The following is a 72,089-nucleotide window of genomic DNA, read 5'->3' as shown; positions in this document are numbered from 1 at the left end:
AAGCATCTGTCTTAGATTGCAGGACAAACAGGACATTTCCTGTAGGTGTATCAGTGAACTCACCACACACTAGAACAGTTGACTGTGAGCAAACATTACGCTACAATTTTGTCGGGGCCAACAAATTAGGGGCTTAACTGTGTGTGTTTTTCCTTTAGTTTGATCACACACGGTGCTAACATGTGTGAACATGCAACTTTACCTTCTGCTAGTATAGGCAGGCACAGCAGTTCCATACACATTAATACAATTATACATGACCACAATCTCTTCCAAGTTGGCCCAGTTAAGGCACTTATTCTCCACGCTGCACTCTGACAGTTACCGCACTACCTGCTACTTGCAGTTTAATTTCCTTCACCCACACAACCTTTTGCATAATTTACTTTCAGGTGTGGTTTTAAGAGCCATTCGTGTTCATTCAGTGTTGTGTTTCGAAGGTTTGGAGTGGCAGGTGGTTAACTCAAGGACAGTCTGTAGCAAGCTGCAGAGATTTGTTCCAGCCTGTCACCTAACACCGTTTTGACTGAAATGAAATAATATCCACCATTATATGCGATTAACTGTTACATAATAAAGTTCGGGTAGTCATTTGTTATATAACATATTTTGTATATAGTAAAGCAAAATTTGTATTTCTCAGACAGAGAAAAATTGTAGTTAAGGTTCATTTTGGGGGCAAAGTCATTCAGAGATAAATTCTGCAATCCTTGAAGAAAAACATATTTTTTTCACCTCGTGCAATTCAGTTATTTTGAAAAGATGGTTTGAGATTGCAGAGTTAGAAAATTCATCCAGTCGATGTATGAAGAACCGATTTTATTATGTGAATACAGAGTGCAGAGTTGATTCAGAGGCTTTGACCTCTTCTCACACAGCAGAGAAACATTTCTAAAGCCAATACACAATATATCACTTGTGTTGTCATTATTATTTGATAATGTCTATTTTGTGCAGTCATTCAACTGGAGAGTCTCCAAAACAATGACTACAACCTTGAGAGAAGTGTTGCAAAATTTATTATAATCCAAAACAGTCACAATACTCCGGCAAGGGTGTTAAATTGGTCGGCTACGGTGTGTGTGAATCGGATTGACAATGCATTGCTAATCAAAGAGAGAAAAATAGATTGAGCCACTGTAACTAATTCATAGCAACAATGCAAAGACCATCAATGTGGGCGGCAGCAACACAATGCAGAAAGTAGCAGCAGAATGCAAAACATCGTTCAAAAGCAGACACAATAAAACAGCCAGCTAAACTGACAGGATTAAATCTTAAAGATCTCTGCGTTTGTGCTGATAGCACATGCAGAGCCCAGATAACACTTTACATAATTAGCATCACCTAAGCTTCAGCTTTGTGCTCACTGGTTGTGGGTAAGAAACATCTCTTACTTTAGGACTGAAGTGCACCTGACATGATACAAGTTCTTGGGTCACAAGTATCAAAAAATGTTTTTGATTAACATATTTTTAACAAGTTTAAGAACAATTGAAATAGAGGGGGAAAAGTATCTATCATGTGCTGACCTACATTGAAACAGTGGCAGTAAAACTCAGCAGCCAACTTTGAGTCCCACCTTTGTTTGTGCAAATGAATCAAACTAAAAGCCAACTGTGTTCATAAGGAAAACGTATGGCAGCCTAAAGGCTTTAATAATAGTAAACATGGAATAATTTTGAACAGCTAATCTGCCCGTGCGCTGCATTTTATTTTAATTATTTATTTTTTTTAAATGGATTGGATTCCATAGCTAGGAAGACTAAAGAGCAGCCTTTAATATGTACACACCAATGCTAGCTCAGTTCAAGAAAATTAAGAGGATAAAGCTCCAGGTAATACATGCCGGCAATGACGCACATATTAATACTTGTGAAATAAAACCTGCACAGCGAGGGATTGTCTCTGGGTAAATCTATCTCAGATGTCCTTGTTCATTCAGACTGATGGGGGAAAAAAAACATACAAAGTTATATAACGAGTTATCGCATGCACTTGGCAGGGATGGCAAGGCACCTGTGCAGTCTGCCCAACTAAAGTCTATGTGTGGGAAACACAACCTTTAGTTCTCATCAGAGCTAAAATTCACCCCACTCACTTTTTATACTGAACTATGTGCTTTGCAGTCAAGCCCCCGTTTCAGGCAGCGCAGAAAATTGCTTGTGAATTTGTTAACACCGATAATAAACATTAACCTCCTAGGATTTGGCGTCCACATATGTGGACATCACATTTTGGGTTATTTAGACCAAAATACTCAATTTTGCTCTACAAGGGCCTGATATCCACTTACAAGGACATTATACTGCTACTGTTCTATCGAAATTTTAAATGAATATCCTCATATGTGGCTCTCATTTTTCTTAGAAACAGAAATCAGGTAAAAAAAAAAAAAATCTGGTAATTCTTTATTTTTACGTTTAACGGTTCCCATTATGCTTAAATATCAAAGAGAAATTAAAAATGCATGCCGTGGAAGAGTTTGGGTCTGATGGTAGAACTTTGCCTAAAAAATGATGAAAATCGAAGATATTTTCACAAATTTTACAAAATGTCATATATATCTGGAGAACACCTTTGACAGTATTCAAAATGAATAATAATTTCAAAAAAAGGATTTCTCCTGTGATTTTCTAACAGACATTGAAAATGATACTGTATGCTTTTACAGTTTTTTTCAATCGCTAACAAGCGCCTACCCATACTTCAGATACTTTTTCTAAACTCTTAACACAGACTCACACCTACAAAACACAATTGGCCAAATGGATAATTTTCTTCTCAAAAATACATTTTGTTAAATATATACTAACTCTTCATTTCAAAATAGAACACATCTTTCTCTGCACACACTAACTGTACAAAAACACTATAAATCTGACTCAAAATGAAATTAGTCTGTCAAAGAATAACACTTGTTTTCACCTCACAAGGTACATGCAGTCAATCAAAGTACACCAGGTTTCAAAATACTGGCTATTATTGACATTACAAAAACTGCATAGACTTTTATGTTTCAGTTTTACAGGTATTTGCATGCGAAACATGCAATCCACCATTTTGACACCAGAAATGTCTTGGTTGGTAACTGTATGTCCACATGTACAGTAATGTTCACATTCAAAAGCATTCCAGTAAAAAGCAAACAAGTTTTTGTTTCTCCACTGTTTACTACAGGAGGTACAGTAGAAACACGGTATGATAGGACAGAGAAAGTTTTACAGTATTGCTTACAGTGAACAAAATATCCATGAAACACACAAGAGCATTCTGAACAAAAAAACAACAGCAAAAAGCCAAGATAAAAAGGGGGGAGGGGGAGGGGGGCTAAAAAAAGACAAAAAATTTGCATCTAATCTCTGCGATCTTCAGGGTTAGGCCACATGTTTTCATCAACATCACATCTGATGTTACCCAAGTCGATGCACCTGGGATAAAACCGCCCGGTATGTCGGATCCACCCTTGGCAATCGTCAACTGTGATGTCCCTGGAGCCAGCATCCATGGCTTCAAGGAGGGACATCTGGTCATGTGGCTGATGGTCATAAACCTTCCACCTCCATGCAGAAAAAAACTCCTCTATGGGGTTGAGGAAAGGTGAATAGGGTGGAAGGAAGAGACTTACCAGTCTTGGGTGGACTTCAAACCATGTTGTTATTGCTTGCGAGTGATGGAAAGCCACATTGTCCCAGGTAATTACAAAGGTCCTCATGTTTTCACCCTCCTGACCCTGCTCTGGAACCAGGCGCTGGTGGAGATCATTGAGAAAGGCAAGCAAGCGCTCTGTATTATAGGGTTCAACCTGACATCTGTGAAGGAGTAATCCTGCATTTGCAATTGCTGCACACATGGTAATGTTTGCCCCTCTCTGTCCTGGCACATCAACTGTGGCCCTTTTTCCAATTACATTTCGTCCACGTCGACGCCTTTTGGCCAGATTGAATCCTGCCTCATCGATGTATATGAATTCATGAGGGGCTTGGTTGGCCTCCAATTCCATAACTCTCTGAAACAAAGTTTATGTAAGTCATGTTATTACTGTATACCATACTGTACTGTAACCTAGTATTGTGTAGGTTACCTACTTGCAAAGTGCAAAGCTTATAGAATTGGACATTGGATTGAATATACACTATACCTGGACATATTGTCGTCGTAGCTCCTTGACCCTCTCACTGTTCCTCTCAAAGGGAACAGTGTAGAGCTGCTTCATCCGCACTCTGTGTTTGGACAATGTCCGCGTAATGGTTGTGAGGCTGATTCTATCGATATTGTCAAATATCTCATGGTCCGCCACAATTCTAGTTTGAATTTCACGCAGTTTTATTGAATTATTTGCAGTAACCATTTCTACAATGGCAAGCTCCTGATCATTACTGAGGAGCTTTCCTCTTCCCCCAGAGGGTGGAAGACGTTGCATTCTTTAGAAAGACAAAAAATTCAACATATGCATTACTGTATGACCATATTGACATGTCAAGTGAGAATAGAAACAATCCATGTAAAATGCAATACTTACCTGTTGGTTTGTTGAAAGATGCGTATAATGGAGGCAACCGTTGACCGCCTCAAATTGGGCTGCACTCTTTCACCAGCCTCTCTTAGTGAAAGACCATGGTTGATTACATGGTCAATGATAGTGGCACGGATTTCATCACTGACTACTGTTCTTGCAGCCCTTGGAATGCCACCACCACGCATTCTTACACCTCTACCTTGCCCTCTCCTTGGGCCTGCTCTTCTCCCTGGGCCCCTTGCTCTTACTCTTCCTCGACCAGACATTACAGTGTTTGTCTTTTTCTTGTTTCCAAAAACATCACTCCTCAAGGTCTTGCCTTATAAACCCCACTGAGTCTAAGCCAGAATGGAAGAAGCTGTGGTTGGCCCAATTTACCCAACATAAATCAGCTGTGTGTCAATTATTCAATTGTTTGTTTATTATCAGCTGAGATATATTTTTGATATTGATATTGTTTTTGTACTGATATCATTGCAGAAGCAGAGGTTTTTATACTGTATCTAAGGTTTGGAATATTGTTTTTGCTATTGTGGGATGCTGTGTGTTAACATTCGTAGATACTACAAAAACAGTCCATAATTTTGTTGGGAGGTATAGCTTGTCTGTTAAGAAAATGTAAGCATTGTGGAAATGTGTTCACTGACTGCATATTGGGTGAACACGACATGAAATGTGTGAATGGTATGGCCACAACAGACCGATGCTGTGCTAATTGTGTTTAGAGTTTTGCAAATGTGACAACTGTTTGGACAAACGCTTGTTAGCGACTGCAAAAAACTGTATTTGGTTTATTCACCCTGTGGGAAGATTGTGGCTTTGAAATGAAGAGAATCTCAGCACCCTTTGCTCTGTCCTTTTGATGCTAAACATGCAGTGACAGCCACTATAGAAGTGACCCACCGTTCTTCCATCTAGCCCTCATTATTCGCGCCATGGCTGCTGCGCCTGCATCCTGTTTCATCTCATTCTGTCTTAAACTTAGGTCTACAGCATGAAACCAGCACCTTGTGTTATGTGTAGCGCGCATAAAAATGTATGGGCTCACGTGTAGTTTCAGGACATCAGAGGTGTCATCAAAAGAGATTACAGGCAGACTTTTTTAAATTTATTTTTTATTTTTGGATATTTGCTCTTCATGTTAAAATCAGGTTGTTAAAAAGTTTACAGGGATCTCAGCATCTTACCAGGGACTGGCTGCTTAGAAAGTGAAGCTGTTCTCTGAATTTGATATTCCATTCATCCCATAAACTAAGCATCATCTTTACTTTTTCATGCAGTTCAGCTTTGACATTTTCATTTTGCAAGTAATCCATCTCAAGTCTCAGTTGGCAAAAGATTTTGTCCAACGAGAACGTTTGAAGAAGGCGAAATGACAGTCGGTTATGTGGCTTCATGTAATAAGACGACATGTTTTGCACTTTTAGTCATGACTAATTCACAGGCTCAATGAGCCCCTCAGAGTTTCCCACACATCAAAGTAGAAACAGGCCTAAGAGTGCTTTGCATGTCTTTATTTATTTTATAATTTTCTCATTTGAGTCTCACGCTGTCCTCACTATTTCCTGCACTGCCCGCGATGCGGACGGGCATGATGAGGTAAAATACCTTCAAATGGGTCAGCAGAGAGACCAATCAGCCGCAGCACCATCTGTTCCTCTAATGACTACCTGGCTGCTCTGTGATGTGACACGGTTGGCTGGAGAGGCTCCATAGAAAACGTTCTGTCATTAAGCCTCTGCATTTCCACCAACACCAACAACTGATGACACCTGATCAGGCCTGTCTCACTTTTTAACATACAAAATTACAGCCTCAGTTCCTACTGCTGCCGTGCCCCTTCATCACTGGGGACAAAAGGAGTCAGTGATTATTCCAGCGTGTATACAGTGAAACACAATGAACAGTATCTCCCTTTGTTCTCACTTTGTTAAAACTGGAATAGATCCCAGAAAGACGCTGTCGTTTCTTACGCTCTGTCTGAAAATATTTTCAGTAACAACTAATGATCTGCTTCAGGATTTTGGTAATGCTGTTCTTTGACTGAGTAACACAATGTTCTTATTGTTTAAACTAGGATAAAATGAAACAACCTCCAACTATCTTAAAAGGTTTAGATAAATTAAAACATACTTGTCAAAGCTGAAAGACTACGCAAACTATTTAATTATTAACAGATACTTTAAAGGTAAATATTCTAAAAGATTTAGGACTCCTGTTTTTCGATTTATTGTCGATAAAGAACGAAATGTTAAATTGTCCATATACATACATGCTTTCAAGAAATCTACCACTTTGGTATCAAGTTTGTCTCATCTTGTGCTTTAGTTTTACAACCTGGCAGCATTTTATATTGCGACTATAGTGGTACAGTTACTATATTAAGGTGTAGATAGGCAGCTGCAGTAGCTTTAGCAGTAAAATATCATCTCTACAGAGTTTTAGTATTTACAAAAGTTTCAACTGAAGGTTTTTAAAAACAAACTGATTAATGGGATTAAAAAATAATGAATTAATCAAATAGTTTGTGGCCTTTTAAACGACAATAAGCAAAGATGAGATCATGAATGAGATCCTCTTTCCTTTCTTTACTATATAAATTAAAAATTTCAGATTAATTAAGATTTTGTTCAGAGACACAAACCTAACTTTTGTGGTCTCAGCACCCAGTACACAAGTTGAGACCAAGATTGGACAAATGTCAGCGCTATATCAGAAAGAGCATCTGGTGCATCTGAGCCAAACCAAGCTCTGGAAACAAGGCAGAATACTGGTCTTAGTGTTACCCTTAGCTAATGTGTTTTTGTCTTCCCAGCAAGAAGTCAGATTCCAGTTAAGTTGATCTGCACTGACATTATGCCTCGTAATCAAGGAGAAACAAACCCCAGGACTGCCTGCAGCCTTTAGCTTTATATGGATATGCACAAGGTGTGCAATACTCAGAGACATGGCCAAGGTAAGAAAGGCTGAAAGACGACCACCACTGAACAAGACACACAAGCTGAAACGTCAAGACTGGGCCAAGAAACATCTCAAGACTGGTTTTTCTAAGGTTTTATGGACTGATGAAATGAGAGTGAGTCTTGATGGGCCAGATGGATGGGCTCGTGGCTGGATTGGTAAAGGGCAGAGAGCTCCAGTCCGACTCAGACGCCAGCAAGGTGGAGGTGGAGTACTGGTTTGGGCTGGTATCATCAAAGATGAGCTTGTGGGGCCTTTTCGGGTTGAGGATGGAGTCAAGCTCAACTCCCAGTCCTACTGCCAGTTTCTGGAAGACACCTTCTTCAAGTAGTGGTACAGGAAGAAGTCTGCATCCTTCAAGAAAAACATGATTTTCATGCAGGACAATGCTCCATCACACGCGTCCAAGTACTCCACAGCGTCGCTGGCAAGAAAGGGTATAAAAGAAGAAAAACTAATGACATGGCCTCCTTGTTCACCTGATCTGAACCCCATTGAGAACCTGTGGTCCATCATCAAATGTGAGATTTACAAGGAGGGAAAACAGTACACCTCTCTGAACAGTGTCTGGGAGGCTGTGGTTGCTGCTGCACGCAATGTTGATGGTGAACAGATCAAAACACTGACAGAATCCATGGATGGCAGGCTTTTGAGTGTCCTTGCAAAGAAAGGTGGCTATATTGGTCGCTGATTTGTTTTTGTTTTGTTTTTGAATGTCAGAAATGTATATTTGTGAATGTGGAGATGTTATATTGGTTTCACTGGTAAAAATAAATAATTGAAATGGGTATATATTTGTTTTTTGTTGAGTTGTCTAATAATTATGCACAGTAATAGTCACCTGCACACACAGATATCCCCCTAAAATAGCTAAAACTAAAAACAAACTAAAAACTACTTCCAAAAACATTCAGCTTTGATATTAATGAGTTTTTTGGGTTCATTGAGAACATGGTTGTTGTTCAATAATAAAATTATTCCTCAAAAATACAACTTGCCTAATAATTCTGCACTCCCTTTATATTTGGGGCATTATATTTCTAGTTCATGATCTTTTAGAGCCAGTCAGTCATGTTTGGGATAAATTACAACGCTTAAAAAATATCAGCTCTGCTTTAATCTCATGTTTAAGAAACAAAGTGTTTGTATTTTGTTTTGCATAAAAGAATGAAAGTAACTTACAGTAAAATGTCTTAAATAAGTTGAAAGTCTTTTCTATTTCCCTGAAACATCACAATTATTATACTAAAGTATGAACCACATAAAAATGTTGATATATGTGAAAATGTGAAAGAGTCACTGTCATGAATAAATTATATTATGAAATGTTTAGGTCTTATAAGACTGTAGACATGGAAATGTTTTGTACCTTCCTTTTTATATATTGGACCAGATTTTATTATAATTTGGTAAAAGACATGTAATAGATATAGTTCATGTAGTTCCAAGTATTCATGTGATAACTGACTGAAATTAAAGCTGTCACTGGATACTGAGGCTCACCGAGGTTAAGTATCTCATTCAGTACACTTGTATTTGGAATAGATGGAGACATTTGTCACATTCAGAATTTAAACTAAATAGATATTTATAGGAAATTACAAGATGGGTAAATTCTTCAAATGAGGGAAAATCGCAAGTCTGTTGCCGATATGTTGCTGTCTATATGCACTGAAATTTGCATTAAACAGAAGTTCACATTGACTACTTACATTTAGAAACTAATTAGAGGAGAAACTTGAAACATAAATTAAAAAAATTAGCCCCACAAATAGTGATTCAGTTACTGCATGATGGCAGTTTAACCAGAAAATGACATAGGCACTCAGCAAGCTTGCTTTTATAGGAATATAACCAGAATGCAGCCAGAGGGCAACCAGCTGAGTCAACTTCCATATTGTAATAAGATGTATCACAGATGAGTTAAGCTCAATGTGCAGACTGACCCAGATTGATTGCAACGTGTCTGTCTGTGTTTATATATTAGATGGCAATTACTTGTAACCCTTCATCAGTCTGCCTCAGAGTAATTGATTGCAGTCCATGTGAGTCAGAATCCATTTGTTGAGTGATAGGCTGTTGCATCTTTAACCTCTGGGTGACCAGTTGGTCACCATATCTACTTACAGTCAGTCGTTGAATGTAAAAAAAAAAAAAAAATGTAAATGCAGTCACTGGACAGGAAGATATTTTTCCCAGTTGCAGGGAAGTTGCCATCCTGTTTTTACTGTAATATGACTAAGCCTTAAAAAAAAAAAATACTGAGGTGGTTTTGTACTGTCACATGTCAGATGTAGGAGTTTGAAATCCATAAACCTACTTTTTTCCTTGGTGTCTGTTTAACATAGCATTCCCTTTAGCACAACTAACATTCATCGGTCACTCGATTGAAGTGATATTAGATGTGAATATCAAATATTTAAACATTCAAAAGTGTCATCCCACCTAGTGACTTCATAGTGTACTGGTTTACCTGTTCACCGAACAAGCAAAAGGTCCCTGGTGTGCTTTTGGGAGGAGGCACAAATTCCTTGGGGATTGTGTCAGGAAGGGCAAATCTGCTGAATCGAACATGTGGCTCTATGTGCTACAGTGACCAGGTATGAATACGGGAGCAGCTGAAAGTAGCTGTGAGCAAAATGGTCACACCTGCACGTTTTGTATAAAATTTGAGGAATCCATCCGTTTTTCATTTTTAAGAAAAAAAGACTTGAGCGGCAGATCTGGATTTGGGTTGAATAAGTAAAAGACATCACTGTGTAATTAGGAGTAAGTCAGTAATTAATACTTTCTATTTGGGATAGAAATGCATAACTCAATCCACATGATATCTGAGGAATCAAGCTACCAGTCCAGCAACAGTTTGGAGAAAACAGCTTCCCGTTTTCACAGAGCGTCCTAAAGGTCATTTATACACATACAACAAAGAAAGTGCTTCCTGGACTTGCTGAAATACATATTTAATAAAAGCTCCGTAAGATAAAAACTGAACCAGCAGCCCTTTATACTAATAAAAGTACTATTCAGCATTTATAATCACACATAGTCACACATAAGTTGCTCATAGCACAGCTTCAGTAGTGAAGGTGATATACAGTAGGTATGGCATTTTTCAAGAAAAGGAATGCCTCTTCCCTTTTCTACTAAACATGTAGAAAAGTGTGGAGTGAGTTCAGTGTGGAGTGTCTCCACGCCCTATAGACCAGTTTACTTTTAGAGCTGTCTGTTGCACAGCACACAAAAACAGCTTGTCCAAACACAAAATGGCCACCACAGGAGGGCCCCTCACTCATTTCAGTTTATTGAAAATTGCAAGAGCCTTAGGCAGTAAGAGGGAAGTATAAAGGGAAGACTCAAAGGAAAGCAAATGCATGCAAATTTTGGTTGTGTAAAGATGCTAACATACTAAAGTGTAGAGCCATTGTACTGTATGAGTAATTTAATATAAATTAATTCTTTTTTTTTAGCACTGAGCGGTCTCAGTAATCAGGGTTTTATTTATCTCTGCTGCTGAGATTAAAGAACTTCCAAGGAGCTTATAAATTATTGAATTACTCGGGTCCTAAACAGCAGTGGTGCACGCTATGCCCTTATCTAATCTAATCATTTTTCACCCGTAAACAAATCTGTAGATATTAGTACAATCAGATCAGCAATCTCATGTATACGCTACAATTATTTATTGCATATTGTACCTTCACTACACCACGTCAGAATAATTAAGTTGCTGGCTATCACAACATTAAATCAGCAGCTCTTGAGCATATGTTTGCAGGATGAGCAGATACAGACACATTATCCAGTTCTATAGAAACAGTAGTTCACAAAGTGGCTGATCTGATTGATGCAGAGCAGCCGACCCCATTGATGTACCATTTCACAACGACAGTCTAATGGGATCATGTTAATTAACAATATCATTATTCTATATTGCATTTCCCTCAGATCAGTAAAGTGCAATAAACTGTTTTATCTATTTTCATAGTCTTCCAGCCGCCTGTGATAAATTGAGAAATTAGTGCGGGTTATTCATTTTATTTAGTTTCTTGACAGTTTCCATGGAATCCAGAGAAACGCTGCATGCTATTTCTTACAAATCTTGACATTTCCACGGCACCACTTTCCTGTGCTGCGGCATTAAATGCCCATCAAACTAACAGCCTGTAAAAACATTTCTGGGATGAATTACAGGTGTAAAAGTGAGCTGTGAATTTAGAAAGCTTTCTGCAAGTCATTGTTTGCTCTAAGTTTTGAAAGTTGTTTCAAATATTGATGAGGTGGTTGACAGATTAAAACTGGCAAGGAGCTGCACCACGACAGCATGTCCTTTCCAAGCTGTAAAGCAGACCATTTTATATTCTGTGTGTTGCATGCTGCACTGGGTGCCTTTTGTTGAAGGGAACCAACAAAGATGGGCAGTGGCCAGCATTTGTTTTGAGAGAAAACAGAAGCCCCCAGTTGATTTTTTGTGTTTGCTCTGCCTTTAAAATATTCAACTCAACCTCATTGCTAACACCCGATAGCAGAGAAGAGTCCCAGAAGTACCCACTGAGTCGGAAACTTTAAATCTTCATCCCACCTGTCGTTCCTGTGTCAGCGCTATTACGCTTCTTGCACTGAGTACATGCCTGCCTGTCAAGTCAGGGTGAAACTTGGAAATGAATCTTATTGTTTCCGACACCGCTAATGGTTTATTTACAGCCCCAGCAATAGTTTCTGTGTCTGAAGGTGGATCCCTTGGAAAGCTTCATGTTCCGGCTTGTTAATAGGTACATTTGTGTCCCAGAGGAGTGGAGATGCTCGAGGACAACCTCATGCAAGCAAACAATTAGTTGCACTGGAATTAACTGTTATGCAAAATATAACAAAAACAAAAGCGCAGCACAAGACAGAAAAAAAAAAACATGGTTATGTTTCCTGGAAACTGTATTTATATATTTCTACTTAGCTCGGGTTTTTTAAGGCAAGGCAAGGCAAGTTTATTTGTATAGCACAATTCAACAACAAGGTGATTCAAAGTGCTTTACAGAGACATTAGAAACAAGAACAAATAAAAAGCATGATTTAAAATTAAGTATGTTTTGAGGCAGTATAATTGCTGCTTGGATAATATTCAGTGGAGCCTTTTTTTCCAATGCTTGTCGTTTTTCTCATGAAATTCACTTGAACAGTATCCACTTCATATACCTAATGTTGTACACATAATGTCTTATGGTGTACTAAAAGTGTTCAGTGTTCAGGGCCAACTCTGAACACTATATGATTTGGCAAGTATAAAAAAGAAATATCGATTTCCTCGTCTTCAATTCAGGGTCACGGAGGGGGCTAGAGGCTAACCTAGCAGTCACAGGGTCAGAGACAGGGTACACCATGGCAGTTCATCAGACTATTGCAGAGCTAACACAGAGACAGAACCATTCCCAGTCATATCCACACCTATGGCCGATTTAGAAACATCAGTTAGCTTAACCCCATGCACCCATGCATGTTTTGGGGCTATGGGAGGAAGCCAAAGTAGCAACAGACACAAGGAGACCATGCAAACGTCAGCCATGGATTTGAACCCAAGATCTTCTTGCTGTAAAGTAATGATGCTAACAGCTGCACCACAATGCCACCCCATCATGCAATAATGGCAAACAATACGGGAATATAATTAAGGGCACAGGGTTACTTGCAGTTACTATGATTGCTCTGTTTGTCTCGCAGCACATAGTCGTGTGAAAAAGAAAGTTTTCAAGGTGCCAGGGTCCTGTGGCTCCTCTACCACCAGGGTTGAAAGTTGATATTTAGAGTTTGTCAAATGTGGTGCTGTATTATGGCCAGACGTCTCCACTTTGGTATCGTGTGTCCAAACGACATTGTTGCAGAAGTCATTTGGTTTGTTCAGATGCAGCTTTGTAAACTTAAGCCACGCTTCTGTGTTCTTTATGGAGAAAAGAGGCATTGTTCTCACAACCCTTGCAAACATAGAATACTTGTTCAGTATCTTTTCAGATTTTATTGTCCTGAATTTTAACATTTACTATGTAACTCTTGAGCTTTTTTGCAGACTGAGCATTGCATGTTCTGACCTTGGGGTGAATTTGCTGAGACGTCCACTGCTGGGAAGATTGGCTGCAGTTTTCAATGGCTTCCACTTGTGAATCTTGCTCACTGTGAAACGATGGACTTTAAATTGTTTGGAAATGACCTTATAACCCTTCCCAGATTGATAGGCAGCCACAGTTGTTTCACGAACATCTTTGTTGATGTCTTTTGTCCTTGGCATTGCGTTAGTACACACGTAAATGCTCCAAACCAGCACAGACAACTGACAAAACATCTGCTTTTGTAAAGATGATCACACGTGCTGATGGCCAATTAATTTTGAGTAGTTTTAATTCTCAAGATTGGACAGACGTAGACAAAATAAGGTATCTGGTTAAGTCAGCCACCGTGAATGTTGCCGGCTTAAACAGGCTGGTAATTTCACCTGGAGCAAGCCAGTGGAATGGTAGCTTAATAACGCAGATGGGGAAAAACACATATCCGCCTGTCTGTTTTGTGTCTTCTGCCTCTCAAATTTTAAAACAAGCTCTCATTTACATTGTATATTTAATCATCATCAGTTAGTCTTATTAGTATTTGTTAATATAAGATAAGATAAGATAAGATAACCTTTATTAGTCCCACACGTGGGAAATTTGTTTTGTCACAGCAGGAAGTGGACAGTGCAAAAGTTATGACGCAAAAATTAGAATACAATAAGAATAAATACAGTACACAACAATATATTCATTTACTTCAAGTTAAGAATATACCCATACGATATCATCTCTCCTCTTCTGAATAAAGTAACAGTGAATCCTGTTTATGTTTTGAATTTATCAAAAGTTTTCATTCAGCTTAATGTTGCATCACTTATTTGATTGCCTGTATAGATTTCCCCCCAGTGTTTGGCTTGCTATAATAGCAGAACACAATTTAGATGAAGCCCTAAGCATAAAATATGCAAATGACAGCATCCCACTAATATTTCAGTCAGGAAGCAATAAAGGCGAGAGTCTGTGGGAAATAGAGAATCTGATTGTTGTGTTCATCTGATTTTAAATCCTCTCCCTCTATGTATTATTTGCTATATGCATGTATATACTTTATTTGACCAAAAAAAAAGTTTTTTTTAGGTTAAAAATCAGTTCCTGACACCTCATTTAGCAGTTATTGCACTGAGGTTGACCCGCAGGAGCTCATCAGCTTGCTTAGCCTCAGGTGAAACTGATTTTTTGGCTTTCACACTATAGATTTATTTAACAGATAAGGGACACAGAGACCAGGTCAGTTCAGTGACTGAGTCTTGGTTGCTGCTCTCTAATCTCAATTTGAAATGATTTGAGCTCTGTGACATGGCGTATTATCCTGCTGATAGTAGCCATCATAAAATGGGTACACTGTGTGCACAGGACAGGGCCGGCAACAATACTCACGTAAGTTGTAGTAAGAGGCCCAGAGTGTGCCAGGAAAATATCCCCCACACCATTAAAAGTCTGAACCCCTGACCAATGCCAAGTTCTGCTCCACCATCGGAATGTTAGAGCAGAAATCATAGCTCATCAGACCAGGCAACATTCTTCTAACTCTTTAAAACCAAGTGATATTTGATACATGAGTTTTTGTGAGTTTTTTAAGACTTCTACATGATCACCGATTTTTTTTTTGCCCCAAAAAAGTAACAAATACTATAAAAATGTAAACTCACATATTCAAATTAATATTTATTTATTTGTTTCATTTAATCAGAAGGTTGAATAAATACACACTTTTTTCAAAAGAAAATAAATATTGAAATCTCTGGCAATTATTTCATGGTTCAGGCTTTAAAGGGCTCATCTTCTGTTGTCCATTTTTGTAGAGCCTGTTTAAACTGTTTCCTTTCTCAGCTGACAGGAGAGGCACTCGGTGTGGTCTTCTGTGGTCAGAGTAGTCCTTCCTATCAGAACAAAGCAGCCTGGCCATTCTCCTCTGCCATTAACAGGGAGAGCACTTTCATCTACAGAACTGCTGCGTACTGGATATTTTTTTAAGGCTATTCTCTGTGAACCCCAGAGGTGGTTGTGTGGGGAAATCCCAGATCTGCGGTTTCTGAAATTGGATATTTGCATTAACTCACATATGAATAATTGTACACAGCAAATTCAAAAGTGTTAAATTTTTTGGTGCTAATAGTCTCCTTGCAAAAGTAGAGTTAATTTTACTCTAAGTAGAGTGTGATATTCTGGATTAGGCTCTTAAAAGGATCAGGACAGAAGGACGTGGATAGGTGCCTTTATTGAACAGCAGGACATCACACACTAACTTGTTGTTTCTTAGCGGTGCAGAAAACTACCCTTTTTTGTTGTTATATATTGGTCAACCAAGAACTAGCCCTGTAACAGGCACTTCTGTATTTTACCACTGGGGGGCAACAATTCACTCTATTACATTCCTCCCCTTTTAGATTTGTAATTGAAGTAAGCAACCCTTTAAAGAATGTATTTCACTGCCCCCACCAAAAAGAAATATTCTGTGGCCCTTACGAACAATGAACAAATGTAGCCATTACTTCCATTATTAACTCTTCACTTCTAAAATAACTGGCAGTAAATAACTAAAACATAACTCTACATTTTCAAAGATTCAGTCTCTTTGGGGGAACTCTGCGTCTCTCTGGGTATCTGCGTTCCACAGATGGGCTTTGGGTGGTTTCTGGGTTGGATACTGGTGGTTCATCGGTTGTCTGTTTAGGTGGTTCAGGAGGTAAGGAGTGTGATGTTAAAATCCCAGGTGGACTTGGTGGTATCTCTGGAACAACACTGTCCATAATCACTTCTGGCCGTCCCTCTGAAACCGGTGAAAATATAACTGGGGGTTTCTCCACAGTCTGTCTCCATGGTAACAGGTGATCCACATGTATTGTGCGTGTTCTCTGTCCCTCTTGTATCAGGTAAGTAACACTTCCCATTTTCTTCCGAACTGTTCCCTGAGTCCATTTTGTTTCCCCCCCCCCTGAAGTTTCGGATACGCACAGCGTCTCCCTCCGAAAAAACACGAACAGGTTGGGTTTTGTAATCATGGTGTCGCTTCTGCTCAGACTGTTTCTGTTCAATGTGTCTGCTTAGTTCAGGTTTCAGCAGGCTGAAGCGAGTCCGGATCTGACGTTTCAGGAACAACTCTGCTGGTGTACGACCCGTTACAGTGTGCGGTGTACTGCGATACATGATAAGGAAGTTTGCCAAACGATGACTGAGTGGCAATGTGGCCTTACCATCTGCTTCCAGCACATTTTTCATCAGGGATCGTTTCAGGATTTGTACTGACCTCTCTGCTGCCCCGTTTGATGCAGGATGATAGGCAGGAACAGCTGTGTGTCTGATCCCATTTAACTCCAGAAACTGATTGAATTCCTTTGACACAAGTTGAGGTCCATTGTCTGAAACAAGCTCTTCTGGAAGTCCATATGAAGCAAATAACCCTCTCAAAACCTCAATGGTGTTGTGTGAGGTAATGGATGGCATAGGGAACACTTCCAACCATTTTGAATGACTGTCAATGACAACTAAAAAGTACTGCTTGCCTTTTTCAGCGAAATCAATGTGAATCCGTTGCCAAACTCTCTCAGGCCACTTCCACGGATGGAGTGGTGCAACGGGTGGTGACTTCTGTACAGCCTGACAGACTGAGCAGCTTTGAACCAGTTCTTGTATATCACCATCACAGCCTGGCCACCACAGGTAACTGCGAGCGAGTGCTTTCATACGACAGATACCTGGATGTTCATGATGCAGGTCTTCCAGCACTTTCTGTTGGTAAACCGGTGGAATGATGACCCGTTGTCCCCAAAGAACACATCCTTGTTCTGCTGACAGCTCGTGTCTGCGTGTAAAGTAAGGCTTAAGTGATTCGTCTTGCATATAACTTGGCCACCCATTCATGGTGTAGCTCCAGACCTTGCTGAGGATTGGATCCTTCATGGTTGCTCTCTCAATGTCTTTAGCTACTATTGGTAGCTCTTCCACATGTGAGAAATAGAAGATACTTCCCTCAGCGGCAATGTTGTCTGGCGTATTCCGAGGTAGACGTGACAATGCATCTGCATTAGCATGTTCAGCTGATCTTCTATATTCAATGTCATAATTGTATGCCATTAGAATAAGAGCCCAGCGTTGCATTCTTAGTGCAGCGAGTGTTGGGACAGCTGACTTTGGCCCTAGTATAGCCAGCAGTGGCTTATGATCTGTTATGAGGGTGAATTTCCTTCCATACAGATATTTATGGAATTTCTTTACTCCAAAAATTATGGCAAGGGCCTCTTTTTCTATCTGGGCATACTTTCGCTCAGCTTCAGTTAATGTTCTTGATGCGAAAGCCACAGGCCTTTCCTCTCCATTTTCCATGACATGAGAGATGACTGCGCCCAATCCATAAGGTGATGCATCGCAGGCTAACTTCAATGGCAGATTTGTGCTGTAGTGCACCAACACTTTGTTCTGCAGCAGTAGACTTTTTGCATCCCTGAATGCTTTTGCACATTCCATGGTCCAAATCCATTTAGCATCTTTTCTCAACAGGTTATGCAAAGGCTGAAGAATGGTGGATGGATTTTCCAAAAATCGACTGTAGTAATTTAGAAGACCAAGAAAGGACTTCAGTTCAGTGACGTTTGTTGGTTCTGGTGCATTTGCTATGGCTGCTACCTTTTCCTCTAAAGGATGCAGACCATCCCTGTCAATACGATGTCCCAGGTACTCCACACTGCTCTGAAGAAAGTGGCACTTGGAAAGCTTCACTCTGACACCATGCTTCTCCAGACGTGTGAGTACTTCCTCCAACCTCTTCAAATGATCCCTTTCAGATGAAGCAGTGATGAGGATGTCATCCAAAAAGCAGGTGACATGCTCCATCCCCTGAAGGATTTGATCCATCACAGACTGGAAAAGAGCCGGAGCACTGGAAACACCATAGCTGAGGCGATTGTACTTATAGAGACCTTTGTGTGTGTTGATGACCAGATACTTCTCTGATTCTTCATCTAACTGTAGCTGCTGATAGGCATGAGAAAGGTCAAGTTTACTGAAGGATGTTCCTCCAGCTAAAGTGGCAAACAAATCTTCAGTATTTGGAAGTGGATATCTTTCCTCTTCAACACACTGGTTGACACTGACTTTGTAGTCACCACATATCCTAATTGTTTTGTCTGCCTTTGGCACAGTAACAATAGGGGATGCCCACTCACTTTTCTCAACCTTTGAAATAACCTTCACCTTTTCCAATCTGTCCAGCTCCTTTTCCACAGCTTCTTTTAGTGCATAAGGAACTGGGCGAGCTTTACAGAAAATTGGTGTGGTGTTTGGTTTAGTGTGGATTCTAGCTTTAAATCCCTTTATGCAGCCTTGGTCATCCGAAAACACTGCCTGATGGCGCTGAATCACTTCTAGTACTCCTGGCTTTGCTTCTTTCTGCACCAGTACCTTGTGTACTGTGAAAATCTGTTTCCAGTTCAGCTGTAGTTTCTTTAACCAGTTTCGTCCAATCAGAGCTGGTCTGTCTCCCTGAACAACGATCAGTGGTAGGGTGATGTTTTGAGTCCCATACTGTACTGGTAACATAATATATCCACGCACAGCAATGTGTTGGCCTGAGTAGGACTTGAGCTTTAGCCCACTGGCTGGTTTTATAGGGAAATGAGTGAGATGCATCTGATAATACTTGTCTGATACTACCGACACTGCTGATCCTGTATCCAGCAGCATGGTGGTGTTCTTGCTCCCAAGCGCAACATCCACTGTGTATCCCTTCTCACTGGAGGTGATGGAGTACATTGAATAAACTCCAAAAAGTTCAGCTTCATCATTCCTACTTGAGCATTCATCCTCAGTTTCCAAATACTGAGTTTGCTGACTGAATTTTTTATTCCTGCAAGCACGTGCAATGTGTCCTATTTTTGCACAAACATGACACTTTTCGCTCCTAAATTTGCACTCACGTGCTGAATGCTTTCCACCACAACGATAACATGGTTGCTTCATTCCTGTGTCTTTTTTAGGTCCCTTCCAGTTCTTTGGCTTGTTATTGCCCTCTTGCCTGTTCTGTCCTTTCCATCCTTTGTTGAAAAAATTTGGAGCATTTGTCAAGGCATTTACGTGGTGAGGGTCCTGGCGTCCTGAGAACCCCATCGTATTTTTCGAAGCGAGTTCCATGGATACGGCAATCTCACATGCACGTGGAAATGTAAGATCCTTTTCCGATAGTAGCTTGCGCTGCACAGCATCAGAACGCAGCCCACTAACAAAACGATCCCTCAGGGCCTCATCCAAATATTGTCCAAAATCACATGTGGCTGACAACTGCCTCAGGGCGACAACATAGTCAGAAACTGCCTCCCCTTCTTTCTGGTTACGTTTCTGAAAACGAAAACGCTCAGCTATCACCACTGGAGTCGGCTTATAATGCGCACTTAACGCCCCAGTCAGCGCTGCATATCCCATGGTACTCGGTACCCTCGGAGACACAAGATTCTTTAGCAGCCTGTATGTATCTGCTCCGATCACAGAGAGAAACGTGCACACTTTCTTCTCATCGGAAACATCATTTGCCAACATCCATTGCTCCAACCGCTCCAAATATGACTCAAAATCTTCCTTCGATTCATTATACTCTTCAACACGACCCACATGCATCGCCATGTTAGCTCACCAAAAGCTGTTCCGCTGCAGCCGTGAAGAAAAACGTCTTGATTTGTCTTTTTCTTTACATGTGAACACAACCCTCCTACAGCCTCTGTCACGCTGTGGAAATCTTTAGAATCCTCGTCGCCAGTTGTGATATTCTGGATTAGGCTCTTAAAAGGATCAGGACAGAAGGACGTGGATAGGTGCCTTTATTGAACAGCAGAATATCACATAGAGTCACATTCTTTTAATGTAACTCTGAGGTGTAAAATGATAGTAGTTAAAATCGAGTGTTAAAAATGAGTGTTTCTATGTCAAATCTGGAGGTGTTACAATGGAAACATTAACTCTTGACCTCTTAACTCTGAACTCCTACAGGGGCTATGACACCAATAGAGTAAATTCACAGACTCCGCCCCCAGCACCTCCAATCGAAGCTGAAGTGAAGCCGTTTCAGAACATTTTGCTCTACATATTTGAGTTGTTTGCCATGCTTGGTAAGTCATTTTTTCAAAGATTGTTTCAATTATTATGAGCTTTTACTTCTGTGGCTCTTTGGAGTTGAGACAAAGCTGTGTGAAAGGCATTAGCCATGTTGCTCGCTGATAGCATAATATTCTGTTTTAGCTAGCTGAAAGGTATTGTTTGCGGGCAAATACCACAGCCTTGAAAAAAAGCTTGCATGTGAATTTTCAGTCAAACTTTTGGTCAAATACACCTAAAACAATGTCTAGAATGTGAAATGTTGGTATAATGGTGCTGCTTGAAGCCTGAAAACGATCGCCCATAAAAACGAGCAAACAGCAGTAGCAGACGTCCTGACTGGGTTCTACGTTAGCATAGATCCCTCCAGAGTTTTGTGCACACGGTTTAGGTAAAAATGAAAAAGGTTGAGGTTTTACATTTAGTTCAGTATTACCTGTTGCCTGTGTTAACGTACCAACTCTCCAAAAAGAGTTAAATTAACACTCTCTGGTGTGGACCCATATAGACACTTTAATAGTGTTGAAATCAAATCCGACAGTGTTAATTTGGACATGCTGGATTTGCTGTGTACCTGATAAACAAACAGATTAGTGCAAATTAGAGCATGCAACTTTCCCAATGTATTTCTTCTGTTATCTTATCTTATATTAAGAGAAGGTGAACCCAAAGTGACATTTTATTTTTAAAGAAAAGTTTTTCTGTGCCACTGTTGCAGCACGTTTTTAATTACAAAGTTTAATTTTCAAAGCTTTTTAATTTCAAAATCATATTTTATAACTCTTTTATTTCATAGTAGAAGATCAATTCTAGTTATGTGATTTCATTTCGTATCAAACTTGCTGTTCAGAATGATCCGTGATGAGTGATTACAACTTCATAATGTACGCACTTTATCTGTTAGCATCAAAACAGGAAAGCTAGCTTAGCAAAGCAAAAAGAACTGGCTCTACATATTCAGTGGTTTTATTTAAAGCCTGTTGTCATCGCTGTTGCCACATTATTCAGTAGAGGTCTGTGTTTTCTCCCTTGATATACTAAAGCCATCTGTGTTTCCAGAAGAGCAGCTCTTACAGTACACAACAGTTTTCTGCAATGTAACATTTATAGAGACGGAGTGATGAAAAAGCTTTATAGGCTCATTCATGTTTAAGGGTTCCAGTGTTATAGCTGACAAAAAGTCTTTTCAGCGGAGCTTTTTGCTTGATTTATGTTTAATAAAACCAGAAAAAAGGCTCATAAAATGTGGAGGTTCAATTGGGGAAAACATAAATAGTCCTGAAACGAGTGCATGGTCACTCTTCCATTTTTTCCAAGGATGATGAAGTCTCAGTTACAAGCAAGCAAATGTGGCTTTTGCCAATAAACTGCTGGGCGGGAAGATTTAAGGTTTTACCACTTGCTGTGCTACAATAGTCGTATTATTTTTTTCTCACATCTCCGCTTCATCAGGCGGTCCTGTCACCAGAATTTCATTAGCTGTATCATTTAATTTGTTACTAGCCAGGTCAGGACAAGGAGAGTCCAACCTTCATAAAACCAACAATAAATAAGAAGCAGGAGCATGTTCTTATTAAAATGTAAAGCATGTATTATAATATTATTATGTCCAAAGTCCTGCCATTAGAATGACATATCATTAAAAGTATAACTAGCAATTTTCGAAAGTGTCAAGTCAAATGAAACCCAAAGTAATCAATTTAAATTTTTGGCACAGGCCCTCCTTAATACTCCAGCTTTGTACGAACCAGTTAATTCAATCTGGCAATCTATTAGCTCTGAGACGTCGGTATTGGAAAAACACTTTAGAGACCTGTCTACAGATGGTCACGGGGCCATGAATCAAAACATTTTTGTTGTGTGCAGAGGAGTGCGTAATAGCCCTTTTTAGAAACTAGTCCACCAAACAGTCAACCTAGACGCTCGCAGAAAGAAATGTCGTGTTGATGAATGAATGTCTTTGTGCCCTGCTCCTCATACAATTTTACTGGTTGCGATATAATAAATCACGATAAATTGAATCTCTTCTGGTAGTATAGGCTAATTATGCCCCCCGCCACCCTCTCCGTTCCCCTCCCTGTTGTGTTTCTGTCGTGCTTCGTGTCCTAAAGGTTCAGTGCCTAAACACGAAGCTGTGTGCACCTGTTCCTTCCTTATAGACCATTTTATTTTACCATCTTGCTGCCAACTGGGCCAATCTGTTCACACAGAATGGGAAATTTCATTTGTGACAGTGTGACATCCTATGCTATGGAGAATGCTTGAAATAATAGCGCTGCAAAGGTCTGGGAACGCACTTGGAGGCTCTGCTCTGTGCTATAGCAAGAGAAACAAAAGCAGAGACACCCACATATGGCTTCACTCATATGGATAAACTGTATCAATCTAAAAGATGGTGCTCATCATCTTCAATATTACTTTTCTTCATATTGTTGGTACAGTGATTGGATCCTGATCTCACCCATGATTAAAATCCATTTTTCATTATCTTTAGACCTGATACCTTGTCGGACACCTTGTCTCAAACTTGGCAGGTGCTTTTAGGCCTAAAATGCTGCTTTAGACTAGTCCAATTTTAGTCAGATCAGTTGATTATACACTATACTGTATCATACCTGCAGGAGATGCTCATATATGGAAACCAATGCCATGAAACTCCCAGCACAGGTTTTTCTGTGCTGATGTTAACATCAGAGGAGATTTGAATCAGCCTTACTAGGCAAATGAGTATTTTGTCCACATCATCCTCTTCATGCATGTTGTCTTACTCCAAGCTGTATAGGCTCGAAAGCCTACTACCAACTAAGCATATTAGGTGATGTGCATCTCTGTAATGAGAAGGGGTGTGGTCTAATGACATCAACACCCTATATCAGGTGTGCATAATTATTAGGCAACGTCCTTTCCTTTGGCAAAATGGGTCAAAAGAAGGACTTGACAGGCACAGAAAAGTCATAAATAGTGAGATATCTTGCAGAGGGATGCAGCAGTCTCAAAATTGCAAAGCTTCTGAAGCGTGATCTTCGAACAATCAAGCGTTTCATTCAAAATAGTCAACAGGGTCGCAAGAAGCGTGTGGAAAAACCAAGGCACAAAATAACTGCCCATGAACTGAGAAAAGTCAAGCGTGCAGCTGCCAAGATGCCACTTGCCACCAGTTTGGCCATATTTCAGAGCTGCAACATCACTGGAGTGCCCAAAAGCACAAGGTGTGCAATACTCAGACACATGGCCAAGGTAAGAAAGGCTGAAAGACGACCACCACTGAACAAGACACACAAGCTGAAACGTCAAGACTGGGCCAAGAAATATCTCAAGACTGGTTTTTCTAAGGTTTTATGGACTGATGAAATGAGAGTGAGTCTTGATGGGCCAGATGGATGGGCCCGTGGCTGGATTGGTAAAGGGCAGAGAGCTCCAGTCCGACTCAGACGCCAGCAAGGTGGAGGTGGAGTACTGGTTTGGGCTGGTATCATCAAAGATGAGCTTGTGGGGCCTTTTCGGGTTGAGGATGGAGTCAAGCTCAACTCCCAGTCCTACTGCCAGTTTCTGGAAGACACCTTCTTCAAGCAGTGGTACAGGAAGAAGTCTGCATCCTTCAAGAAAAACATGATTTTCATGCAGGACAATGCTCCATCACACGCGTCCAAGTACTCCACAGCGTGGCTGGCAAGAAAGGGTATAAAAGAAGAAAAGCTAATGACATGGCCACCTTGTTCACCTGATCTGAACCCCATTGAGAACCTGTGGTCCATCATCAAATGTGAGATTTACAAGGAGGGAAAACAGTACACCTCTCTGAACAGTGTCTGGGAGGCTGTGGTTGCTGCTGCACGCAATGTTGACGGTGAACAGATCAAAAAAATCGATTGTGCATGTTCCCCCACCTAAAATGATGACAGAGGTCAGTAATTTGCACCAGAGGTACACTTCAACTGTGAGAGACAGAATGTGAAAAAAAAATCCATGAATCCACATGGTAGGATTTGTAAAGAATTTATTCGTAAATCAGGGTGGAAAATAAGTATTTGGTCAATAACAAAAATACAACTCAATACTTTGTAACATAACCTTTGTTGGCAATAACAGAGGTCAAACGTTTACTATAGGTCTTTACCAGGTTTGCACACACAGTAGCTGGTATTTTGGCCCATTCCTCCATGCAGATCTTCTCGAGAGCAGTGATGTTTTGGGGCTGTCGCCGAGCAACACGGACTTTCAACTCCCGCCACAGATTTTCTATGGGGTTGAGGTCTGGAGACTGGCTAGGCCACTCCAGGACTTCTTACGGAGCCACTCCCTTGTTGCCCGGGCGGTGTGTTTTGGATCATTGTCATGTTGGAAGACCCAGCCTCGTTTCATCTTCAAAGTTCTCACTGATGGAAGGAGGTTTTGGCTCAAAATCTCACGATACATGGCCCCATTCATTCTGTCCTTAACATGGATCAGTCGTCCTGTCCCCTTGGCAGAAAAACAGCCCCATAGCATGATGTTTCCACCCCCATGCTTCACAGTAGGTATGGTGTTCTTGGGATGCAACTCAGTATTCTTCGTCCTCCAAACACGACGAGTTGGGTTTATACCAAAAAGTTCTACTTTGGTTCCATCTGACCACATGACATTCTCCCAATCCTCTGCTGTATCATCCATGTGCTCTCTGGCAAACTTCAGACGGGCTTGGACATGCACTGGCTTCAGCAGCGGAACACGTCTGGCACTGGGGGATTTGATTCCCTGCCGTTGTAGTGTGTTACTGATGGTGACCTTTGTTACTTTGGTCCCAGCTCTCTGCAGGTCATTCACCAGGTCCCCCCGTGTGGTTCTGGGATCTTTGCTCACCGGTCTCATGATCATTTTGACCCCACGGGATGAGATCTTGCGTGGAGCCCCAGATTGAGGAAGATTATCAGTGGTCTTGTATGTCTTTCATTTTCTGATGATTGCTCCCACAGTTGATTTTTTCACACCAAGCTGCTTGCCTATTGTAGATTCACTCTTCCCAGTCTGGTGCAGGTCTACAATACTTTTCCTGGTGTCCTTCGAAAGCTCTTTGGTCTTGGCCATGGCGGAGTTTGGAGTCTGACTGTTTGAGGCTGTGGACAGGTGTCTTTTATACAGATGATGAGTTCAAACAGGTGCCATTCATACAGGTAACGAGTGGGGGACAGAAAAGCTTCTTACAGAAGACGTTACAGGTCTGTGAGAGCCAGAGATTTTCCTTGTTTGAGGTGACCAAATACTTATTCTCCACCCTGATTTACGAATAAATTCTTTACAAATCCTACCATGTGAATTCATGGATTTTTTTTTTCACATTCTGTCTCTCACAGTTGAAGTGTACCTCTGGTGCAAATTACTGACCTCTGTCATCATTTTAAGTGGGGGAACTTGCACAATCGGTGGCTGACTAAATACTTTTTTGCTCCACTGTATTTGTTTTTTGTTAAGTTGCCTAATAATTATGCACAGTAATAGTCACCTGCACACACAGATATCCCCCTAAAATAGCTAAAACTAAAAACAAACTAAAAACTACTTCCAAAAACATTCAGCTTTGATGTTAATGAGTTTTTTGGGTTCATTGAGAACATGGTTGTTGTTCAATAATAAAATTATTCCTCAAAAATACAACTTGCCTAATAATTCTGCACTCCCTGTAGTCTTTCTTTAGGCTGTCTGCCGCTTCGTGGCTGATTTGCTGTGGTTTCTACTGTAAAGCCTCCTTGTTTCCAATAAAACCGCTGACTGCTGATCACAGAGGGAAGAAGGGAAGACTTTTGAACTGTTACAGTACCATGATCGAATTCATGTAGCTCTTTAGACTGAGCTATTCTTTCACAAAATGCTTGTAGAGGCCGACTGCACGGCCAGGTGCTTGATTTTATATGCGTGTGGTAATGGGACTGAACGCACCTGAACTGAAAGATTATCACGTGTGGTCCCATGTCTTTGTGTATGTGGTATATATAGTGTACTTGCATGCCTGGCAATTTTTTGTGGCCAGGTGGACCCATCCGCAGTGGTTTTACATTACAATGCATGCTCACACGGAGCAGGCTTCAAATGGACTTCAAAGAAGTATAACTGGAGTCACTACTCAGCCATCATGTCTCCAGCTGATTGTATGCATGTTCAGAGCATGTTCACTCCCCCAATTGTCCCGATTACTTCACCTGTGTCTCGTGAACATCACCCGTTGGCCTTTCCCAGATCAGCTCTTTGAGTATAAATAGTCCTGTCTCTCCCTTACTCTTCTGTATCGCATAAATGTAACGCATTACTGTAATAAATTCAGTCATTATATTACATTTGCAATTATGTGGTTACCTGCATAGCAAAAGTTCTTCAGTTATCTGCTTGCTGGGCAGAAAGAAAAACAACAAACTTGTGAATTACACTCTCTAACAACACTCTCTGAAAGAATTACTTTTTTAAATTAAATATCCAAACAGCAGGGGTCATCCATCCCTCTGTGTTCACCTTGAGAAGCTTCTATGTTTTAGATTTGTTACTTTTGCTGTGCATTTGGGCTATGTTACAATCTAAATAAAAGCATTAGATCCTCTCCAGGGTCAACCTTGATATGATCACTTCCTCGAGCAACCATTTGAGAAACATAATTGTAGGACAATCTGTCAATATATGTTAAAGTTACAAGTGGATACTTAAGTTTGTTAATATGACTTTTAAGCATCATGTCACAACAGTCTTATAACAGTCTCTGGGGTTTATTGAGTAGAAAAGCACACTATATATACTGCATTTTACTCTTACTCTTCTTTAAAATATTTATTTTATTAAATATTTATCTTACCACTTTGGCTTATGAAAGCAAAATGTTCTCTAGAAACTGTTGCTGAAGAAGTTGCAGTAGAGCAGAAAGCATATAATTGCCCTGGGTCTCATTAAGATCGTTAAGATTAGATTGTGCTTTGGTTGGATTGTGTTTAACAATCAGGCCTAACATCTGCATGCCTATCACCTGTGCAGCAGTTTACTACAGGCTAAGAAAACTGGCTGTTTGTACATATATATTTTTTAATCTCAGCCACAAAGGTGGATTAAATGATGCACAATCATCCCAACCATCATCAGCACACAAGTGATTTATCAGTTGGTTAAAACACTATCAAACCGTAGAGCAACAAGGCATTATAAAATTCAGTCTCTTTTGTTTTGCCATTCAGAATCCTAAATTCATGCCTGACTCTTTCACTAGTATTAAAAAGCAATTTCTCCCGTATCAGTCTGACTCAAGGACAGATTTACTAGTCATTTAATCTCATCCTGTGCAGGTATGTAAGAGATGCAGACCAGCTTAGACATTTTTATTCTGAAAAGCCGTTGGAGGTTATGCTTTACAGTGAAATGAACAATCACATAATCACTGCCTCATTTGTCTGGTAGACTTTGCTTCAGTCTGGAGAATAAAATTTTAAGGTATCAGACTCAGGTGTCAGCTTTCTATCAGCCTGCTGTTATATATATTATGCATCTGAGCAAGTCTACATGGGCCTTGTGTTTGTGCAGCTCTTTGTTTTCACTGCGCCATTAGCCCCAGAGTAAACAGCCATTCCTCGTTCCTGGCCTTGTTATACTGTCTTCCCTGTGCATGACCCTCATCCCTCCTCTGGGACGAGAACATATTGACGCCTCTGTGTATTTCTCGTGTCTGAGTAAAGTGTTATTAAAGGGAACAACTGTTTACCACTGTAAATCCAATGAGATATAACAGCGATTTCACAAGAGGACCAGGCCAATATTGTGAGAAATAAGTTTGGCTGGAAGACACAAGGGGAAAGTGAGGAGTAAACACATTTTTTAAGATGGCCTCGAAGTGATGATCTGCCCCTATAAAGTAGGGATGTCAACACAGCCGTGTATTGGCGATAACTGTGTTATTGTGTCAATAAAGTGCATATTGTAAATAACTGTGCAGTTGTTCTTTTGAACAACTACGATTGCAACCTCTTTTGCCACCTGCATGCACCTGTACTTTGAGCATAAATTTAATTAGTTTGCTGAAAACAATATACAGAATAAACAGCATTATAAATGAATTTTACTTTTTTATCATTGCATTTTGGGTTGTTGTTTTTTTTGTAAAAGTCTTGTTTATATCATAAACATTCATTTTTGACCATAATATCCAATTCGTGACACTGTTTGTCTACAGTTTGTTTTCCCTCACACAGAGCTTAAACAAAAAAAATTGTTATTGATTCATTTATAGCGCCGATTTCTCACAGGCTTATCTTCCTTAAAGCACTAATTCATCTGATAGATTATTTTCTACAAAGGAAAATACATTGTTTTGCAAGTGTGGTCTTTGTTGTGGCTCAGTTGTCTTTTAGTCTAACAGAGTCCTTTTGTATGAGGGTATAGACTGCAGGTAATTACGCTCTATTGGTAAATGGAATTAAAGTCATGTCATTATGGCTATATTTGTCTGCTCAGGCTGCTGTTACAGGCATGGCGCTTTAAGGATGAAGCCTGATGGGAAATGTATTCGGGATGTGTGTAGCGGGACCGCCCGTGTGGGTGTGTGAAGAGAGAGAGAAAAAGGGATGTAAAGAAAAGTAGTAAAAGAAATATAAAAACTTCCTCGGCAGCCAGAGTGTGTCGGTGATGCTCGCTGTGAGTAAACTGTTTTCAGCCCACTATACGCGGTGTTCGTGCCTTGGAGAAGAAATAAAGTTCAGTGAAGCAGTTTTCCCACGCCTCTTTCCATCTTTTCACTAGTGGAGTTGACCTGTACAGTAAGCAAGCTGCCGGTAGTGCCAAAAAGTGATTGTCTGCCAAAAACTGATTTCCGGTATTTGCCAAAAAGTGATTGCTCGTATTTGAACTGCTATAAGCAACTTGTTGGGCTATAATATGTGAAACATGTGTCAAATGCATCCCTCATGGATGACACAAAGTCACACTGAGCCACAAACAACATTCGTGTAACAAGGCGTAATCAGTTTTTGGCAGTGACTTAAAACCTTTATTTATGCAGTTAAAAAAATCTCATTAACATTAAAAATAAAGACGTGGAGGTCCCTCCGGTCCGCTGACCTCCGGCTGAGCGGGACCCTCCTCGGCCGGCAGCGAGAACTCCTCCTCGGCCGGCAGCGAGAGCTCCGGCAGCGAGAGCAGCGAGAGCTCCGGCAGCGAGAGCAGCGAGAGCTCCGGCAGCGAGAGCAGCGAGAGCTCCGGCAGCGAGAGCAGCGAGAGCTCCGGCAGCGAGAGCAGCGAGAGCTCCGGCAGCGAGAGCAGCGAGAGCTCCGGCAGCGAGAGCTCCTCCTCGGCCGGCAGCGAGAGCTCCGGCAGCGAGAGCTCCGGCAGCGAGAGCTCCTCCTCGGCCGGCAGCGAGAGCTCCGGCAGCGAGAGCTCCTCCTCGGCCGGCAGCGAGAGCTCCGGCAGCGAGAGCTCCTCCTCGGCCGGCAGCGAGAGCTCCGGCAGCGAGAGCAGCGAGAGCTCCGGCAGCGAGAGCAGCGAGAGCTCCGGCAGCGAGAGCAGCGAGAGCAGCGAGAGCTCCGGCAGCGAGAGCTCCTCCTCGGCCAGCAGCGAGAGCAGCGAGAGCTCCGGCAGCGAGAGCTCCTCCTCGGCCGGCAGCGAGAGCTCCGGCAGCGAGAGCTCCGGCAGCGAGAGCTCCTCCTCGGCCGGCAGCGAGAGCTCCGGCAGCGAGAGCTCCTCCTCGGCCGGCAGCGAGAGCTCCGGCAGCGAGAGCTCCTCCTCGGCCGGCAGCGAGAGCTCCTCCTCGGCCGGCAGCGAGAGCTCCTCAGCTGGCAGTGCGGGCTCCTCCGGCTCGCTGAGCTCCTGCTCGGGCATGATGAGCTCCTCCGGCTCGCTGAGCTCCTCAGCTGGCGGTGCGGGCTCCTCCGGCTCGCTGAGCTCCTGCTCGGGCATGATGAGCTCCTCCGGCTCGCTGAGCTCCTCAGCTGGCGGTGCGGGCTCCTCCGGCTCGCTGAGCTCCTGCTCGGGCATGATGAGCTCCTCCGGCTCGCTGAGCTCCTCAGCTGGCGGTGCGGGCTCCTCCGGCTCGCTGAGCTCCTGCTCGGGCATGATGAGCTCCTCCGGCTCGCTGAGCTCCTCAGCTGGCGGTGCGGGCTCCTCCGGCTCGCTGAGCTCCTGCTCGGGCATGATGAGGTCCTCCGGCTCGCTGAGCTCCTCAGCTGGCGGTGCGGGCTCCTCCGGCTCGCTGAGCTCCTGCTCGGGCATGCTGAGCTCCTCCGGCTCGCTGAGCTCCTGCTGCTGCTGGCCGAAGTCTGTGGATTCCCGAGCTTGCACTACCCCCCGGCACTACCCCCCGGCCTTTGCACCCCGGCAGGGTGCAAAGGCAGGCGGAAACTCCCTTGAGCTGGCCGAGGTAGGGATTTCCCTCCAGGATCGCCTCGATGGCTTTTAACCCCACCACCTGAGGAGGAGAGTGGAGGTGGAGGGTCGAAAGCAGGAAGTCCAAGACGACTGGATTAAGGTCGTCAACCAGCCAGGGAGATTTAAAAAGCGTCTCCTGCAGCCGCCTCTCCACGGCGCAACGCAAACCCTCCGCGGGCTTCTCCCACCATGACTCACAGAGTCTGTAAACCCTGTCCATAACCTCCCTCCTGAGCCTCTCCTCCGAGACCGCTGGGTCCATGCGTGGCGGGATCATTCTGTCACGGTCTGGCTGGCAGACCGTGGGGATGTGTGGGGAAAGAGGACCCAGGCGCGGTACTCTGTGTATAAACAGTGCGTTTATTTACAGTGATGGAAACAATAACAGTAAATCCCCGTGCTCTCCCGTGACTCCCGTGTCGTGTCTTCCCAAAAGTCCGTGCTCCGTGTTCTCCACTGCCGTGTGTCCACACACACCCCGTGCCTGCTGCCCTCCGAGGTTCCACGCTCCTCCTGAGGGGAAAATGACAGAGGCAGCCGTCAAGACACTTAATTCCAGTAGGCATACACTCAGACTTTAGCTAAGCAGAAGACTAACGTGGAGTCTCATGGAATGATCCCGCGTCGGTGGGAGCTCCAAGACTCTCCTAAGTAGCTCCCCCGACGAGCCCTGATCAGCGGCAGGTGTGTGGCTTCGGGTGTGGCCAGTCCTTCCGCAGGGCCACACCCCTCAGGCCTGCAGGTGGCTGAGCTCCATCCTCCAAGCATCCCCGCAGACATAAACACACACACTCACATCTACAATCATGGAGGAGAGCAGCAGCAATACCAAAATACATATAATAATCATAATAATAATATGATACATGACTGCTCAGGGATCCTGGGTCGCCCAGTCCCAGGACCCTGACAAAAAATGTCTTTTGTAAGAGTAAGTTGGCCAAGAGCACAGCAGAAATGGCAGCAAATATTACAATAGTTCTGTAAAAATATTTTAAGTGGGGATAAAGGACCGGATTGGTTATAATGTAAGTACAATAACACAGAGTTGTAAAGATACTTGAAAAAACAGATAATTTTTTAACTCTATATATAACCCCTTTGTAAACGCTGTTCACCGAAGTCTATTTACCAACATACGTAAAGATATTACACATAAAAAATACACGGAAACATTGGAAATCACTTTTTGGAACAAAACACCTGGCTACGAGCAAGTCACGGAGCCTTCAAGTAACTGCCAGAGGTTTCCTTACTACGGTTCGGGGCCGCGGATCTGGCGCCGTAACACTGCTTTCCAGCTTTGAAGATGGGTATATAGGGCTTTACTGCATTTTGGCCATTCTCCTGTGAAATGCGTAGTGTGATCTACCTTGAACAAAAAGAAAAGTCAGCGAGAGCTTCAAAAAGCTGTGAGACATGATCTACATGTTAACATATCCTTTATAGGGAGCTCAGCCACCTGTGCAAAAGGACAGCCAAATTCCATCTCAGCGTCCACGCAGCAGAATGACTGCTCAGAAAATAAACAAGCGAAAGACATCTGTGGCAGGAAGACTGTATAGCTGTGCAGCACAGAACAAAACAGGGGAGGGGGCATCCCAGGGGAGGGTCCTATCATGGCACAGTGTTTCCTTTGTGTCACCATATCGCGCTGCAGAATCCTGCCAACCCCAGAGCTCTTTTGAGCCCCAGAAGAAGAGAGATTGTAAAGCATACTTTTGCTTTTTGGTTGAGTTTTTTTCTGTTTTGTTTTTTTTAAAGGGCATTTTTCTACTCTTGTGAAATGTCAACCTCCACACTGGGATGATGTACTGAATGCTGAAAATGCTGTCTTTTAGATTATTGCACAAGATCTGTTGCTCAGTGATATGCAGGCACGAGTATTTAATTCAGGTTACAGTAATAAAGTGAATGAAAGGTGTTATTGTTTTGTCTGCTTAGACAAAAAAAGTGATCGGATGTCCTGAAGTAAATGTTTAAAGTTGTATTTTTTTGGCATTTTCAGTCTTTATTCTTAAGTGTAGTGCAGAGAGTAGACAGTAAAGTGGGGAGAAGGGAAATAGTCTCTGCCTCTGCAGTTATCTTTGATATGTGGGTCACCCACTCAACCATGTAAGCCGTATTGGTGCCCGTGAAGTAAAATTTTATACAGGTGTGCTGTACCTAAGGACAGATTCATATATGTTTTTTTTTTCTTCCATCTCAGTTCACTTGATATTTCTACCATACTGTCACCTCACATCCTCACAGCAGGAGGGTTCTTTTCAACAAACGCTGTATGTGGCAGGCTGAGGCATAGACCCAATGTGCAGGACTTGAAGCAGAACTGAACTGAAAAAAGCAGCTTTATTGCTGGACTTAAAGGAAAATTACAAACTAGGAAATTTGGAATGGAATAAATAATCAACTAGGAGATTTAAACATGAGGGAGACACGCAAAATGATGGAGATTGCGACAATGTACAGAAGGAAACAGGGCTTAAATACACACAAGGAATTCAGGGAGATTAAATACACCAGGGAACACAGATGAACTAAATCTGACTAACAAAACTGAACACGACACACACAGGACAAGTGATTGTCACGCAAAACGAAAAAAGAAAACAGGAATTCACTAGCACTGAGACACGGACACAGTGAGATGACAGAGGCGAGACAAAGAGGCGAGACAAAGAGACTCGCGGGAGACAGAGACGAACACAGAGGAAGCAGATTGACAGAGACGCGACTGTAGAAACAGGACGTAAACAAACTCTAAGACCACAGGGATTTGACACAAGAAGCTGGGGAACACTGAGGGAGGAAACTAATACAACTTAGAATAGAATGCTAAATCCAATATTAACATGTGAAAAAAACTAATATTCAAACCAAGAATAACACGATATCCCATTAACCCTTAGAAGCTCCATCACAATTTAGAACAACTTAGCAACATTGGGCAAACAGGCCATTATGACATTTCTTGAAATTCCAGCTGAGGCTTTTGCTTGTGGAGTTTGCTTGGTCTTCTCATCACTGTGTGGGTTTCCTAAGGGTATCTTGACTTCCTCACACAGTCCAAACACATGTTTGGTTAATTAGTTATTTTAAATTGGCCATAACTATGAGCTGGGTAAAGAACTTGGAGTGCATAGTATAACGTCCTGTATGTATGATTTAAAAAATGTGAGTTGTAATCTAAAGTACTTTCAGTCCTTTCAGTGGTGAGTAAGACTAGAAAAGAGCTGTATAAACAACCCATACTTGTCAGCTGGAGATGTACTAAGAATATCTACCATCCATCCACCTTCCTCCACTTCTCAGGGGGACTAGAGCTTTAGTGTCAGTGGATAAGCTGCTACTGTGTAATAATCGAATAGTGTTAAACTATACTGTTGTACATTTTGCTTTTATCACACTTTTGTATTCTTAGTGCAAAGCCTTTCTTTGTAGGAGAGTTTTCCAATTAGTCATTACAATGACCAGACTCATGTTGGCGAGGTCCCCTCATGAAGCTGAAACATCTCTGACCTAGCCTTGGGCTGTTTGTGGGTGCATTGTCCTCCTGGGGAAAGTTGCTGCCCTGGAGCTTAGTCTGCAACATTTTTAAGTGGATGCTGAGTATTAAAGAAACACCTACATAATGACTGCCAGGTCCCAAGGTTTCCCAGCAGAGCACTGCATTGTGACAAAGTGTTATTCAGTTCATCTGCCTGTGGTTTTAAGGTCGTACTTGATCAGTAATAGTTACGTTTGGCCTGAGTAATAAAAGAGATCTGAACACTTTTACTAATGTGCTAAACAAATATACATGAAATTCAAAATGTGACAGTCGTGATCACACAATCACAACATTTCACCCGATCTATACCAAGCCTGATACCCAGCATTCACAAAACCCTCACACTCATGTGGGTTCCCACTGAATAATAAGTGAGTTTTAACAATGCAGAAAATAAACGTGCCTGACAATGATTTGCTTTTTCCAGACGGCAGATGATTCGCAATTTATCCCACATATTTGCTGCGGTGATATTATTTTATTAGATATTGAGTTCATCCAAGTACTTTTCTTTCGTCCTCCAACTTGATTTACAAAGATACAAATTAGAAATCATCTAGTGAGTGATTTTGAGCGGCTCAGCAGCATTTCCTCATTTATTTGAATTGTTCTTGATAACTAAGTCTGCGCTGTGGGAAATGCTTCTACTGAGTTCAGCTGATTGAAACAAACTTCATTTAAAGATTTTCAGGGACACATGCTTTTTTTTATACTCATGTTTTCTTTCTCTCGCTCTCTTTCAGATGTAAATGGAGAAGCAGCAGTGTCACAAAGAGGGAGGCGGACGTCCAAACAGTTTTAAAGTGCTTTAAAATCCAAAAAAGATCCTTTCTGTCTGAAGTAATCCATTACTGACCATTAATGTCAAACCGCATGCTGGAGCAGCTTAATGCTGCCTCGCCAGGTGAAACGTCACTAATGGAAAGAAAGCCTTATGAGATCCTACTCATTAAAACACACCTAAATGCAGCATAATGCCTTCCAAAGTGTCATGTTTATACCTGTTGACAGTGGTCTGCTGGGCGAGCGCTCTGTGGTACTTGAGCATAACTCGCCCAACGTCCACGTACGTTGGCCACATGTCAGTGCCTATACGGAAGACTGTGAAACCTCATAAAAACATCACCTTCAACAACATCCGCACCCGCCCCCTTAACCCACACGCCTTTGAGTTTGTCATCAATGAGCCCAAGAAATGCGAAAGCATCACGCCCTTTCTGGTCATTCTCATCAGCACCACCCACAAAGAGTTTGATGCGAGGCAGGCCATCAGAGAGACCTGGGGCGATGAGTCGACCTTCGGCGACGTCCGCATCCTTACGATCTTTCTGCTGGGCAGGAACAAGGACCCTGTGCTGAACCAGATGGTGGAACAGGAGAGTCAAATCTTCCATGACATCGTGGTGGAGGACTTTATCGATTCCTACCACAATCTAACCCTCAAGACCATGATGGGAATGCGCTGGGTGGCGACTTTCTGCCCCAAAGCACAGTATGTCATGAAGACAGACAGTGACATCTTTGTCAACATGGACAATCTAATCTACAAGCTCCTGAAACCCAACACCAAACCAAGGAGGAGATATTTCACTGGCTACGTAATAAATGGTGGTCCCATTAGAGATATGCGTAGCAAGTGGTACATGCCCAGAGACTTGTATCCTGAAAGCAAATACCCACCTTTCTGCTCGGGCACCGGCTACGTGTTCTCAGCAGATGTAGCTGAGCTAATCTACAAGACTTCATTACACACAAGACTGTTGCACCTGGAGGATGTCTATGTGGGACTGTGTTTGCGAAAGCTGGGCATACACCCTTATCAGAACAGTGGTTTTAATCACTGGAAAATGGCTTACAGCCTCTGCAGATACAGGCGGGTTATCACCGTCCACCAGATCTCCCCGGAGGAGATGCACCGTATTTGGAATGACATGTCCAGCAAGAAACACTTGAGATGTTAGGGGACACGAGAGACACTTACAAAACAAAAAAAACCACGTTATTTTTCCCTTTTTCTTTGCCTTTTTCACCATTTAAAGTATTATCACCGAATGATGTAAACACCGAGAGGGCTGCTGCGAGTCTATTTCAAGACAGACGTTTCCATTAACATCCATCTACGTCTATATCTCACCTCATGATTGTTAATGAATGCACGAGGCTTGTAAAGTGTGTATTCTCATGCATAATTAAAATGGGGTGTTGTTAGTGAAAGTAATTTGTTCATATACTCCAGGTCCAATTTATGTAGACTATTCTTTAAAGGCATTAAGTCAATCAGCGTTAAGCATTAGTTAGTGTGGCCTAACAGTTTGAGTCGGCAACATTTTCTATGCTAAAGTGTCCTTGAGCATGACACTGAATTTCTACCAGCTGCTGACCGAGCAAGCCTGACCTTCTCTAAGGATTGCAAGCCAAAAGAAAAAAATGTGGAAATCAATAAAGTATCTACTTACCATAGATTAGATCCCTGTATGATGCACTTCAAAAATGTTTCTTAGAATTGAGAGAAGAGTTCTTTTACAATAAGAATGCAAATGTAACTCTAATTAGAAAAAAAGCGAAACCAGGTCGCATGCTGTGCTCTCACTTTTAAATCATACAAAGCTGAAAACAGGCTGCAGTCAATTATCAATCATCTAACAGAAGCTGAAAGGATAATTTGGCATGAAAACAATTTATAAGGCCAAATGTTTGGGTTTTAATCAGCCCGCACAGTTAATCAGTCTTTTTTCTCGAATTTTCCTGATGTTTTTGTTTACATTTTGTCCTCATTTCACCACCTTTTTCTCTGAGAAAGCTGTTTGTATATTTCAGTTTTTAGATGCATTTTGTTGTTTTCTCACTCTGACATTTTCACTCTTGAGGTAATTATGTGTTTCAGCTATCAGCTTCTCATTACTGCAGCTGCTGCTCTTGGTTATGTACGCTGTATATCATCAGCTATTTCGGCTCATCAGCCTCTTCCACACATCAAGAGAAATGCAGCATCATGTCGTACAAGTGTCAGTTTAATTGTAACTAAGACCATTACCGACTTGATGAATTATCATATGTATCTGGCGTATCAGTAATTATGGAAGAACTGCTTCTGACATCATCGAGAACATTGTCTCTTGAACAACGTGGTGTTCACAGCCAAATTTCCTTTTCCTTTTATTTTTCTTTCAAAGGTTTTGTAGTATTATAAGCTAATGTGGCATTTACTGTGAAACCATCTATCCCATAAGGGGTTATTGTTATATATTGTATGTTTTTTATATTAAAAAACAAATACTTGAATAATTAAAGTTATAATACTGCTTTTACTCAGTGCCTTCTTCCAGTTTCATCAGTTGGTGGGTGGTGAAGGGTTGCAGCTTTATTGGCTTTTTTTGTGGGGGGTTTTTGTTTAGAGATTTTGTATTGTGGAGGGCAGTTTGCTTTTTTTAATTTCAATTATTTACTAGACTTGTATAAAAAGAGGAAAGAGAGTGAAAAAGAAAAGAAAAAGAGTGGGTAGGTTACATCATAGTCTATACCCCTTCCTCTTTCAATCTTCAGCCCAACCTTCTCTCAATGTAAGCAAAGTTGGGATTATTTGGGAATATTTTTTTTTAAATAGCAGGAAAAAAAACTTCCTTATTCTAACCAGTTACAGGCCTAATCTATACCAAAGCTCTCACCAAAGAACAAGCCTGGAATCCATACACCCACAGCACACTTGCTAGTACCGCCTTTTGTCTTCAGAACTGCTTTAAATCTTTTGTGGCTCAGATTCAACAAGATGCTGAAAACATTCCTCAGAGATTTTGGTCCATAATAACATCATAGCATCACACAGTTGATGCAGAATATTCAGTGGCACATCCACGATGTGAATCTCCCATTTCACCACATCTCAAAGGTGCTCTATTTGACTGAGATCTGGTAACTTTGGGGGCCATTTCAGTAAAGTGAATTGTCATGTTCAACAAATCAGTTTGATATGATACAAGCTTTGTGCATTGTGGTCATAAAGAGATGGACATGGTCAGGAAATAGCATAGCTGGTACTAAAGGGCCGGCAAATGTTGTAGCAGAAATTGAGACTTACTGGATCCATTAACGTCACACAATATAGTCTTCTGCTGATTTAGTCCATCTGATTCAAAGTCCAACATTAAGAGACGCTCCTCTCCGTACCTTGGTTTTAACCAGCGGTTATTTGACTTACTGTTGCCGTTCTTTTAGCTTAAAGCAGTTTTGCCACTCTCTTCTGGTTATTAAGGCATTTTTATCCAGAAAACTGCAGCTCACTGGATATTTTCTCTTTTTGAGACTGTGCTCTCTAAGCCCTAGAGATGGTTGTGCAAGAACAATCCCAGTAGATCAGCAGTTTCTGAAATACTCGGGCCATCTCATCTGGTACTAACAACCGTGCCATGTTCAAAGTCACTTATAAATTCACATTCTGATGCTCATAACTGCTGCTGACATGCAACTGACTGATTAGATGTTTGAGTGAGAAGTTGAATAGGTCTACCTAACAAAGTGGCCTGTGAGTGTGTAATTTATGTGTATGCAAGAACTGTTTTTAACATGTCTACATTAAGGGTTTTTTTTTATTATTTAGCTAGAAAACCAGACAGATCACTATATGATGTCAGATATTCTGTAGTATAGGTTTGTAACATTAACAGAAATAAACAACTGGTCATACCGTACCACATTATGCCACAGTAACTTATACTTTTTGTGTATTAAAATGTAAAACTGTGCATTTTATATTTATGAATTCAGACTTGTACTTTAAAAAGCATATTTGCAGAAATATGGTAAGTTATTCAACTCCTTTGCAATCACAAACAAACATCGATTGAAGTGTAGGAGGTTCATTCTAATAGCAGCTGACAGATTTTTTTTTTAAAATAAAATACTTCACACACTTGTTTTTAAATCATAGCAATTCTTTATTGGTTGCTCTTAATCCGAAACTTGACATCAGCTGATTACAGAAGGAACAGGGGTAATATGTTGAAATGGTACACAGAACTGTACATAGAAAACACAATAAATTACTTCATAAAATAAAGAATTTAGTAGAAGTTAATATTGACCACCTCAATACCTAAAAAATAATTTAGAGCTACTGGACTTGTTTGGACAAACAAATGGCTCGTCACCTTTTCGGCAGTTGCCGTTTGGTTTCATCTTCAAATGCATCGTCATCCAGTACACTTTAGTAACTATGATGTTTCGGGGAACGAAAAAGTTTTGTAGTGCAGCAGGACAGAGCAAGGAAATTCAACCATTGTGTTTTGCTGATTAGCATCTGAAAACCCATCAACAAGAACAGATTATATGACTGCAGGTCCTGTTACGGTGTGTTCGTCTGACGACAGAAGCACATAAATTAACTTGTCTCCCGGGGCTAAGCATCTGTTTGTCAGGTCCACGCATTCAGCCCAAAAGTGCATTTTAGCTTGCCTCATTAAGTTAAGATACTTCACTTGAATTGTGTCATTGCTGAAATAATACACTGGTGGAATGGCAATCAGCAGGTTCCCCCTCTTTGTGCGGTCTCATTTATCGACTACTTTCTTAGGCACAGAAAAATGAACAAGGCACCTCTAGCATTTTGAAGCATTAAAACTGTTGAGAGCAGCAAATTATACACAGTAGCATCCAGGTCTCCTTTTTTTTTCCTGCACACTCAAGCAAATGGTTGTTAATGTGAAACAGGTCTTAATATGGAAATACAATTCATTCTCTTTTGACATTCATTATGTTCTTATGAAAATGTGCTTTTTCCCATAAATTAACGTATTCGTACATTCTGACACAGACCTCAGGGAAACTTCTCGAATGAGTGCGTTTGTGAGATGTGAGTCAAAGCAAATTTGTTTTCACTGTGGCAACAAATCAGCATGGGAAGAAAAAACCCTTCTCATTTCAATAAATAATGAGAGCTTTGCTGAACACAGAGGTAATATGATGTAAAACAAAAACGAGTTCAAGAAATAAATAAATAGAACATTCAAAGCTACATCTTAATCACCTTCTTTTGCCACCTGAGTACACCTTCAGGTTCCTCGGCTGTGCGCTGGGCAGTGGAATGTCGTTAAGTTTAAAGATAGGACAGTAAGCAGGGAAGCCGGCGCTAACGAGGGTGGTGGAAGAGATGGGCATCGGGGAAGCTGAGGCGGAGTCAGGAAGTGAGGAAGGGAAGATATTGCAGGAAGTGGTGGAGTGTTCCTCAGTCTGTCTGCCCTGAACTGTCTTCCCTGTCTCACCTGCTGCAGTCACGAAGAGAGCATCAACTAACACTGAGCTGCGCAAAGCCGATCAACTTCACTTCATCAGGGATCTCCGTGTCATCGCAGCTGGAAGCCTGCATGGGAAAGAAGACAGTCAGAGGATCATCAACAGAAGCAGGGAGCTGAAACTACTGAAACTGAGTTAAATATGGAACCAAATCTGAGACTCATTTTCAAAATGAGAAAAAAAATGACATAATTTCCCTCACCGGATACAAGCTACGTTTTAAACTGGTAGTAATGGTTATTATTAAGAACTCGTCAGCTTCTTAATTATTTTTTGCCCACATAGCATGCAGTCATGTGGAAAATAATTTTTTCACAGAGCGCTATGTAAAAACTAAGGACACCCACACTGCTTCCATAGGAACTAAGAGGGTAAGTAGAAGCCAGGGGCTGTTAATCAAATTTACTTGATAAATAGAGCTTCAGTTTGCAGGTCTGAAACGTTCAGGTGTGCATTAACACAATGCCAAGGAGGAAAGATATCAGCAATGGTCTTAGGGAAGCAAGTGTGCCTACCCATTAATCTAGGAGTGATTATAAGGCCATTTCAAAGCAATTTGAAGCCCATCATTCTACAGTGAGAAAGATTTTTATGTCCCAGAAAACTCACCCCAAGGTCAGCAATGCTCAGAGAAACTGCAAAAACCCCATGAACTACATCTTACCTCAACAGACTTCAGTCAGCATGTTAAATGTTAAACTTCATGATAGCAAAATTAGAAAAACACTGAACAAGCATGGCCTCTTTGGAAGGGTTGTAAGGGAAAAAGCCCCTTCTCTCTAAAAAGAACATGGCAGCACAGTTTAGGTTTGCACATCTGAACAAACCGCTAGACTTTGGAACAACGTTGTTTGGACAGATGAGACGAGAGAGAGAAGATTGGCCATAATGGACGACCCCACGTTTGGCGAGTACATCAGCACAAACACCTCATACCAACAGTCAAGCACCGCGGAGGAGGGGTGATAATTTGGGTTCATTTTGCAGCCAATCATTGATTCGACCTCTGTACCAAAGAGTCAAAATGTATGCAGATAATTTATGGTGTGGGTGGCATTAAAGCAACTTTATGACTGAACTGAACAAGAGATCAGAATAGACTCATGAACTCACAACGACTGACTGTATTAATAACTGTGCCTCCATGGTGATTACACAACTGCAGAGCCCTCAGAGAGTGTATGGGTGGCTTTGCCAGATAAGGTGCAAATTGGTGGAGCCCATCGGGTGTTGGGTCACCAGTTTAAGCTCTCCATGAGGATGGTTGATTCATTTTCTCTGAGCAGTGATACAAATTACTATGCAAAATATATTAAAGTAATGCTTCAGTCAAGGACATCTGTGCAGCCTAAAATGGAGGTGACTGCAAATGACTGAGAAGAGACGGTTGCTAACCTTGTAGGTTAGCAAAGTTAGCATTAGTCATTCACTGGTGTGGGCTTTTCTCTAATAATTCAAGTTCTAAGCAGCAAAGTCACCAACATTGACATTTTCTACTCAGGAGGCAGGCTCCTGAGCTACTCTATTAAAATTCCTACCAACTATATATAAAAACTAACACCTGACAATGCTTAGCAATGAAATATAAAGTTTTCTTCCATAACACAGAAATTTTAAAGTTTCACGAACTTACAGAAAACACCTAATACAGCAGAATTTTCTCACTGCTTGTATCAGCAGTCATAAAAAAATCTTATTAGAATTACTGGCTTGTGCAAATGGTTGGTTATAATTATAAGAGTGAACAAGAAATATAAGCTAGTCACATCTGACCAATTCCTAATAGTCCTTGTTTTTTACAGGAACATTACGATATGAAATGTTAGGTTAACAAAGATGTTGTTAATCCCATTAATTAAAGTTTTCTACCTAATGGCACACAAGTATTGCTCTCTTTAATAACATGTGTTTACCCACTATTTTGTGCAAAAATAGCTGCTGTAAAATACATTTTCCTTTTTTTGAACCAGCCATCCTCGTGAAAAGCTTAACCTCGTGACCCAACATCCAATGTCCTTCACCAATTTGCACCTTATCTGAGAAAACCACCCATACACTCTCGGGCTCTGCAGTTGTGTAATCACCATGGAGGCACTGTTATTAAAACAGTCCGTTTTTGTGAGCTCATGAGTCTATTCTGATCGCTTGTTCAGTTCAGTCATAAAGCAGCTATAGTGCCACCCACACCATAAATTGTCTTCATAAAGTGTTATGAATTGTTCCCCTTGCAGGGGTAATTATTCTCACTCTCTGGGTTTTGTGACACCACCCTCGTAACTCGTAATTCGTTCAGAAAGGCGGAGTTGAGCTGCAGTGAGAATTTAGCACACGTGGAAATGAAAGCATGCCCATATATCTACATGGCATGCCCAGTACAGCCCTCACTCTGGCTCTCCAGAGATTTGTCCACCTGCTGATAAGGCAAATGGCAGAAAGGTCACACTGTAAAATACTGCAACCCAAAGCACAGATGTTGTTTACCCACAACTACACAAAGGTCAATAAAACATAATTTACATATTTTTTTGTCAAATACAAAGAAACTGGCATTATTTCCTTTCTTAATATCACATTCTAATATGTCACACTGCACAAAGGGACTTCTTAAAAGCACATATGGTGTATTCAGATAGCGCAACAAAGATGCACCGTCGTCAAAGAAAATAAAATCACCTAAAGACTCACAATAATCCACAATGTGAAGCGCACAAATAAAAAATCATTCTGATAAAAACAAATTGTGTTTGACTACTCAAATCATGACACTCCTCTCCACAGACAATACAGACTTGATACAAAATTTTATAGTAACCACAAAAGGGAAGATGTGGAGGTCGTATTTTCCTCATTAAGAACTCATTAATGTGGATTCGTTACACAACGGTAACAATACATCACAAAATAAAATCAATGCTGTATTGGATTTTTGTCACAATTGAGATAATAAAACAAAACCTAATGTAGTTATATTATTAAAGTTGAACTGATAAACATTGACTATTGATCTGTTAAGGCTGTTTTTATTTGCATTTGAATGTTTGTTTTTAGTACATCGTATATTTTGTTTTACAATGATGTTGCTATAATGCTATATATTGCCCATTGCACAATCCAGTACTTTACAGTACATATACATGCTCAGTGCTGCTCAGTAATTCAAACAGTCAATCACTTGGCAGCAATTAAATCTACTTAGACTGATGCATGTAAGCCTAAATGGTCAAGATGACCTGCTGATATTCAATCTGAGCATCAGAATCAGAGGAGAAAGGCAATTTAAGTGACTTTGCAGATGGTAAGCTTATTGGTATTTCAGAAACTGCAGATCTACTCAGATTTCCCTGCACAACCTTTTCCAGGATTTACAGAGAATGAGCCAAAGAAAAGAGAAAATATCCAGTGAGCGGCAATTCTCTGTCTTGTTGATGGTTCAGAGAAGAATGGCCAGACTGCTTCAAGCTGATAGGAAGGCAACAGTAACTCAAATAACCACCACAACCAAGGTATGTAAAAGAGCACCTCTGAACATGTCCGACCTCAAAGTAGAGGCGCTATAGTAGCAAGAGAGCACGCCTTGGTGTCACTCATGTTAGTTAAAATTACATAATAGAAAAGAAGACTAAAGAACGGTCTCAATTTCTGTTGCAACTTTCAGATGGTAGGGTGAGAATTTGGTGTGAACGATATAAAAGCAAAGACCAATCCTTCTATCAAGAGTTCAGGTTGGTGGTGATATATTGGTGTGGGCGATATTTTCATGAGCCCGTTAGTACCGACTGAGTGTCGTTTAAACGCCACAGCCTTACTATTGTTTCTGACCACGTTTTTATGACCACCTTCTGATGGCTGCTTCCAGCAGGATCATACACCATGCCACAAAGTTCAAATGATTTCAAATTGGTTTCTTGACATGACAATGAGCTCACTGTACTCAAATGGCCTCAAATAGTCACCAGATTTGAATCCACTACAGCATCGTTGGGATGTGGTGGAACGGGAGAGTCCTATCGTGGATTTGCAGCAGAAAAAAATGAATCAACTATGTGATGCCATCATGTCGATATGAAGAAAAGAAACTGGAGCCAGCACAGAACTAGCATGGTGTAGCTAACAAAGTGTGCAGAGTGTAAAATAAATGTGAAAATGTATGTTATATTTAGCCTGAATGAACTTTATCCCTATAACAAAATATCCAAACATTTCAAATCCAGATTTAGAGAAAAAGGGTAAATAATTTTAATGTCTTCTGTAACATCAATCCTCTAACCTTCTCCTTCACTTCTTCTAAAATAATTTCTTAACATCATCAACTGAACATCTTTTAGTTTTACGCAGAGTTTATGTCTAATAACTCCAGTTCTCGCTAAAGCTTTCCCCAGCAAGCTCTTTATGGTTGGACATCACAAGCCAAGACAAAGCCAGGGCAGCTGTCATGAACCATCAATCATGTGGAAACTCACCAGCTTAAAGGTCAGTACTTTGTAGGTAATTGGGTCATCTACAATCTTTTGAAGGTTAGCAGCAACTGTAATAGAGGAAATAATTGTGTTCAGTAATAACAAACACGTTTTATACTGAGGAAATTTTAGGACAAGCTCCTGCTCCCACAATGAAAGAGCAGTCTAGTGTAAATATGAAGACTAGAAAACCAGTTTTAGTTATTCCAAGATCCAATTTAAATGTAATTCATCCTGGTAATAGGTTTTCTATTAACAAATTATTTCAAGATGATGTTTTCCAGTAAGCAGGCTATGTATTCAAACAACACAATTTATGAGAATAAAGAGGCACAGCATTACCAATAACAACGTCGTGCCCATTGACCAGTCCAGCTGAGAACAGTTCCTGGGAAACCCCATCAGCAGTGTCTTGTGAGAGAATAACATGACAAATATTGGACCTCATACATGCCACTTAGCAGGTGATTGTGTTAGAGACTGAATCAGATGCTGTCCAGAGCCCAGTGCCATTACCCATTATACAGAGAACAATTCAGTCATCTAATGTGGTGATATTATCACATAGGGAACAGCATATTCCTAATTAATTGAGGCTGAGCTCTTACCTCGCCCAGGAGTAAATTCAAACCGGATGTCATTCAGCTCCTTTTTGGAGTTCCTGGAAAAAGAGACAAGGGGATGTGATTGCAGAGCAGTACCTGAAATGGTAGATTTAAATTTGTTGCAGAGCAGAGCGAAGACATGACCTGAGCAGCACAATGTTAGAAACAAGCAGGATGAAAGCAGAAATGAAAATGCCTCCAGTGATCTAAGAGAAGTGATCAAACAGTGAAGAGATAACTCCCCCCAGGTTTCAAGAGTAGACAGTTCAGAAGTAGAAACAGCAAGCAGAAAGTTAGAGCGCATCTCATCTTCTAGAATGACCGTCCTGCTATGAGCTGGGGTGAAACTGCAGCGAACGCAGTCATCGTTTCTTCACACAAGCAGTCCATTAGGAGAACATAACCTCATCAGGACACCTCCTTATATGAACCCACCTCGGAAAAACAAGACGACGACCTACCGGGGTCACAGATATACTAGTGTTCTGTTATTCTTATTCACTGCTTCTCGGGTAACAGTCATTTCATCTGTCTGTCGGGCTTTTCATACCATGTGCAAAATAAATAAATAAATGTGCTCTTCATGCAGTGGCTGTGCAGATCTGTATTTCACCCTCCCCATTTGTGTCGTCATTTGTAACGACTGCAGCGATTGTGTTAAAACCATATTTGCCCCCCCATCAAACAATATTTAGTTTACTAAGGAGAGCTGCAAACTAATAACCCAAAGCCTGCAAGGCACTTCACACAGACGCAACTGCACCGTTTTATGCATATTTAACAAGCCTCGCTCTCTGCATGTCAAAAACCAAACACACCCTCCCAATTTTTTCAGCTTTTTAAGCCGAAAATTGTCTCTCTCTCCCTGTGTGATGTCAGTGTCACTGCTGCTCTGCAACACTCTGTTTCATCCACTCCACCAATTTCTCTGCATATCATATTTCACTATATTCCTCTTCTGTAAGTCACAATGGTAACTCCTCATTATTAGATTGATAATGAACAATTTCACAATTGTTTACTCTTATATTCTATAAATATTCATAATTCTTCTTTCAAGTAATGGAGTTTTTTTCAGTAATTTCTACTAAGGTGGATAAGCTGATGTCTGTTTGTCTCTACCTTTGTGCAGTACATACTATGAGTTTTTTTTCTCATTTAAAAAAACCTAACGAGAGTGGTAAGAGTCAAATGAAAAAAGTGAACTTGTGGGCTGCAGAATCAAAACAATGACGTGATGTTAAAACACTGCAAGCAGGGAAAACTTCTTTCTCATAATCACAGTGATAGCAAAACCCCCCACTTTAGCAGCCTACACAATTAAAGGTGTCAATAAATGATGCTAATCACACTGCGGCAGTTTGCATAATAACAGCGAATGAACAGCCTAGGAAAAGCAGCAGCTATTACATAAAATTATTAATTTATTAATGTGTTTCTTTGTTAGAAGCTAAATTACCAAAATCTTCCTTAGAAGCATAATTTGGTGAAAGTAGGACAGTCGCATAATACGAATCATCTCTTCCTTATCAGGTTTTAAAATTCTGTAAATACAACCTCAGATGAATTACAGGACACAACATTTTCCACTGTGGCCTTATTTATCTAACACAAATTAACCCAAGATTTAGAAGCAGTTTGTGAAAAACTAAGAGGGAGACTAACAGCCATGTCGGGATAAACAAATGCACTTAATTGATCATCAGCAAATATGAACACCGCTATACAAGCAGACGTTTTGCCTCTTCATTGATGTGGAGCATTCAGGTGTCCCAGGAATCTTCCCCCCAGTGGATTGTGCAATGCTCACAGAATATGCAAAAATCCCAAGAGCTACATCTCAGTTTCTACAGGCCTCATGTAACTTGTTAAAAGTTAATGCTCATGACAGTAAAATTAGAAAAAAGACTGAATTTGTCTCTAAAAATAGCATGCCAGGACAGCTTAGGTTTGCAAAACTGCATCTGAGCAAAGCACAAGATTTCTTGAAAAAATGTCCTTTGGACTGATCAAACCAAAGTGAAGATGTTTAGCCATAATGCACAGCGTCATAGAGAGAAACCCAAACACAGAATATCAGCAAAAAACCCTCATACCAGCACGGTGGCAGGGGAGTGTTGATTTGGGTTCGTTTTGCAGACGAGGGATCTGGGGACTTTGCAATCACTGAGTTAAAGCTTGGCTGAAACTAGAAATTCAACAGATTCCAAGCACAGCAGAAAATCTACAACAGAGCAGCTTAAAAAGAACAGGACGAAGGTGTTTCCATGATCCAGTCAAAGCCCAAACCTCAGCTCAACTGAAATACTGTAGTTCAGCGGTCCCCAACCTTTTTTGCGCCGACAATATTTTCACAGACCGGCCTTTAAGGTGTCGCAGAAAAATACAACAAAATAAAACTAGTACCGGTACCGAAAAAAAGAAGATTTATTCGTAACACACGTGAAAAGACCCAGGAAAACCAAGTTAATGAAAAAAACGATAACAAAATAACGCTAAAAACCGCTAAAAGCCCTGAAAACCATACATTTCACACCCAAGTCTCAACTCTCGCGGCCCAGTACCGGGCCCGGGGGTTGGGGACCGCTGCTGTAGTTGACTGTTGAGAGAGCTGTACGTAAACAAATGCCAGCAAACCTCAATGTTTGTAAAGGGTAGTGGGATAAAATTCCTCATCAACAGTATTAGAAACTGAAGTTGTTGCTGCTAAAGCAACTGAATCATAGGATGCATTTAGTTTTTTGCAAACTGCTTCTGTAATTTGTCTTAGTGTAATCTGTCATGTGTTGTTGTTCATCTGAGGTTGTATTTACTCAATTTTAAGACTATTTACTTAATGACTATTATATCCTGATATGTAAAACCTTAGAACTTTGAAACTTTGAAATTTGCAGAAAACCTTTGTATTTCCTAATTTATGCATGATCACAGTTTAACATATGTCTGTGATTATTGTAAATGTAAATACATATATTATATTAGAGAATACAGTTCTAAAATACAACTATAATTTTGAGGAAGTATAGCCTCAACTGTAGACTGTAGTAAAATGTAAACAAACATCCAGCTAGTTTGACTGCATTGATAAAATGTGCCTTTCAGCCTCTTGCAGCATCAGCTTGCATTCATTTGCATCCCATGCATTAGAAATCTGTCTTTAAAATGCATTTGTGACATGGGAGCGGCTCTCTTCTGATAAAGGCACGGCCTGACAGCACTACCTCTCAAAACAACTGCATGTAGGGGAAGATTAATATGGTATGTAGTCTGGTTTAATAACTCAGCCAGCTAGTCCACAACCCCGATTTTAGATTAGATCAGAGCCATAAGTCAACACACACACACAAACAGGTCAAGACATATCCATAATGAGTTTGTTTGTGGCAAGAGCATAAGAAATGGGGAGAGTCAGGATTTACTAGCACTTAACTGTGAGTCAGATTAACTTTTTTAAAAACATTTTGCTGTTGAAAAAGAAAAAAAATTCTGGTGGAGCAGATGGATGTAAGCATCTCTTTTCCCAGGGTGGAAGCTGAGAGTGTACATTGCCAAGGCTGATGAGGGAACGTGTATTTCAGATGATTATAAACATGCCCAAAAAAATCGGACTTAAATCTGCTTCCTCTGTAGAAAGCCCGCGGAGAGTGTTTAGAAAATGTTCTGTCTACTGACTCCACCTGGATCATTCGGGATTATCCCTGTATAGCAGACTGAGGATGGAGATACCCCTCTGAAGATTCACACAGTAAAGTTTGCATTTCATCAACAACACTTTTATGTGACAACACTGTGAGCTAAGTTACACACGTGACTGTAAAAAAACAAAAAGAACAAGTGAGAGTACCCATTTCTTCCCAAAAAAAAACAACATACCTGAGGTACAATCATAACATGCACGGACTGCTTATCCACTAATAAGTAGATCATATTGTTTTAATGAACATTTTATTTTACATAATGGAGACAGGCAGAGAAATCTCCGGTGCAATCCATTAAAAATGTCTTCAGGTTTCACCAGTGCACTGCAGCATTGTCGGCTGTCACTGAGATTTCTGATAATGAAGCCAGCTGGAATTTTTAGATAAGAAAATGCAAATGTAACGCACGCCATGAAGCCATGGCCAACAAACAAAAGTCCCACTATGCTGAAAGTAAATCATTTTTACAGAACAGATAAACTAAATTTTGTAGGAAACTGACTCTTTGAGGAAAGATTGCATATTAATAGAAGAAGAAAGAGGACAAACGAGGAAGTAGTTCAGTTAAATTCATTGAAATGATTATCTGAATTTGTAAATTGTCCTTTAAAAATCATCTAATCTTTTAATATTTATTAAGCTACAACAGGGGTGTCAAACATCAAGCCCACTGTATGGCTTTGGAAAAAAAACTAATTTTTCTTCCAAATTTATGGACTAAAAAAACTGTATTTTCAACAGTAAACGTCGCCAAAGACACCACAGTAAGTAATAGATTAAACAAAATAAAAACTAAATATACTTTTATTGTTAGTATTCCATTAAAATAACAGAAAAAAATATTATTTTGGTTTTTGGTTTTTTTTTACAAATCACTATAAAGGTTTTAGCTGTTGTTTGAGCTACAGTTCAAACTGTATTTTTTATTTTTAATTTTTAAATTACACAACAAGCTGCCAGTACTTCCTTGAAATAATAATTCTTAATGTGTAAGCCTGTCCACGCTCAGAGTAGGGTAACAGCAATACCCTGTAAGCCTTTTAACTGCTAAGGTGTAAAAACTGAGACATAAGGCAATTAACAATTAAGAGGTTTCTCAATAGTTTTACTGGTCCAACCAACTTGACATCAAATTGAGGCACACTGCAAAACGAATTTGATACCTCTGAACTACAGTAAGCTAGTCTTTATGTCAGCACACGCCAGCTGAATAGTTCAACTTATTGTATTTTCCAAAAAAAAAAACCCACAAATTACAATTGTGGAGAATATGGCTTCTAATAGTTAAAGACTTTTCAATGAAAACGAGTGAACGCTTTAGAAACACTGATTCACAGAACTGCGGTTCCATATGTAACAAACCCAACAAACCAATTTTCTTGACTAAACAAGATGTGGCTAACTTGTGAAATTGGTAACCAGATTTATCTATCATTAGTAAATTATGATTTCATAATGTGTGTTAGATTAGTCAAGTTGAAGCTATGACCCCTAAAATACACAGAGTATGCCTTTAATGTTCCAGCTCTGACACTGTTTTGTTCCATCCTTGGCTCTATTTCAAACCAGGAGCATTTATGTTGAACATTGACTGGTTTCTCTATGCTATTTCCTTGTCTTAGCTCCAATCCAATGCATTTGTGTCCATATTTGCCTGTATGTATAGTTATGCAGACCATCATCTACATATTGTAGGTGTTAGCTATAACCAGGGGCAATGTCACAAATAACGGCTCTGCAGGCTACTCTTGTTTGTGCTGTTGTTGGTCCTTTAGCTATTCATGGAAAAAAAAAAACAAAGTTCTTGCAAAGAGCTGAAGCAAAACTAGTGTTAGAAACAATTCTAGTTTCCATTACAGACGCTTTCTGTGCTCTTCATGCTGAAGTTATTAGGTCAATGGTGCACTGCCTTGCACATGAAACATTTGTTTAAGTTAAATTAATCTCAAAAGGGTTACAAATCTGCATGCAATCCATGAGCTATTCAGTGCATTTAGAAAAAAATATCAGAACACAGAAACACAAAGGATGCTCAGGTGTCCCAGTTTTCCACTTGCAATTAAATATAGCTTCATGTATCTTTTTGTGAATTTGTGATTCTATGTCAAGTTATCAGCATTAGAAGCGACACGTGCACTTGATGATATGCGACTGTCAGGTGATACGTGCATATTTAACCATCTGTAAGTGAAATATCACAAATATTTTTAGATACTTGTAGAAGAGTGAAAATGATCAGATTTGAGAAACTGAATTTAAGAGGCTTTGTGTAAATTATGATTATTTATTTAATTTTTGATGTATTTTTAAAAATATATCTACATGTCTTCTATTTACTGTGTACATGTGTGGACTGAAGCATGCATTTGTAAGTACTCAAAATTATCCACAGACACTTGTACACATTTGTAAATCTTAGTTTATGCTTGTGGATCTTATCATACACATTTGTGAACCTATTGAGACAAATTTGACTCCACGGGTTTGAGACACAAACACAGCCTTGCAACTGTGCCAAATCACATATACAAATCTATGAGCTGCAGCGACCCTTTGGGAAAGGAAAGATATTTTTTTTGCAGTTCTCCTATTCCCGGTGAACTCAACTGTTGTAGCCCAATTTCCAACAAATCAACATTCGACCTGTGCACACTGTCATCCACATCAAGCTACGTGCTGTTGGTTTTTTGAAGGACTGAAAACAAGTTCATTTGCATAGGCTGCATAAACCTTTATGCAGGAAAACACCTTCACAAATGGACATAAATGCAGTACCATAAATCCTGCATCTGTTTCACCCTGACAAACACAGGGCACTTGCAGTAAAAATAATGTTTCCTGCGTTGACAAGTACAGAGAAATGCTGCAGTAAAGCAGGAACTAATAAAATCCTGCTCTACTGCCTAATAAAATCAATTTTGAGGAATGAAAGGATTTCTTTCATGTCAAAAAAGGGTTAAAATGTGTAATTTTGATTAAAAGATGTTTTTATTGGCTGGTGATGGCAGGAGAAAGACTTTAATTAACTATAAATAGTAGTCAGTCTATCAAGGAAATTTTTCTTTATACCAAATTGCAAAGTTTCTTATGACAAACTCTTCAGGAAATTAATTGTGAACTTGGCTATTAACAGCTCATTTTGTTATTAATGAGTCTGTCATTTATAAGTAAAAAGAAAAGTAAAAATGTGAATCCAGAGTAACCGCTTCATATTTTGTCTCAACAACATCTAAAACACAAAAACATATAATTAACCAGAACTGGTGAGAAATCATGGCCTTATTAATGTGCCAGCGACTTCCACTACTAGCAGCTTGCCTGTGCAGATGGTGAGGTGGATAAATCTTCCAAATGTTAGCGAGACAGAAAGGTTTATTTGCTTCACAAACAACTGTCAAGAAGCTCGCAAGCAATAAACCCATATCTCCAGGCTTAGTCTGACAGAAGCACACACACTACATTTATGTTTCTCTGAAATTTAATATCAAGATGATATTTCAGAAGCTAAGGTGACATTTGTCAACTTCTAGCTACCTTTTATAAACAAGAGTCTTAAGAAAACAAGGAAATGTCACCTCTTGGCTAAATCAATTTGCATCTGTTCTATTTTGGCTTTTTAAGCTCCAGTGACATTGCACCAAAAGCATTTCCCCTTTAAACTGCTGACATTGCTATTCTCAGGAGTTCTCAATGACACTGCAAAAAAAGAAAAAAGAAAACCCAGAAAGAGTGAACCAATCACAGCGCTTCTGTTCCTACACCTCTGCTACTGAGGGGATCCTATTACCATGAACTCATGCTAATTAGCTGAGAAGGGAGACCAATTAATTGTTTATTTTTGTCTTTGCAATGCAATTACTTTGATGTATTCACCATCTGAAAACCTTTAAACTTCTCCTAATTGATGAGGGTTTTTTTATGTAGCTTCTCAAAGACTTCGTAAAATAATGCACAAGTAACAACATTCAATATGATTTAGGCTCCCAAAATGACAAAAAGAACAAAGATGAAATTGTCTAATTACTCATTATAGACAACAATTTTTAAAAGATGCATTTGCTACACAGTGGCAGCTCATAAATGACATTAACGTCAGGTCAAGAACCTTTATTCATAATTAGTTTTACTGATTTTTAGTCAGAGTTGGAACTACTCAATTCATTAGTAAATCTGAGTTGTTCATTGCTAGTGAAACCTCAGTAATAATTCAGTTCAGGTTTTAAATTCAACTTTTAAAAACATAGTAAAAAAACAAACATTAAATATTGTGACAAATTCCAGCTAAAGCCTTTATTTAATCGGCCCTCTTAAATCCACTGCTTCTTATGCAGCCTCTTCCTATTTGCGAAAGCCAGAAATATATCTTTCTGCCCCCACAACTCAGGAGCACAGCCAAAGAAAATCCCAAAATATGCAGTCTTTCATCCTATAAAGCCCCACTGATTCACTTTAAAACATACCAGCCAAAAGCTTCTTAACAATGAAAAAGTCAAATAACTCCTAAAGAAACATTTTCTCAGCCAGCACCAAATTGCTTGCAATTGAAATCAGAAAATGCATGTTCAGTAGGACATTAAATATCTAGAAATGACAAATTCTGGTATTCCACTGTTACATCTGCTGTCTGAAACATCAGAAATGATCAAAACACAGCATTTTAAACCTTAAATGTAGATAAAGACACAGAAATATTATAATATATGAGTAACTGAAAGAAGAGGGAGCTTTTCAGTACCTTTTTCTGACAAATGATATCAAACATGTGGATTTACATTTTAGGTATCACATCTATATCTCTACTACACAAATTCACCTAAAAAGACAATGATACCAAGCGCAGTGAATGCTCTTCTCTGTGGACACAATGTCATTTGCTGGCTGAGGAAAAATGGCGTACTACTAAAAACACATGTAACTTCCTTAAAGTTGATTTAAAGCTAAATTCATGTTTAAAGCTGTGAAATGGAAGAGCAGAAAAAGCCAAAACCATCAAATCTCTGCACGTTTTCACCACCAGGTTAGAATAGTCAATTTTCACCAATGAACAGGTAGCCGTCACCTGTTGCATGCAAGATATTGTTTTCTTGGTAAGCACAGAATAAAATTGACACCTGGGGAGAGACCTTCAGGTGTCTATTCAAGCAAGAGCGTGCTCAGCACCGGGCTCATCGGGGAGCTAGAGGGAGACTTTCAGCTGTCCAAAAATGCATATTGGTCCGTCCGATTCAGCATCCATTCTCTCTACTTCTTTTCTCTGTTTGTTTCATTCTGAGTAATACAGACCAAGATATAAACAATGCATTTCCGTACACCACACAGGTAATTGAACTCCCACCTGCTGCCAAAATTATGTGACCAAATCGCAAGCCTGCCCTAAGTCACGGGAATATTTCCATAAACAGCAATGTCTTGAATAATGCAGCAAAAAGAGTGAGGTGCTATAAGCGCAGGGAGGAAGGAGGAAAGCAGATTGTGGAGCACCGCGAGAGGCAATGATGTGTAACACCCCTCCCTCTGACTACAGCGGTAAGACAACATGAGATAAGGGGATCAGCGGTGATGCCAAATCCCTTCTGTGGCAGCCAAAGATTATTAGGTCTATTAGAAGCCTGCATTGTTTAAACTCAGAGATAACAAACTTGCACATTTCTTTGCTTTTACTGCTTTTAGAAAAATAGATCTCACTGACGATTTTTTCATGTGTGTATGTGTGTCTCTCAGTCTCACCTTAGCCGTAGTACCATGTTCACAGCACCTTGAATGAAGGGTGTATTCTCATACGGTTCAACCTGCATGAGAAAATATCTGGTGATGAAGCAGATTAAACATCAGACTGGCAAAAGCATTCACTGTGAAAAAGAGGAGTGAGAGTCACATAAAGCATGCACGAGAGAGCATGAAATTCTGCAAACTTCAAGCTGAACATAAACAAGAAATGTGTGCACACACTATGTGATTTCTTTTTTTTTTTTTTTTTTACTGGAAAATGTCTTAAATTCATTGCAGCAGCAGGGAAAGTCTTAAGGGAGAAGAAAAGGAACAAGACATGAAGGTTTACTGTGTAAGGGTCTATCACTGTCATCAAAACCGTATTACGAATGGGCTTTTTATATGGCAAGGATGAGATATTATGGAAAGGAAATGACTGCTAAGAAGCTGTCAGAGTTAATTCCTGACTGGGACACAAGACTACACCTCAAACTGCTTTGGCTCATTTTCAGACTGACAAAAGCCAAAGAAAATGGGATACAATGGCAGTGAGTTTTCAGATGAGATACACCCAGTCACTGAGCTAGCACTGTCAGGCAGACAACCATTTACTCTGAGTTATTACTGCTGAGAGCATCCCTCCAGGAGACCGACCGTCTCCATGTACGCAAGCACACACACACACACACACACACACACACACACACACACACACACATAAATATACGCCCACTGACACGTCCACAGACAGACACGCTCTAAGTGTGCACGCGCAGAAATGAACACAAACACACACAATCACAGTGGAATCAAGGTCATTGAATCATGCCAAATTGGTGCTGCTGCCGAATCCCTCACCTGGGGATGCTGAATAGACAAGCCTTCAATAGGGACATTGTTGGCATCCTCCTCATTCTAGGAGGAACAAAATGTGAGGCATAATTGTGCAAATGCTATTACATCCTTGGTAAATATCAAATCAGAGCTCATCGTATAAAGACAACAGAGGAAAGTCAATTCAAACCAATCAATGAGGAGCATTTTGTTCTCTTCATGGGACAGGTTAAATCAAATTCGTGGCATTTTTTAATGAAACTGCATAAAAATGCGAGCAGAGAAATAAACATTAATTAAGTGAGTTCATGATTCTTACACAAGCAGCAGCTCAAGTAGGACAGTCAAGTGAATTTAAAAATAAAAATACCCCTTTGGCAACTTATCGAATTGTAAAGCAGCAGAAGGATATGGCCGGTTTGTCTATGACCCTTTTTAGATATTCTAAGATATTTTGCAAGTTCAAATTGGTGTAGGAGAGGAATATCTAACTTACATCTTTGGCGTCATCTTTGACCCTTCGTGACTGGAGGGGGGAAAAAAAACATTTTCATATATTTACTGTCAGACACACGGTAATAATCATCTTATATGTTCTGTTTTAGTTTGTCAAAGAGCAAAAAATTTATATAAGCCATACACTGCTCACAGACTGTATGTGTATATATCAATCCATCCACATATGCCTACACCTTTCTTTTTACACTGAAAAGCAGCCCGAAGTTTGCAAAAAACAAACCAAAGCACATCCGTGTTGAAAAGAAGAATATATATATATACCTTAAAAACAACCCTTTTCGTAAATCATTACTGCCGGTAGAGTATTATTTATTGCATCATACATCAAAGCTGGGAGTCTTTATCAAAGGGCTCTTTGATCATAGTTGTCTAGTTCCTCCTGCCTCAAATCCTTACAGCTATCTTCCAGCTCATTACAGCGACCTCATGACAGGCTCTCTCAGAGATAAGCCATCTGCTATCCAAAAAAACTAACCAATCAGGAAGGGGCGGAATGCACAGTGTCTAAGACAGAAGGGAAAGTTGCATAATGGTTTGATCTGCGGGTTGGACATGACATGCAACACCGTAATAACTCATATTCGGAATTTATGTGCAGAAGTTATAGTTCTGTTACAGTTTCAGACTGAAACGAGAAAATATCTTGGCTCTTTTGATGATGATTTTTACTGATGATGATCATAAAAGAGTAAACACATTGATTAATGTCTCCCTCTGTGGAGTCTCACCTACCCTGCCCTGATTTACCGCTGCTCTGCCTTCCTCGCTGCGCTCGTCCATTTCGTCGTCACTCCACTCCCAGTCTCCATTCTCTGTTTTGTGCAAGTGGCCACTGGAGCCGGGGACTCTCCTGACCTGCAGCATTACGACATCCAGCACACGATGTTAATTAAATTATTTGTGCTCCTTTGACTTCATGTGTCTGTACATTGTGCTTTACCCATGAGTCCATTAGCTTTTACAGACCTTTAAATAAGAGCACTGACCTCAGTGATTTACATAACGTGGCTGCGCATTTGGGACATGAAAGGTGAACGTACAAAGCCACATTCAAGTCATTTAGTCTGTTAAGTATGTTTGGTACTGCAGTGGCAAAGGTACTGCTTGGTTCTGAAAAGATCTTTATTATGTAACCAAAAAAGGAGTTTAAAGTTTAGAAGTTTTTCTTGTTAGGACAAACTTCACAAAATCAAACATCCTTTTTTCCTGTGATTTAGATATTAGAAAAGATACTAGTCAAAAAAAAGAAATACAACTGCTGCGAAAAAGTTTTCAATCTTTGCATTACATCGTCATTTTGAAACCCAAACATATGCTGCCCGATTGGTTTTAGTCAACTGCATGATTTTTAAATTGTTTATGGAAGACAAATCAACTTGCACACAGCAGAATTGCTTCAGTTTACAGCATTTTCAAGCCAGTGGTCTTAAAGCACACAAAACAGTGTATGTGCAACATTGTTATCAGTGTCTTCATGCCACGACTGACTGAATCTGACCGAGTCTGGGCTATTGGCAAGTTGGATACTGGCATGTGTGTCTGAGCTGCTGCACACTTCCACGGTGTCCACGAGAGCATTGTCTCTGATGCGACTGTTCTTGGCAGAACTGAACAGAGGTACCAAAATGCGGTCCTCCAACTTGTACTTGTGCCATTCTTGCAGCAGCACCCCACCCTGCAGTTGTTTCAGCAAGACAGTGCCTACCCCCCACACTGCCAGAGTAGCTCGAGCTTTTCTGGATCAGGAGCACATCCAGCTACTTCCTTGGCCAGCATTTATTCCTGATATGTCTCCTACTAAAAATGCCTGGAACTTGCTGGGTGGGCATGTTCATCAGAGGCAGCCACAATCAATGACCACTGCACAGCTGCAGTATGCACTCATCCAGGACTGGAGAGCAATTCTTCAACAACAGAGCCAGACACTTGTACAGACCATGTGCAGACAAGTGAATGCTTCCATCACGCCCAGAGGAGGCCCAAAAACTCATACTAAATGTCTTGTTTATGCATATGGTAATGTAGTTCAAACATAATCTTGAATTTCTTTTTTTGACTAGTATATAACATCTATAGTCACAAATAAACTCATGTTTCCAAATAGATGCAAAACCCATTTAGTTAACTGAGATAAAAAATAAAAACAAACTTAAACAATTTAGTGTACTTACAAAACTAAATTAAAATTTACAGAAAATATCTTTATTTTTAGTCTTACATTTGTCAACATAAACACAAGGAAGCACTGTTGCATATGTTTCTGGAGACCGGCTTGTCATGACTGTGAGTCAGCAGCCTTCATACACGTGCTGTATTATACCATCTGATAAATGTGACTAAAAACTAAATATATATATTGACTAAACCTACACTGAACTAGAAAGAAAGAACTTTTCACCAGTTGCTTATACCATTTCAGTAGGTATAATTTGGCATAGCACAATAAATACAAGAGAAAAAATAAATGACTTAACTATGGTAGTTATAGTAGTTATAGTTAAGTAGTTATACAACTGAAAATGTATCAAGTATAACAAGACAAAAACAGTAAGTATGGCAAATCAAAGCCTAAATACATAAAGCCTATAATTTGTTGCATTTCTACAGTTAAAGCATGTAAGAGAAGCAACATGCGAGATGAGACACAAGGGCACCACAGTGTTACAGAAGGGAGCACACAAAACTGTAAGCCACTGGCAGCAGAGTCATAAAAATTCCCCAGCTCTAGATGGGGTCAAAGTTAAAGAAGCACTACCCTTGTGGTGGTGTCAGGTTTATTTTCCAAACCTGACACAGAACCAAGACTCCCCCAGTTCTGCTCAGGGTCCTTGAGCAAAACAGACACAGATCAATGCACTGGGCAGCCATACATGAAACCCAGCTGACATTCACTCACAGAAAGAAGAATACTGAGAAATGAACCAAAAATGTAGGCTAAAAATAAGATTGAACAGAAACATTGTATGTTCAGAATCTAAAAATGCTGGCGGTCGCTCATAACGGCATTTTCAGACACTGCGACACACTCTGGTACAAAGCTGTGTTTTGTTTTGTTTTGCTCTTTTAGAAATCAGGCTGCAGAAAGCATTCAAGCAGAAGTCAATCAGTACTGCATCATCATTTGTGCACCAGACCATACATCTGAACTTGATATCAATCCCAATCTTATCACATGTTACTTTTTGTTATGCAACAAATCAATGATTCAAGCACACATTAGTTTTATCTGGCCTTTGAACTAATATAAAGCCTGCTAGTTTCTCTTTTAGACACTCAATACTGGGTGTAAGGGTGCCCTCTGCTGTTTTTTGGACCCACAAACACCTTCATTTTAAATGGCTGGCTATGATCCTGTATAACATTTCTATTTAAAATAAAGCAAAATCCCTCGCAAATGCCTGTTTGTATGTTCTGTAAGAGTCAGTTTCTCCTATTTCTCATTTCCGCAAGTCATTTCTGAATCCTAGTTCCATTTGTTAGATAAAGGAGTAATGTTCTAGCTCCATTATCATCTTAAATTACTTTGCTGGTGACAGAATCTGCCATCTCCTTTTCATTCACTGGAGCAGGTTAATGGAGAAGCCAGGTTTCTTTTAAGAGTCAAAGAGTAGCTGTGTGGCTTTAGGTCGACTTGTTTCATCAGAGAAGAATCCCACATTTGCTGACAGTAAAATACCACATAGGAGAAAAACATTAGAAAAAGAGCAACTGGTTACTAAGGCGTGAAGAGAAGGGAAAAATACAGATCAAAGAGAGGTGCACTGAGAACACGATCTAGACGATTTGAGAGTCTTGAGATAAGATCTAACAAAACCAGGGCCACAAGGTCGCAACATCCTGCAATGACAGTGTTTCTATAATACTGTTGTGTCTGCAAGCTTTGGGTAATGTTGCTGAGTTTATAATGTAGATGACTCTGCAGGTCAAATCGGGACAAAGCAACAAGGACACTGGCTCTGCAGCCCACACATTTCCCAAAGCAAAGCTATCAAGTGTATCAGACACTACCTGTAAACCCTGCATGCTGTCTGTTTTGTACTTTTAAGAGGAATACACATGTAAAAAATGCATTCATTGCACTACACAGTTGTTGTGCATCACCACTTTGTGATTAAAAGGCTCCACAGAACCCATTTTATACTCTCTGAAAGTGATACCATTTCACACTGGCACAAATATTGCTGTGCAAGTTCAAAGTAATGTGGCTCCAATTGCAAAGCTTGCATAATTTGTGTATCAGTGACCATAAATACAGCCTAAATTAGAAGGTGATGGCTGTAATAAACTTAACTGTCAAACTCTGATATACTGCAGCACTTGTTTATATCCATTTAGCATTCTTTGTTATGACTTCCACATACCACCCACCATAGTCATCTCCCTTTCTATTGATGCCAAGCTATGTTTGTGCGTAAATACGACGTCATACACAGAAATGACCATGTTATCTACGATGTCCTTCCTTTACCATGTCAGTGAATTTCCACCTCTACGCTCACTTGCACTCTGCCTTCTGGCAATTGGCCCGTGTTCCCACTTCTGTCCTGGCCATCCAGGCGTAATGTTATGTGGAGTCAATATCAGCTGTGTCCAAAAGCTGCACTTCCTCTCAGTAAACTGTGACCAGTGGGAAACAGAGCAAGCGAACTGAGCAATAATCTGCTCCTTTCTGTTACCTAACCACAACAATTAATTTCACCCTGTTTGTCTCCGGCGTGACACATGCAAAGAGCTTCACATGAAACCACTGACACACAGCTGTACCGTCTGACTGTTACGTGGCAGTTGCCCATATTTTTACATAATCTACACAACAGGGTGTAAAGTGTTTGAGGTGCTGAAGAAAGTCGCAGAGCATCGCATGTGTTGACTGGAAATGCAGCACTCTGCTGGAGACAGACACTTCAGTCAGTTCCTCCTTGCTGCCATAATTCGCTCATGTTGAGTCAATAGCTGAGTTATTTATTAGAATGTTTACCCAAACATACCTTCTTCGCTCTCTGAGAAATCTTTGGTGCATGACTCAAAAGCTTCTCCACCAGATATTCTTTGTTCTGTGAAAAAAATGGTCAAAATATAACTAAGTTAGACGGATGGAAATCCAAAGGCTGGACGACACGTGAGAAGTACAGTATTGAGCAAAAGTCTTGACACACCTTTTATTTCTTTATATTTTGCAAGGAAAATGAGAAATAAGTGCTGTGATTTATTGAAACATTTGCAAACATGCAAGAAAATACTGTATATAAGGCAAAAACAGAAGGACATTGCTGAAGGACATTTAAAGCTTTTCCTTGGATCCATGACTGACAAGGTTTCATTGTGTGTTTTCTATTCAGTTATGCTTTTACTGCTTTGGCAGTGTGTTTGGGACTATTGTCGTTCTGAAAAAAAAAGCTTTTGTCAAACGGACACTTTCCAGATGGCAAGGCATGGTGGATACAAATCTTACGATACTTTCCTACATATACAGTTCAACCATTTTCGATAAGATCCTCAACACCACTGGCTGAACGCATGATAAGAGCCTCCACTGTGTTTAAGTGTTAAGTGGCTTAACAAAAGAAAATCATCTGAAAATCATCTGAAAATGGTCAGGTAAAAAACTGGACCAAAGATTAGTGAAAAAACCCGCCATGTCTAAAGAAAGAAAGAACTTCAGAGAGCTGGAGAACTATCGCTCAAGTTTAAAACGTATTCGAAGGTCTGGCTCTGTGAAAGCAAAACATAAAAAATGGAGGGGTGGCTAGAGACTTTTGCACAGTACTATAAATGGATTTATTAAGTCCCTGGTATAAATTGGTTACTGGCTATGCAGAAACAGCAAGATGAGGCTGCAGTACTTTTCACAAAATTAAAATGACCTTAAAAAGACTATTTCTCTAACTGCTAATCTACTTGGAAAAAAAGGATTTTGTAATCTTATAACTTTGTTATAAAGATTTTGGCTATTCACCATTTAACTACTTAACTAATCACTATTATAGTAAAAAAAATTCAGGAATACACAGTGCTTATTATAAGAGAACAACATTTAAATAATACTACTATTTCTCATATATATTAAATAATAGTAGCTAGGTTATGTTTTATGTCATTGCTGATTCATCCAAGTAAGTATAAACATCAAAAACGCATAAAAAAGCATTCACTGCGTGTATATCTGACTCGTCGCTGGCATAAATCCAAACGGACAGCAATAATAACAAAAGATAGTGAGATGAGACAAATACCTTGGCCTTTTGGAAGAATTTGCACTTCAAAAGCTCTGCGGCTGTAGGCCTAGAGATACAACAAACAAAGAAAAAAGAAAGCATCATTACAGTTACTGAATGTTAGTCACGATTGGGTCATTTCACTGACCAATAATTGCATCAGCTCTCTCCATTGATATATTTGCCTGATACATAAACATGTTGCTAACCTTTTGACAGGATCCTTCTGAAGGCACATAGATATTAGCTTTCTAAATGATTTGCCATATTTTTTTAAAGTTTCCTTGTCCTCAACACCTGTCTCTAGAGAGGGTGGATCATTCTGAAGGGTAAGCATTAAAACCTGAAAAGACAACAGAAGTGGTCATAACTGCCAACACATTTCACCACCAGTACAAAATCTGTAGATGAGGAAAAGAAACTAAGAGCAGGAAACTGTGGGAAATGTTGTGGAACATAAAGATGAGTATCTCTTAGATGAAACGCTCTTAGACGAAATGATGAATTTTACGCTGCCACATAAAATTCATCATTACTAAGAAAACCTCAAAGACGTTTATTTAGGAGAAGGTTTATCAAGGTTTATGGCCAGTTTCCTTTTCTTTTTTCTTTGCCAGCACCAGTATATGTTACAAGACTGATTAAATAACACTGAATGAACACATACTTTCATGGGAGGGTAGCGGTGATAGGGGGCAGAGCCTGTTGCCAATTCAATCGCTGTAATTCCAAAACTCCATATATCTGCTTTAAAATCATAGCCCCGAACCTGCAGACACAGAATTACAGTACCGTATAATACCAAAGTAATGCTTAAGGCTTCATGTTAAGGCAATGCTGCTATTGGTTGTCATGTCAAAAATAACAGCATTCCATTACAAAAAGGGCTAGCATTAAGCAGAGACAAGATCAGGCAAATACATTTTACATAATAATAATAATAATAATAATAACTTTTTTGTATAGCAGTTTTTATGTGTTTTAACAGTCTGGATGAAGACACACATTTATATTTAAGTGTAAATATCCCAACATACAGTACAAAAAACAACACATTCACACTAAGGTTCTTACATTTGTCTATATAGCTAAAAATCATGGGAGGATGATTATGGAAAAGCTGACTTATTATAAAGAGTGTTCTTATGTGCTTACACCTGTCCTTATAGCTCACTGGGTTAAGCAGGTGACCCATATGGCAATAGACCAGCGGTCCCCAACCTTTTTTGTGCTATGGACCGGTTCAATGCCCGACAATATTTTCACAGACCGGCCATTAAGGTCTTGGATAAATACAACAACAAAAAAAAATGATACAACCAAGACATATACTGTGGTATTTTGTAAATAATCGACACGCATTCAAAGTGTAATTGTGTAACTTTATTAGCAGCGTCCTCTTGAAACACGTCCTCCTGCCCCTTAATGCTCTCTGATCGTTATGGCAACGCGTAAATATTGCTTTCAAAATAAGACACACAAGTACAACACGAGAAAAGACCACTGCAATAGACTATTGCAGAAGGCTAGGTCTGAATCTGTCCTAGGCCATTTACTGCTCATCTTCCCTCACCTTCCAGTCTAATATCATAATCATAATAAAGGCTAAAAAAAAGGTTTTCAGTAGAAGTTGAAAAAAAACCCCCACTTAATCAGCTGACCTGCAAGGCTGTTTCAAAGTGTATGTGTTCCAACCTTAAAAGCTGGATTTAAAATAACAGTTAATAGGCCTTAATAAAAAAACAAGGTCTCAGCAGATCTGTGATATGTGCACGACCCTGACCATGTATGGCCTTGTAAGTGATTAATAAATTGAATCTGAATTTCACTGGAAGCCAGCGAAGAGCTAGCATGGTGGTACAGTGGTTAGTACTGTCACCTCACAGCAAGAAGCTCCTGGGTTCTGTGTGAACTTTGCACATTTTCCCTGTGTCTATGTGGGTTCTTTCTGGCTACACCCACAATCCAAAGACATGCTAATTGGTGATTCTAAATTGGCTGTAGGTGTGAGTGTGAGAGTGAACGGTTGTCTGCCTCTCTGTGTTGCCCCTATGACAGACTGGCGACCTGTCAAGAGTATACTCTGCCTCTCACCCTATTACAGCTAGAATAGGCTCCAGCCCCCCAGCAACCCTGAATATGGATAACCAGAAGAAGATGGATGAATGATCAGTGAAGGGAAGCAAGCACAGGGTTGATGTGCAAGTGCTTGTTAGCAGCCTAGCTGCTGCTTTTATGTTTGTGGAGTGTTGAAGGGAGGAAACAAAGGCAGACTGAATGAATCAAAAGTGAGCAGTCTGATGAAAAGATCTAAAAGCAAAATACAAGAACCAAATAAAAAGCCCAGAAAGCAACGCAACACAACCCAAAAGAGTACATGAAAATACTGTACTATGAGGACTTTCTCAGCGGCTTAATGGACTGACATCTATACTAACTCTGGAGAAAATAACTTATGTATTAAGAAACAAACTGGATATGTTTTGGGCCATATGGACAAAATTCTAGAACATTACCGGGCCGCGTTTGTTACCGGCCGCAAGAGTTGAGGCTCGGGTGTAAAATTTATGGTTTTCAGGGTTTATAAGTCTGTTCCCCTGGGTCTTTTCTCGTGTTGTACTTGTGTGTCTTATTTTGAAAGAAATATTTACGCATTGCCATAACGATCAGAGAGCATTAAGGGGCAGGAGGATGTGTTTCAAGAAGACGCTGCTAATAAAGTTACACAATTACACTGTGAATTCGTGTCAATTATTTACAAAATACCACAGTTTTTGTCTTGGTTGTATCATTTTTTTTGTTGTATTAATCCAAGACCTTAATGGCCGGTCTGTGAAAATATTGTCAGTCATTAAACCGGTCCGTAGCACAAAAAAGGTTGGGGACCGCTGGTCTATTGCCATATGGGTCACCTGCTTAACCCAGTGAGCTATGAGGACAGGTGTAAGCACACAAGAACACTCTTTATAATAAGTCAGCTTTTCCATAATCATCCTCCCATGATTTTTAGCTATATTGACAAATGTAATTTGTGCTAATTTGATATGTCTGTCTGACCCCCCCATTATGATTTTCTTTATTTTTGTTTCAATCATTATGTCTTTTGTCATTATTTTATCTCTTATTCTCTTATTTTATCACAGCGTATTATGTAAAACTTGTTATAACCAATAAATAAATATGTAAAACAAAAAGAAAACAATTGTCTATTGATGCACATGGGGTGTTTAGGGAAGTGAACAACAACTGGAGCAAACTAGACACAGATGTAGACAATCAAGGCAATGAAACTGGGGAGGAAGTAAAACAAGACAAAACGTAAGGGACAACTAAAAAAGTAAAACAGGAACTGAAGCATAACACCAGCTAAAACAAAGAAATGCTGATACATGAAAGAACTAACATAGGGCAACACAGACTTGAAGATATAAAGGAAGGCACAGAACACAACAACATTGAGGGAAGATAACAACCAACCCAAACTAACAAAGCTAAGTTTAAAGAAAATCCACTCTGGGACAAAACATCAAGAGCTCAAAAATAACAGAAAATATTGCACAAGGTAAAGGGATGAAAAATATGGAATCAAACCCTAAACCTATAATCAAAAACCAAGGATAGTGAAACCAAACAGAAAACAGTTAATAAAAGACTAGAATACAAAAACCCAAAACAGACCAGTTGCATTTTTTTCCAGTACATAACATAAAAGTTTTCATCAGCTCTTGCCTCGACAGAAACAGACTCACCTGTTCCATCACCTCTGGTGCCATCCAGCATGGTGTGCCAACAAAGGTCTTTCGAACTTTGTTTCTAGTCATGTCACCCCCTGTAGCTAGAAATGCACTCACTCCAAAATCTGTAAAAACAAAAGAAAAGCATCAGAACAACAGAGAAGATTTTAGAACAACAACACATGGTAATTGGCTCATTTAAAAATCTGTGTCAAAACCCTGTGTGACTGCTGCAGGGTAAAGAGTAAATATTGAACATCAAATACATCAGAATTGTTCATTTTCATTTTAGCTTGTTTACTGCGTCACAGTATGAAAAGCTGATCTCCTCTGGAATGAGTGCTGCATGCATGCCTATGTAATGAGCTGGTCAAAGCGGGTAGATTCAAAATTTGTGCGCATACTGTGATTTCGGTCTCTGAGTGCCTTGGAAAGTGCCTACAAATAAAATGTTATTATCATTATTATTATTATTATTATTATTGACAAATCTGCAGTGACTGTATGGTGATATTATGTCAGCATTATTTTTGAATCTATTCCAGAATTTAGGTGCTACTGAGTGGAAAAGTACATCCAACCCAGTACTAGCAAGGTGAATCCAATTAATAACAATTAATAACATAATAACATGGCTAGTGAGTGTAAGCTTTGCAACAAGTCTGTTTAAGAACAAGAACAACAGGCAACATAGTGTGAATCCAGTATCAGCCAAAATAATGCATTCACATCAGGACCCTGAAACTAACTCAACGAGTTACACTTGTGCTTATCCTGCTGTGCTTATTTGGTAACCTGCAGATATTTTGTTTTTATTTTATTACAGAGTCAACTGCTTTTTCTAATTCCTGTAATTGTTTTTATTAAAGGCTATAATCAGTCACTTCAATTAAATATAACAGACAGCATTAAAAAGCTGACAGCTTCAATGGAGTAACTGATTAAGCTGACACACAATAATTAGGAAAGAATTATGATTCTCGAATTAAAAAAAAGAAAACGTAAACATACATTATTGCTCTCTGTTAATTATTACAACCTATGAAATCAATTCCACCATCTTACCACAAATACAGTGCATGCATTTAGTGTGAAAATAACCAAAAAAAGAGGTTTAAGAGAGTGTTACACAGTATTCAACAAACCTGCAATCTGAACAGATCCGTCTTCCCCCAGTAGTATGTTCCCAGCTTTCACATCCCTGAGGTCAACAAAACATTAATGCAGTCAAACAACAAAGTCATGTGGAGCAGCATTGATTCTTCCACTCCTGTTAACGTGTCGCCCTAACCATCACCATGGGGGTCGTAGAGGGTTAAGTCTGACTCACATTGACCTTGATAACCAGAAAGTGTACAGATCACGGCTGAGCTACAATCCAATGAATGAACGTATTTGTGTTCATTTTCAACATTACCACTTGGTTTTTTAGATAGCGGATCATATTTTCAATCAAACAATGTTGATTAAACAGAGGAAAAAGATATAAACCAATACCTGTGAATTTGTCCGTTTCTGTGTAGATAGTCCAGACCCTCCAGAACTTCGTTTAAAATAGTGGCAATGATAGGCTCTTCTAAAGCTCGATTTTTATCATCTTCTTTGCTTATGTGCTTAATTATATCGAGCATAGATCCTAAAAAGATGCCAGCCAAGAAAAGAAAACATGGTTAATTTTTAGAAAATAATGGGAAACAAAAATCTGTTGAGTGATTAATTTATGTTACATTTCAGTGTTTGTGTATTTGTATATTTTGGTATTTTTAGATTTGTTTTATTGCAGGGAGCAGCTTATTGTATTGTCTTTACAGCTGAAATTACTTAATTCAGTGATTTAAACCTATGGTTTCCTAGTTAGTTACCACTGTTGGGTGTTACTGCGATCACATTACATTGATTTCAGTTCGTGTGCTGGAAAATGTCAGAGTGGTTTACTGCGAAGATATGGACATTACTTTTATTTTTATTGTACAAAAGAGCAAGAGTACAATGGTAAAGTGCAAGCTCTGTACAGAAAAGAAACAACCACATTGTACTGGTAACTTTGGCTCCTAATAGCACTGCACGGACAGTCTGCTAACACAAAACTAGCCAAGAACCCAGAGCGATGATAAACCTGAGTGTATGCAGAACCCAGCCCAGCAGCCAGAGCCTGACCTTCAACAGGTATTAAAGGCAGTGATGAGCAGTCAGGCTCACTTCCTACCTGTGCACATTTGTAAAGCAGAATCACTGTTACGTTTTCAGCTTTCCGTTGTGTTGTCAGATTTTTGTTCATAATTAAACACTAAAAGAAACCTAGGGATTTGTGTTGGTGTACAGGATTGGATCCTTAGGTTTATATTGTTAAATGGTAATTATATAACATTATGTTTCAGGTAATTTTACAAAGTAATGAGAAAGTACGGTAACGAGTTATTACTTTCTGTGGAGAGTAATTAAGTTACGTGCTGCTTTATTTTTTTGGGAGTAACAACCCCGACACTGGTCTACAATTGTTGTCCCAGAGATTCAGAATCAGAATCAGAATCAGAATACTTTATTGATCCCTGGGGGAAATTATTTATTGTGATTGTGATTGCCTGTCTGTGAAAAGCGCTTAATAAATAAAGTTTACTTACTTACTTAGTTTACTTACAGAGATATATAACGGTTACAAAATTAAATAAAAACGACGAGCAAATGTCGTTAATTTTAGTCTTCATGAGTGTGGTCAAATTTGTATTGTGAGGACAATATCTACAAGTGTTCCAACTATAAAGCAAAACTTAATTAAACCTTACCAATTACAAATGATTATACCTGAACTAATAAAAACTGAACTGAGCAAAAACTACTGGAGTCTAAGCAAAACTAAACTGACCTGATAAAAAAATTTTTTTATTAATTATAATGGATTATTATACTGAAACTGGCTTTATAATAAGTTTTGAAATTTCTCAGATGTAACGCTTTTTGTCAACTAGGCATTAACACAGGTTGATACACTGCTGTTCTTTAATCAGATTAAACACAGACCGGTGTAAGGGCATTTAAGACTTATGTTATCACATGATTGGCATGAATGCATCACTAAGCCACCCGTGTCAGGTGAAGCTTACCCCCACTCAGAAGCTTCATGACTAACCAGAGTTCATCCTTCACAACAAAGGAGGTGTAGTATGTGACAACATTGGGATGGTTGCACTGACTCATGGCTTGAATTTCTTTCTATTGGTAGAAGCAAATGACAGGATATTTCACATACAGGACATCTCATTTATTCAGGGCACTTGCTTTATCTTAATAATCTGCAACGAGCTGCATAAACAACAGGAAAGTTAGAAGATTTCTATGCAAACTGCATTAATAGATAAATGAGAACCATAACAATATGTAGCAGAAGTTAAGTAGTACTACAGGAATCGGGTGTGGTGTAAAAAAAACAAAACACTGGGTTGAGAAAACAGCCCGTATTTATTGTACTCACCAATAGTTCATCCATGCTGGTCTGGCATTTTTCCAGGTTAATTCTCTTTATGGCTACACGCTCCTGTCTGGGGGTACAGAGGGCTGCCTGCACAACAGCTGTGGCCCCGCTGCCTGAGAATTAGAGCCACAATGAAGCTATGACAAAGTAAACAGGAGCCAAGTGGGAATTGCATTACGCACAGCTGGAAGACTAAATTCAGCATCAGTTTGTAGCTTTATGGATTTGTCTGGCTCACAGATTCCCAGCTTTTCTGTTTTAGCTACTAACAGAACTTCTATTTTTTTCTTCTTTTTTTTTTTATCAATACTCATTACAAATCAGGCCACGCTGTGTAGTAGCAGAGCTGTTCACACCAAGATGCTGTGACACATGACATATTGCTTACAAACTGTTAGAAGCAGATACACCAGAGAACACATCACAAATTGTGACTGTCTACAAGTTGAGGTGTGTGTGTGTGTGTGTGGGGGGGGGCGGTCTCACTTACTCATCACTGTCAGCTGCACATAGCGGAGGCGCTACTTCTTATCACTCATGATTTGACTTGTCAGCTCATGTGCACAGTGCATGCAGCTGCCAAAAATATGCATATGGCTTCCCTCTGCTTTTCTTCTATGCATTTAAGGTTAGCAGTATTATGTCTCAGGTGATATAACTCAGCATTAGGTGATTCATGCAATAAAATAAGTTAGGTTTAAGTTTTAAATGTCTTTGTAAAATAAACACTAACTGATATATTAACAATAAGTTAATGCAGATACCTGCTGGTTTTTCTGCAGGATAACAACAACATGGAATATTATAACACCAATGCTTCACACTGCAGCTACATATAAGCTATGCTTACAAACTGAGTCATGTGTCTCAATTAATCAATAACGCATTAGTCCACAACAGAAAAGTTGTGTTAATCATTTGAATCGATAAATGTAAAAAATGTTAAAGTTTTTTTCTCTAATTAATATGAGTATAAACTGGATTTCTTGAATTTTTGGACTTAAGCGATCACGTGTTAACTTTAAACAATCAAAATAATAATTAGAAAACACAGCGGCGGAGTGACTTTTTAGGGCAAGCTTTATTGTTTTAAAAGTAACAATTCCTCTATTGCCATAGTTTTTAATGATCGCCATTACTGCTATTATTAGCTGTATGAATACTAAGTAGCTGTATATTTAGCTCGTCATGTGGACATAATAAGTTATTTGCCACCACAGACGGCACGACGTGGCCTTCACAGATCCGCAGCATCTGTGATTTAAGCAGCTGCTAATAAACTGGACACGTGCCATAAAATCAGCACAGCTGGAGTCAAGCTCGGTGATCGGAGCCCGCCGGAGAGCCACTTATTGAACGTGACAGTTTCACGCGCGTGCAGCGGCCCAGATTTTTTACCCGACTCCGCTTCGTGAGCTGTGAACCGGTAGTCCCTGACTGTGTCTGGTAACATCCGCATTGCAAAGCGTTGCGGGAGGCTGCTGCATATGAAAAAGCCGGTAGGCCCTCGTCGTCATTCACCTCCGATAACCCGCCGCGGGCTGGGTTTCCACGATAGTTACACGGCGTTCAGTACATCCCCGGACACTAACCTATGACTTCCTGCAGCTCGTAGGACTCCCGCGTAATTGGCCAGCTGGTTGTCAGCGGTGGTTGCGGGTGGTGGACAGGAGCTGTACAGTCGCCTTGATCCGCCATGATGAAGATGATGATGCTGCGCTTGTTAGCAGCCTCTCTCTCAGACTGACGGGCAGCGAGAGAGGAAGAGAGAGAGAGAGAGTCAAATTTGACCTCACCTCCTCAGTGTTAGTGTCAGCTGGCAGCTGCAGGAGAGGAAGAGCCGCCTCTACCGCAGAGCGAGCACAACCCGGAAAATAACGGATCGCGTGCGCGCGCGCTCGAGACAGTGACTAGTGATTAAGATGCTTTATTATACACCTAATTTAAAACCTCTGCTAGAAGAATGGTTACATTACATATATTAAGGAAATTGAGTTTGAGTT

At 40.1% G+C, this 72,089-nt stretch overlaps 3 protein-coding genes across 3 annotated transcripts; 2 read left to right on the top strand and 1 right to left on the bottom strand.

The window, feature by feature from the left end:
- Positions 1-29,163: 29,163 nt before the first annotated feature.
- Positions 29,164-30,382, top strand: LOC146616255 (uncharacterized; the record flags this gene model as incomplete). Its single annotated transcript, XM_085374293.1, has 2 exons — positions 29,164-29,218; positions 29,721-30,382. Coding segments are annotated over exons 1-2 (717 nt in total), but the record flags the coding sequence as incomplete, so codon positions are not given.
- Positions 30,383-30,697: 315 nt separating this feature from the next.
- b3galt1b (UDP-Gal:betaGlcNAc beta 1,3-galactosyltransferase, polypeptide 1b) lies at positions 30,698-36,522 on the top strand. Its single transcript, XM_085374632.1, has 2 exons — positions 30,698-30,717; positions 35,532-36,522. Exons 1-2 carry the CDS (start codon positions 30,698-30,700, stop codon positions 36,520-36,522), a joined length of 1,011 nt encoding a protein of 336 aa, XP_085230758.1.
- Positions 36,523-40,714: 4,192 nt separating this feature from the next.
- stk39 (serine threonine kinase 39) lies at positions 40,715-71,784 on the bottom strand. Its single transcript, XM_085373975.1, has 18 exons — positions 71,679-71,784; positions 70,087-70,199; positions 69,719-69,827; positions 68,115-68,253; positions 67,763-67,818; positions 66,633-66,742; positions 63,551-63,652; positions 63,093-63,226; positions 62,902-62,950; positions 61,657-61,722; positions 57,401-57,523; positions 56,646-56,675; positions 56,174-56,230; positions 55,334-55,395; positions 45,912-45,964; positions 45,646-45,714; positions 45,307-45,371; positions 40,715-40,913 (listed from the first exon to the last, which is right to left on the bottom strand). Exons 1-18 carry the CDS (start codon positions 71,782-71,784, stop codon positions 40,839-40,841), a joined length of 1,518 nt encoding a protein of 505 aa, XP_085230101.1. The 3' UTR covers positions 40,715-40,838.
- Between the last annotated feature and the right edge of the window lie 305 nt (positions 71,785-72,089).

The sequence above is a fragment of the Diplotaxodon limnothrissa genome, linkage group LG16 (assembly GCF_057381915.1).
Source record: "Diplotaxodon limnothrissa isolate DT_005_m linkage group LG16, D_limnothrissa_male_GT1.1, whole genome shotgun sequence".
Classification (NCBI taxonomy): Eukaryota; Metazoa; Chordata; class Actinopteri; order Cichliformes; family Cichlidae; genus Diplotaxodon; species Diplotaxodon limnothrissa.
The sequence above is the reverse complement of the archived record's forward strand: the minus strand, read 5'-3'. Positions and strand labels throughout refer to the sequence as shown.

Coding starts and splice junctions, on each gene's coding strand:
- b3galt1b (XM_085374632.1), top strand. CDS start 30,698: ATGATGAGCTCCTCCGGCTC. Junction 30,718..35,531: donor ATGATGAGCTCCTCCGGCTC/GCTGAGCTCCTC, acceptor ACCTAAATGCAG/CATAATGCCTTCCAAAGTGT.
- stk39 (XM_085373975.1), bottom strand. CDS start 71,784: ATGGCGGATCAAGGCGACTGTACAGCTCCTGTCCACCACCCGCAACCA. Junction 67,819..68,114: donor AGAAACGGACAAATTCACAG/GTATTGGTTTAT, acceptor TGTTGACCTCAG/GGATGTGAAAGCTGGGAACA. Junction 63,653..66,632: donor CACCAGAGGTGATGGAACAG/GTGAGTCTGTTT, acceptor CTGTGTCTGCAG/GTTCGGGGCTATGATTTTAA.